This window comes from Musca vetustissima, unplaced genomic scaffold (assembly GCF_032173495.1).
Source record: "Musca vetustissima isolate MV318-11 ecotype Yass unplaced genomic scaffold, APGP_CSIRO_Mvet_v1 utg2693, whole genome shotgun sequence".
In the NCBI taxonomy this organism is placed as follows: Eukaryota; Metazoa; Arthropoda; class Insecta; order Diptera; family Muscidae; genus Musca; species Musca vetustissima.
In genome coordinates, this window is record NW_026879596.1 from 223,361 (window position 1) to 278,452 (window position 55,092).

At 32.4% G+C, this 55,092-nt stretch overlaps 1 protein-coding gene across 1 annotated transcript; it reads left to right on the forward strand.

Annotated features, from left to right (window-relative positions):
• The first annotated feature begins 11,153 nt into the window (after positions 1-11,153).
• LOC133324565 (protein snakeskin-like) lies at positions 11,154-51,024 on the forward strand. Its single transcript, XM_061533405.1, has 3 exons — positions 11,154-11,252; positions 50,569-50,686; positions 50,768-51,024. Exons 1-3 carry the CDS (start codon positions 11,211-11,213, stop codon positions 50,989-50,991), a joined length of 384 nt encoding a protein of 127 aa, XP_061389389.1. The 5' UTR covers positions 11,154-11,210; the 3' UTR covers positions 50,992-51,024.
• The last annotated feature ends 4,068 nt before the right edge of the window (positions 51,025-55,092 follow it).

Consider the following 55,092-nt stretch of genomic DNA (forward strand, 5'->3'; position numbering starts at 1 on the left):
TTCGGCAATTTATGTTAGATATTCTTTTTTTTGAATAGCAACGCAGTAGATTAAGGATATCCGCATATCCTTTGTGTGTAAGAGAAGGGGTCTGCATTCAATGAATGAAGAAATCGCATAACTATGGTCCCCATGCTTTCTTTCGAGTATCTAAAAAAGGGGGAAAAGAATGACTAATCAGTATTGAAACGGAATATTTGACAAACAGAAACTGCTCTACAAAAGTTGGATGACCGTTTTAACGTGCACATTTAGAAAAAAAAGTGCCGGTTTTCTAAGTGTTTGAACCGGATATTCAGAAAATAAACCTGATAATAATCCGGTTCAATAAATTTAACACGTTTGTTAACTAGTTTTCTAATGTTATGCATAGAAGGCATTGAACCCGGTTTTAGCATCTGAATATCCGGTTCAAAAATGTAGGTAACCGGATCTTTATTTCTAGAAATTAATTTTATTTTTTAGAAAATAGTTCATACGAATACACAAGAAAAATAAATTTTGAGTAAAAAAGAATCGGGTTTCTACATTTTGAACCAGATATTCGGGATAATAAACCCGATAATCTATACTAATAAAAGAGTAAAGTGGTTGACTGACTGACTGATTTAACGATTCATCAACGCCCAGACGAAACGGCTGAAGCTAGAATCTTGAAATTTTGGGTGAGGGTCACTCTTGGCCCAAATGTGACAGATAAGGCTGGGTTTTTGGAAATTCGTACTAGAAGGGTACGAAAAGTACTAAAAAGTACTAAATATGATATCATTTGTATTTGGCGAACCAGTAGAGCTAGAACTCTGAAATTTGGATTGAGGGTCACTGATGGAGTGTAGGATAGATGTACCAAAGGGTTTTTGGAAATTCGAACTACAACTATCCGAAATGTATGAAAATGTACTAAATTTGGTACAATTCTGTAGCATGAGAACGGATAGAGCTAAAAACTTGAAATTTGGAATGCGATTTAGGGTTGGGAAGTAGGGTCGATATAAGGAGATGGTTTTGAAACCATGTACTCATGTGTACGAAAAGTACTATATGGTACTATTGATTTGGAGGTACAAATGGAGCTAGAATCCTGAAAATTGAAAGTAACATTACCGTCGCAGTGTAGGATTGGAATATGTACGTAGTTTTGGAAATGTTTACTTATGTGTACAAAAAGTCCTAAATCGTACTATAATTGGTACAATTTGGATTTGGGTGAACCGATAGAGCTGGAACAATGAGATTTGGAGTTAGGATCTTTGTAGGGATGTAGGATTAGGGTCAGGATTCAGTTTAAGAAAATAATACTTATGGGTACTAAATTTGGTACAATTTGAATTTTAGGTGAACCAATAGAGCTAGAATCATGAAATTTGGAGTCAGGATCACTGTTGAGGTGTAAGATTGAAATATGTAGGAAGTTTTAGAAATTTGTACTATTGTGTACTAAATTTGGTACAATTTAAATTGTGGTTGAACCGGTAAAGTTGAAATCATGAAATTTTGATTTAGGATCACTGTGGGGGTTGGGGTATGTAGGAAGTTTTAGAAATTTGTACTAAGTGTACAAAATTCGGTACAATTTAAATTGTGGGTGAAGCGATAGAGTTAGAATCCTGAAATGATTCAGCATCACTGTGGAGGTGTAGGATTGGAGTATGTAGGAAAATTAGGAAATTGGTACTAATGTGTACTAAATTTGGTACAATTTGAACTGTGGGTGAACTGATAGAGTTGGAATCCTGAAATTTGGATTTAGGAACACTGTGGAGGTGTAGGTTTGGGTTAGGTAGGAAGTTTTGGAAATTCGTACTACTGTGTACTACATTTGGTACAATTTGAATTGTGGGTCAACCGATATAGTTGGAATCCTGAAACTTGGATTTAGGATGACTGTGGGGGTGTAGGATTGAGGTATGTGGGAAGTTTTGGACATTGGTACAACTATGTACTAAATTTGCTACAATTATGTATTGTGGGTTAACCAATAGAGTTGGAATCCTTAAACTGGGATTTAGGATCACTGTGGGAGTGTATGTTTGGGTTAAGTAGGAAGTTTTGGAAATTCGTACTACTGTGTACTAAATTTGATACTATTTGGATTATAATTACGATTTTATCTAATTCATGATTTCAATTGGATTGCATTATGTAGGTAATTTTTACTTATGTGTTCTAAGTGGTACTAAATGTGATGCAAATTGGATTTAAGTGAACCGATAGAATCCTGAAATTTGGAATTAAGATTGGGGTATGTGGGAAGTGTTGGAAATTCGTACTTATGTTTGCTAAAGTAGGTAGTTATGGAAATTTATATTAATATGCACTAACTGATACTCAATTTGGATTTGGGTGAACCTATATCAGATTTTTTTTCAAAATAAGTATTACAAGAGTACAAATGGTAAAAAATACACCATATTTAGTATAGATGTAGATTTCTGTTGCGGTCGGAATGGGTGTGTAGGGTTGAGATACAGAGGTATATTTTAGAACATACTGTGGTACTAAATGGTTCTAAAATTTTAATAATGGTCGATATAGGGTGGTTTTAAATACATCCCACATTCGCTAACGAAGTAGCGGGTATATGCTAGTAGTCAATAAATTTAGCAAGTTTTATTTACTAGTATTTAATAATATGCATATAAGGCATTGAAACCGATTTTAGTATCTGAATATCCGGTTCAAAAATATAGAGAATCGCTTTATATTTTTCGAATTAAGTTTTTTGCCATATTTGGCATAACTATATATGTTTTTAGAAAACAAATCATATTAATACGCAAGAGAAATAAATTTTGAGTAAAAAAGAACCGGGTTTCTAAATTTTTGAACCGGATATTAGGGATAATAAAACCAATAATAGTCCGGTTCAATAAATTTAACATATTTTGTTTACTAGCTTTCTAATAATTGCATATGAGGCATTGAAACCGGTTTTAGTATCCAAATATCCGGTTCAAAAATTTAGAAAACCGAATATTCGTGATAATATAACCGAAAATAGTTCGGTTCAATAAATTTAGCAGGTTTGTTTACTAGCTTGCGTATGATATGCACATGAAACCAGTTTTGGAATCTGAATATCCGGATCAAAAATATACAGAACCGGTCCATTTTTTTCTCGAAATTTATTTTTGAATTATTGTTAACATGTTTCCACAAAATAATTCATACTAATACGTACAAAAAATTTTTTAGAAGAAAAAAGGAACGGATTTTTTAAATTTATGAACCGGATATTCGGGTTAATAAAACCTTTAAAAATCCGGGTCAATAAATTTAGCACGTTTATTTACTAGCTTTCTAATTATATGCATATAAAGCATTAAAACCGGTTTTAGTACCTGAATATCCGGTTCAAAAATTTGGAGAACCGGTTCTTTTTTTCTCAAAAAAAAATTTTTTGACGTATTTAGCAAACTAAAAAGAAATATATATATATATATATATATATATATAACTAAAAAGAAAAATAAATTTCGAGGGAAAATAGAACCGAGTTTCTATATTTTTAACCGGATATTCGTGATAATAAAACCGATTAAAACCAGTTTTGGAATCTGAATATCCGGATCAAAATGTAGAGAACCGGTTAATTTTGTTATAATTTTTTACGTATTTGGCATTACTATATATATTTTTAGAAAAGAATTAATACGAATACGAAATTAATTTTTGAGGAAAAAATGAACCAGGTTTCTAAATTTTTGAACCGGATATTCAGATGAAATAACGGATAATAGTCTGGTTCAGTAAATTTAGCAAGTTTTGTTTAAAAGTATTCTAATGATATGCATATAAGGCATTGAAACCGGCTTTATTACCTTATTATCCGGTTTAAATTTTAGAAAACCGGTTATTTTTTCTTGAACATTTATTTTTTGACGTATATTTAGCATGTTTGTACAAAATAATTCATACGAATACGTAAAAAATAAATGTCGAGAAAAAATGAACCCGGTTTCTAAGTTTTTGAATCGCGTATTCGGGATAATAAAACCGATAATAGTCCCGTTCAAGAAATTAAACCCGTTTGTTTACTAGCTTTCTAATGATATGCGTATAAGACATTGAAACCGGTTTCAGTATCTGAATATCCGGTTCAACAAATTTAGAAAACCGGTTCTTACTTTTCGAAATTTATTTTTTTTTGTATTTGGCATAACTATGCATGCTTTTAGAAAACAAATCGTAAAAAAGTAAACGACGAGGATAAAATAACCGGGGTTTCTAATTTTTTTGAGGAATTTTCCTCAAAAAAATGTTGCATGGTATAACATGTTCGATCCGGCTGAACTTAAACATTTTTCACTTCTTTCTTTTTTTCTAAATCAATTCAACCCTCAGCTGTTGCTTTTCAAATACGAAACAAAACAAAAAACCTCTTAGCATCCCCATCATTTGGCAGAGCTCATCGCTCGTTCGTTCGTCTATTCATACCCTGAAATTTATTAAATACGCATTAAAAATGTTTAGCAACATTTGTTGTTGTTGTTTTTGTTGTTGAGATTACAAATAATGACGTGATGAGAAAAAATCTAAATCCATACATAATATATGTATTGTTATTGTACAGTGAATGACCCACCCAATTCTAAGCAGTGCTGGGAATAAAACGCAAAACCAAACCACGATGACATCATATGAATGACTTAATAAATCGCAGAAATTATTTCAAAATCTTACAGAAGTGGTTGAAATGCAAGCAAATGTTTTTTTTTTAAGAAATTACAATCGATACCCATATGACTTTTTTGAATCTAAGTATCGAAATAGGGAAAATGAGTCGGGATTCTTTTAGGGGATATATATTCGACTTTATAGGGAGTTTGGGCACGTTTTTCAAAGAAATTGACTGTAATAGATTTTGGATTCTCATTGGCTGTCAAATCTTCATGCCAAAAATTATCAATATGGGTTCACGTTTCTCAATAGACCCAAATATAATGGTTCCTTCTCTTTTTCGAAGATTTTAGTCGCATTTTCTTACCAAAGAAACTTTAACTTGACTTTCCGATTTCTTGTAGAGTGTAAAACATATGCCCATGTTTTGACATAGCCCCCATATACAAGCACCACCGAATTTTACCTATTTGGAATGCCCTGAACGCATTCTCCCACCAAAGTGGTTGTAATTTTTTGGGTTCTTAGGTGGTCAATAACTCAATAACAATAATAATTTTTTGACATAGCTGCCATAAAAGGATCTCGCCGCATTTTCCATCTATACAAAAAACCTTCATACCCAAATGTCTCTTGTAACAAAGCGAAGTACTTAGCTGACCAACGATATAAACTGCATGAGAATTTCGCTGGTGCCTCACTTCGAGGTTAACAAGACATTTACAAACAATTCCATACCTTTCCCAGCTTCCCAGCAATAGCTTCTGGGGAGAATATCCCAACAAAAAACTAAGGGAACTGATGAGGATCAGTGGCGTGATCCGAAACTATAGTCTTCCCTGCCTTACCCCTCGGCGGACAATGCCATACATTCCCCACTAATAAATAGTTGTTTTTTATAAAAACAACAAACTGGGATTCAGCCTGACTATTTAGCAAAAACAAAATCTCAAGAACTCTTGAAGATATAGAATCAAGTGACGGCAAGAGTGATTCTCAAACTTTAAATGCATTTTTCTCGAAGTAGTGTTTTTACTAATGACGGGCACGATAACTCAAAAACTAATAATCCAATCGGTTCCAAATTTGGACACGTTTCTCTGAGAGTGTATACCTATCGTATGATCTAGGATACCCTTCACCACTTTGGGTATGTTGTACATATGAATCCTCATAATTGCAAATCGAAGGATATATATGGACTTTGATGCACGGTTTACATAAAATCGGACAAAAATATATATGGGAGCTATATCTAAATCTGAACCGATTTTCCCGAAACTTAACACAAATCACTCTAGACTTTATTCAGTACGCTATGCCAAATTTCGTGCAAATCCAAGGATATACAGGGACTTTGGACCACTTTAAAATCGAACAAAAATATATATGGGAGCTACATCTAAATTTGAACCGATTTTACCGAAACTTACCACTCATCATTTCAGACTTAATTCAGTACGCTATGCCAAATTTCATGCAAATCGAATGATATATAGGGGCATTGGTGCACCATTTACATAAAATCGGACGAATATATATACGGGAGCTATATCTGAATCTGGACCGATTTTCACGAAACTTTGCACACATCATTCTAGACTCAATTCAATACGCTATGCCAAATTTAGTTCACATCAAATGATATATAGGGACATTGGTGCGCCATTTACATAAAATCGGACGATAATATATATGGGAGCTATATATAAATCTGGATCGATTTTCACGAAACTTTGCACACATCATTGTAGATTCCATTCAGTACGCTATGCCAAATTTCGTGCACACCGAATGATATATAGAGACATTGGTGCACCATTTTCATAAAATCGGACAATAATATATATGGGATCTATATCTAAATTTGGACCGCTTTTCTTGAAACTTTGCACACATCGTTCTTGACATAATTCAGTACGCTGTGTCAAATTTCGTGCAAATCGAATGATATATAGGGACATTGGTGCACAATTTACCTTAAGTCGGACGAAAATATATATGGGAGCTATATCTAAATCTGAACCAATTATTCCCAATTTCAATAGGGTTCGTCCTTGGGCCAAATAGATGAGCTGTGCCAAATTTCATCCAATTCGGATAATAACTGCGACCTGTACTTTGTTTACAATTTAACATGCACAGACGGATGGACAGACGGACGGACAGACGGACGGACACGCATAAATCGACTCAGAAAGTGATTTTATGCATATTCTCAAAAGGAACCATGGGTCTATTTCGTTTCCTTTTGCCTGTTACAAACATGTGCACAAAGACATAATACCCTGTACCACAGTGTGGTGAAGGGTATAAAAAACCGTAAGGAAAGTAGTAATTTCGGACCGAGCCGACTTTATGATACCCTTCACCACATCAGGTATATTTTACATATGTATCCTAACAGAAATCTGAACCGATTTTAACAAAACGTCGCATATATTAATATGGACCTATCTCAATATGCTTTGCAAAATTTTGTATCAATCGGGCAATTCATGGGAGTTTGGTGCACCACTTACAAAAAACCGCCATAGGGGAGCTATATCCAAATCTGAACCGATTTTCACAAAACTTCGTATACATCAATGTGGACCTAATTCAATACGCTCTTCAAATTTTTGTCTCAATCGAAATAGATATTGAAAGTTTGGAGCACCATTTACCAAAAATCGTACGAAATTTTATATGAGAGCTATATCTAAATATGAATCGATTTCAACAAAATTTCATGCACATCAAGTACGCTGTGTAACAGTTTGTCTCAATCGGACAAAAATTGCGAGTTTGGTGCATCATTTACCTAAAATCGGACGAAACTATATATGGATCTTATTCAGTACGCTGTGCAACATTTTGTCTCAATCGGACAAAAATTGCGAGTTTGGTGCACCATTTACCTAAAATCGGACGAAACTATATATGGGAGCTATATCTAAATCTAAACCGATTTCAATGAAACTTCACAGATATCAATCTGGACTTAATTCAGTACGCTGTGCAACATTTTGTCTTATTCAGACAAAAATTGCGAGTTTGGTGTACAATTTACCTAAAATCGGACGAAACTATGTATGGGAGGTATATCTAAATCTCAAACTATTTCCACAAAACTTCGCATACATCAATCAGGACCTAATTCAGTACGATGTGCAAACTTTTGTTTTAATCGAAAAGATATTGGAAGTTTGGTGCACCGTTTACTTAAAATCGGACGAAACTACATATGGGAGCTATATCTAAATCTGAACCGATTTTCTTCAATTTCATTAGGGTTCGTCCTTGGGCTAAATAAGTGGCCTGTGCCAAATTTAATTCAAATCTGATCATAACTGCGACCTGTACTTTACTCACAAAAAAACATGGACGGCTCAGAAAGTGATTCTGTGCATATTCTCAAAAGGAACCATGCGTCTATCTTGATTCCTTTTACCTGTTACAAACATATGCACAAAGACATAACACCCTGTACCACAGTGTGGTGAAGGGTATAAAAATACAATCATCACTTCATATAGCATTTAAAAAAATATATTTTGTTTTTAAAATTTACGCTTTATATACCTTCGAAAATTATTCATAAACCAGTGAGCGGAGCAGTACGATACCCTACACAATTACCACGGAACTCTAACTCTCAGTCGATGTTTATTCCGAGCATGGGCAATATTTCGTGGTATTTGCACCCTCTTTCCCGATTAGAGGTCAACAGGACCTTTTCCTTACACTGAGATATATTTCGAATATTACAAATAGTCAGTACAGCCCTTATAATTACTTGTCCAGATTCTTTTAACGTGAGTTGTGCTGTGATGTTCGGCTTATAATTATGACCTATAGATCGATTCGCAAAAAAAAACTCAAAAAATTACGTTTTCGGTCCACTTCATCCCAATATTATTATCTGATAATAACTGAAAATTATAGGCCTTGTCCTTGACCATACGTGGATCCTCATAGAAAATTTCAAAGCGATCAGCGCTATATTTCCGCCCTCCAGTTTGGTAATAGGTTACTAAATAATATATGAATACGTAAGAACCTGTAAATATTTAAGCGTAACTCCCACATCCGAGTACATACGGCAATGTAATTGGTATCAATTTAAAGGTCAGCCACTCCTCTTGGATATACTATCAACTTCTTTGGTCTATGTCCTTCAGGGGAAATATATACGCTATAGAATACAAATTTTGTAATTTTTCACACAAAAGTCAGGGTCCATTTGACCCGCTACATATTGACCGATCTTTATCAAAACAGACATGCTTATTCTTTGGCTCGATACCCTTCTCCATGTTAAATTTCGCGATGTTTGGACCATATTTGCGGCCGCTGGAGCTACAAGAAAAACCTACAAAAATTAAGTATTTGGTCCATATCATCCCCTAAATATTAACCGATCTTTACCAAAAACAATAGGGCTCTTCATCGGCCAGAACCCATCCTACATGCAAAATTTCGTGAAGATTGGTCCATAACTGTGGCCTGTATCGTGTTTACAAATTATAATGGACAGACGGACGGACACACATGTCTAGATCGACTCAGCTAGTCGAGATATGACGATCGGTGTACTTAAAGGTGGTCTAGGACCAATATTTCGCGGCGTTACAAACTCTTGGGGCTGCACAAAGCTATAATACCCTGACAACATAGTTGTGTAGGGTATAAAAATTTGTGCAGCCCCAAGATTTTGTAACGCCGCGAAATATTGGTCCTAGACCTACCTTTAAGTATACCGATCGTCATATCTCGACTAGCTGAGTCGATCTAGACATGTGTGTCCGTCCGTCTGTCCATTATAATTTGTAAACACGATACTGGCCACAGTTATGGGCCAATCTTCACGAAATGGGTTGCATGCAGGATGGGTTCTGCCCAATGAAGACCCCTATTGTTTTTGGTAAATATCGGTTAATATTTAGAGGGTGAAATGGACCAAAAACTTTATTTTAGTCTGATTTTCTGGTCGCTCCAGAGACCGAAATTATGGCCCAAACACCGCGAATGGAGAAGGGGATTGGGCCATAGAATAGGCATGCCTTTTTTGATAAAAATCAGTCAATATTTAGCGGGTCAAAATGGACTTTTGTGTGGAAAATTACAAATTTTGTATTATATAGCGTATATATTTACCCCTGAAGGACATAGTCCCGAGAAGTTGATATTATATCCAAGAGCAGTGGTTGACCTTTAAATTAATACCAATTATAGTGTTGTATGTGCTCGGATGTGGGAGTTACACCCAAATATTTACAGGTATTTCCGTATTCGTATATTATTTAGTAACCCATTATCACTCTAGAGAGCGGAAATATAGCGCTGATCGCTTTGAAATGTTCCATGAGGCTCCATTTATGGTCAAGGACAACGCCTATAATTTTCAGTGATGATCAGATAATAATTTTGGAATGAAGTGGACCGAAAACTTAATTTTTTGTGTTATTTTCGAGTCGATCTATAGACCACAAATGAAAGCCGAACATCACAACACAGCCCACGGTGAAAGGAATCTGGACAATAGCTGTACTGAATACTCGTAATATTCGGAAGATATGTCAGTGTAAGGAAGAGGTGCTGTTTAACTCTAATCGGGCAAGAGGGTGCAAATATTACGAAATATTGCCCTGGCTCATAATAAACATCCACAGATAGTTCGATTTCCGTGGTAGTTGTGTAGGGTATCGTATAGTCGGCCCCGTCCGACTTTACTACTTTCCTTACTGGTTTTTTTTTTGTATTTTTTCGAATCGATTTATAGGCCTAACATCACTGTACTGAATATTAGTAATATTTGGAAAATATGTCAGTGTAAGGATGTGGTGCTGTTGACCTCTAATCGGGGAACAGGGTGCAAATATCACGAAATATTGCCCAGGCTCGGAAACATCCGCAGAAAGTTAGAGTTCCGTGGTAGTTGTGTAGGGTATCGTATGGTCGGCCCCGTCCGTCTATACTGCTCCGCTCACTGGTTTAAAAATTAATTTGTATAAAATGTACCTATCAAATGGTCTTCAAAAAATATATATATTTTTAAATTTTCTACGCTTTTATAGCTCTTCATTTTTTGTTACAAAATGTAGGCTTCAAAAAAAAAAAAAAACCTTCACAAAATATATATTTTTTAAATCTCCTAATTTTTTTTTTTTTTTTGCAAAATATATTGTTATATAGTCCTAAAAAATATTGATATCTTAATATAGATCTTCAAAAAAATTTTATTCGACTCTTCTTTGAAAAATTGTCTTTAAATTTCTCTAAGTGTAGAATTTTTAATAAGCAACATGTTGCTAGCTAAGGTTCGGCAAACATATACAAGCAACAACATGAACACGAACATAAAACTTGAAAAAAACTTCATGATTGTCAAAAAGCCGACACACAAATCAGATAGTTGTTGAACGCAGACGAGAAAGCAACGCAAAGCGCTTCGTCGAAATTATAGTGATTATTTATTGTTTCGAAATAACGAAGTAAACCAATTGAATAAAATAAATAAATAAACACTTGAGGAATTATCCGAAAGTCGCAAAAGAAAACTAAATAAATAAACGTGGAAATAAAATCAAAAAAATAAATAATACAAAATGCAGTTCAACAATCGTGCTATTTTGAAAATTATCGAATTGGTGAGTTTTGTGGGAATTAATAATGAACAATTTTGAAAAATAAAAAAAGGATTGAAATATGAAAAAATTACAAAATAAATAATTAAAAATTTACAAAAAAAAAAAAAAAAACAAAAAAAAAAATAAAAATTTTTAAAAAATAAATAAAAAAAATTAAAAAGAAATAAATAAAAATTTATAATGAAATAAATATTTATAATAATTTCAAAAGGTCATCAATAATAAAATGTAAACAATATTTATTTTTTCAATTTTCTTCAATTAGCCGGCCTTATGTTTAAATAATATTATTGTTTAATTCGTTTGGGTTTCTTCTTCTTCTTCTTTTTTTGTTTGTCGATAATTTATATATTTTCGAACAAAGTTTATGTATCTACATAAATTATTTAAATTATGTACATATGTATGAGTGTTTTTCTCTTTTTCTTCTTCTATTGTTTATATGTATGTGCGTGTGTTCCTCTTCTTCTTTATATTTTGGTGAACATAGAACAGATGTATGTTTTCATTTCCGTCGTTTCCTATTGGGTTTTCTTTTTTTCTTCTACTTCTTCGTGTATTCTTTCTAAGAAATCAGTTTTTTTCTGTGTGAGTGTGTGCGTGGCTTTGTAATGGCCAAACTTGTTTCTTCCAAAAAAATAGCCTTAACAAAAATTTTGTGTTCAATTTGGGAAGTTGTGAGGTTTTGTATTTAACAACAACAGCAACAATTCCTAAGGGGATAACACTGACATTGAATTTGAATTTGGTTCTTGAAATTTTTTGTTAGTTGTACTGCCTCTACAATAACAACAACAATAACCGGTTTAGGATGTTGTGTCTTATTTCAAACAATTTGCAATTGTTTTGACTTGTTGATACGGCTGAACATGATGTTTGCTGCAAGTAACAATCATTTGGCCGTTTCAAACTCGAACTGTAATGAAACACAATATTGAAAATTAAAACCAGTAAGGAAATTTCAAAAGTAGGACTGGGCCGACTATATGATATGTTACCCTTCACCACTTTGGGTACATACAAGAGATGCTCTTATGTACAATATCCATTCTATCGAAAGGATATTGTACATAAGACATAGCATCTTTGGAGGACCATTGAAATGGAATCGAACCAAATTAAGTGCGTGAAGTACATCGATATTTGAACTAAATTAAAACAACCCATACACATACCAACCTGTAGTAACTTTAATACGGTATGCAAAATTTTGTATCAATCGGAAAACATTGTCGAAATTATATATAGGAGCTATATTTAAATCGGAACCGATTCCAACGTAACTTCGCACACATCAATCTATACCTAATTCAGTAAGCTGTGCAAAATGTTGTCTTAATCGGACAAATATTGACAGTATGGTACACTATTTACTAAAAATAGGACGAACGAATATATGGGAGCTATATCTAAATCTGAACCGATTTCAACAAAATTACGCGGACATCAACCTTCAGTAATTACAGTACGCTGTGCAAAATTTTGTCTCAATCGACACAATATTGGCAGTATGGTGCACCATTTACATAAAATCGGAGAAACTATATTGGGAGATATATCTAAATCTGAACATATTCCAACAAAACTTCGCATATATAAATTTGGACTTAAGGAAACCCCCCCCCCCCCCCATTCTCGGCGTCAAAAATGTTTTTGATTTAATTCGAATCTGCACTAATCCAAGAATGTCCCTTCAAAATTTCAAATGAAAATCTCAAGAACTCTTGAAGATATAACCGATTTATTGTGTCGGCATCAAGTGACGGCTAAAGGGCTTCTCAAACTTTAAACGCGTTTTTCTCGTTTGCGAATGGCGGGCACGATAACTCAAAAACTAATAACCCAATCGATTCCAAATTTTTACACGTTTCTCTGTGAGTGTATAGCTATCGTGTGAACTAGGATAAAGCCAATCGGCGAAGATCTTCCTTATTTTTTAACTTTGTTTTTGGTCAAAAATCGGCGATTTTCCAAAAATATTTTTTCAAAGGTCCGCCATTTTGTTAATTTTAGTGCGAAGTCTATAATCCTAGTTTATACGAGAGCCTGACATGTACTCTTTCTAAAACCGTTGGAACTTTCGGATTCCGATGTTCCAGTGAGGAGTTATCATGCCCGCCATAAAAAAATAAGGACTTTTCTTTGATCACAAAAAAAAAAAAACAACAAGACAACAACAACAATTTTTTGTAAATTATTTTTCTTCCTTTTTAAATCTTCAAATATATATGTGCAAAGTTATAAACCTTAACATGCATTGGTATTCATCTACCAGCTAATTTAAAATTTTAAAAAAATCGAGAATGGGAGGGTTCCCTTAATTCAATACGCTGTGCAAAATGTTGTGCCAATCGTCCTTAATTTTACTATTTGGTGCTGCATTTACATGAAATCGGACGAAACTATATATGGGAGATATTTCTATATCTGAACCGATTTTCTCTAATTTCAATAGTGTTCGACCTTGGGCCAAATAAGTGACATGTGCCAAATGTTATCCAAATCGGATCATAATTTTACTATTTGGTGCTCCATTGTTTTTAAAACGGACAAAACTATATATGGGAGCTATATATAATTTTAACCGATTTCAACAAAACTTCGAATATATCAATCTAGACCTAATTCAGTACTCTGTGTAAAATTTTGTATCAATCGAACCAATATTGGGAGTGTGGTACACCATTTACATAAAATCGGCCGAAACTATATATGAGATCTATATCTAAACCTGAGCCAATTTTCGTCAATTTCAATAGGGTTCGTCCTTGGGCCAAATAAGTAACATGTGCCAAATTTCATCCAAATCGGATTATAAATGCGGCCTATACTTTGTTCACAAAAATACATGGACGGACCGACAGACGGGCGGATGAACATGCATAAATCGATTCTTTGCATATTCTCAAAGGGAACCATGAGTATATCTCGATTCCTTTTGTCTGTTACAAACATATGCACAGTGTGGTGAAGGGTATAAAAAAGTTTAAAATGTTCTGATGTTTGGCAGGACCCTACTTCCTATATCCCCTCTATTATAAGGTGGTCATTAAAATATCTAATATTGGTCGGGTCAAATATATATGGTAGCTATGTCAAAATATCGACCTCCCTGGAAATTGGTAGGAGATTTATCTAAAAAAAATAAGTATCAAATTACAGTCACCTAGTTTGAAAAAAAATATGCCAGGAACTTCATTTTAGCAGAAAATAATATCGGTTGTAAATTTCAAAATAATAGCTTTATTAAATCTGAATTTATTAAAAGAAACCTTCTACTGAATTTGAGGGTTACGTTTTTTTGGCGAATATGGCTCGATAGGGGGGGATGTGTCATAACATTGATCCATGTTAAATATTTTCAGAGAAAACTTTTTGTACCCTCCTAAGAACCCAAAATCCCAATTTTTAGAAGCTTCGATTGGAAAATAATCCTAGGATCAGGGAAAAATATAAAATCCAGCGGATTCTATATGGAAGCTACATATGTCAAAACACTGACCTATATTGAACATTTTCTATAAATATGCATTTAACCCTTCAAGAACCTGAAATTTCGATTTTCAGGACCTATATGGGCCAATATAAAACAATTTATAAAATTATATATCTCTTTTCTCAAATTCCCGAAAATATGGAGGACCTATAGAGTTTTTTTTGTGAATAAGCTTGTGAAACATCACGAACCAGACATTCACATTCAAATCCCCCTTCGTTTAAAAAATCCGACTAAAATACCAAACAGTGGCGGAAACTTTATATGGAGGTTTTGCCATGGACCAATATAGATAATTTTCCCCGAATATATTTTTCACCCTCTAAGAGACCGAAATACCTAATTAGATTAAATTCGGCCAAGCATTTAAAAATACCGAAAATATGGCGGGACAATTATATGAGGATCTATATCGAGTTTTCCATAAACCTGAATGTTAAATTACTGGCACTTCGATTGTAAATGTGCGGCTTAAACCTTAAAAATATCGAAAAAATGGGCCTGACATTTTTATGGTACCTACATGAATCTTTATGTGGAGGTTTTGCCATGGACCAATATCGATAATTTTCTCCTAATATATTTTTCACCCTCTAAGAGACCGGAATACCGAATTAGATTAGAATTCGGCCAAGAATTTCAAAATACCGAAAATATGGCGGGACAATTATATATATCGAGATTTTTTCATAAACCGGAATTTCAAATTACTGGCACTTGGATTGCTAATGTGCGGCTAAAACCTTAAAAATATCGAAAAAATGGACCTGTCATTTTTATGGTACCTACATGAAAACACGACAAAAGATGGGCCTCTATTGAATATTTCCTCCATAGGTGTCTGCCAGCCTCCAAGAAGGCGAAATCTCAAATTACTTCGAAATGTCGAAAAGATCCTGTAGTCGCATTTTTTCTATAGAAAAAAATTATAAACCCTTGTGGTCGCATTTTTTTCTATGGAAAAAATTTCCAGATCCATTTTTTTCTATTGCAAAAAATAGCATTGTGGTCGCGTTTTTTTTTTTTCTATAGCAAAAAATCGCAGACCATTGTAGTCGCATTTTTTCTATAGAAAAAAAAAATTCGGTCACGAGGGTCTGCGAATGGAAAAAATGGCTCATTGATTTATTTTCTGTGGAAAAATTGGGACCATTAGTGTCTGCAAATTTTTTTCTGTGTAAAAAATTTGGACAACAAGGTTCAGGGGATGGATTTTTTTCTATAAAAAAAACACTTGTGGCCCAAATTTTTTCTATTGAAAAAATTCACAGACCAATTTTTTTCCACAGAAAAAAAGTCACAGACCCTTGAGGTCCAATTTTGTTTCTATTGGCAGACCTAGGTGGCCCACATTATTTTTTCTATGAAAACAAAAAATTAAAAATTCTTATAAACAGCCTTAATCTGATTAGCAAATGTTCGCTGTAGGCTTAAAGCCATTAGAAATTATCTCATAGCGAACTATGTTGGCTGCGGATAGCCATAGCTATTTGCAGATGCTTTGTGTGACGATGAGCTCATTCTTGGTTTGTGGTCTAACTTTTTTTATGGGCTATTACTTTGAAACAAACGAATTTTTTTCGCAGCTATAAAGTTGAACTAAGAATAACTATTCCAGGAAGACCAATGGAAAGATATGGATCCGAATTTCAACTGAAATTATTTTCGAAAAAAAACAATGTTTTTTTGGTGGTTTTGAATTATTTTGGCTTTAATTATGAGGTAATTATAGCAATTAGTGTGGTGGCGGAATTAAATTAATAAATATAAATTATGGTCGGAGGTTATGCAGTGGAAGGGGGCAATCCGTTAATATCTTTTTGTATACCCCAGGCATGCCTGAAAGTAATTTTTTTCATTGTGTTGAGTTGTTGTTGTTTCTTTTTTAAAAAAATAAAACTTATTTTTCTTTTCAATTTAGCCGTAATGGCGTAAATTGTACACACATTTCGTGTCATTGAATTAATGCAGGGTATGGCTGGCTATCATCCCGCTGTTGTTGGTTAAACTGTTTATAAATGCCGAACACGCAAAAGAAGTTCAGAAAAAAAAAATAAAGAAATAATTAAACGAGCAGGGGTCACATCATAATTATGAGATACCGCAAAGAAAAGACAAATGGACGTAAAAAAATTAAAATCCAAAAATTTGAAATACCTTTGAAGAGGATTGGTCATGTTTCCCTAGCTCCCATTAGAGTTTGAAATAATTGCCTTTTTTTTTCTTTTTTTGGTATTCCAAATTTGAGCGTGTGATTTTTTTTTCTTCAACACAATACGGCTATGATGTCATATTTGCCGGTTTGGTTTTCAAAACATTCACACCTATGCAAGCGAACATGGTTTATGAGACTTCCGAATGCTTATTTCGATTTTGTCTGTATTGCCTAACTTTCATTCATTTGGTCGCTTATTTTGGGTTTTTGTTTTTTTTTTTTAACCAAAAAAGGAATCACGACAAACCGGCAAGAAATTAAAAAACAAACTTGTTTTGAAATTAGTTCTCCAAAAAAATATTCAACTGGCTACGATGTGAGTTTTAATTTAAATTATTTTTGTGGGCATTTTAGACTCCCTCCGTCCATTTGCATTCTTCTGTTATTTTTTTTTTTTTGTTATTGTTATTTTTTTATTTTTCATACCTCCCCGAACTGTCGATCCCCACAAAAACATGCAGAATTAAATTAAATTCTCTAAAAAATAATAAAGTCATTCATGATTGACCCCGACTGTTATTAAATTTAATTGATAAAATCCGTTTCGGTATTTGAATGGAAGAATTTTGGCAAATTAGCAAAGTCGTAATCACGCAAGGAGATTTAACAAACACACACGTACACACCTATATACTGAGGCGGATCTCAACAACAACATTAATAATAACAATAAATTGATAATTCTATTTAATTTTCAATAAATAAACGTGAACAATTTTAAAACAAAATAAATAAAAATAAAAAAGTACATATATTTAAAAAAAATTGGAAAATTTATGAAAAATGCGATCCATTTTTTCTATAACGAATTTGAACCCCTAAGGGTCTGTTAATTTTATTTCTATACCAAAAGATTTGACTCAAAGGTATGCCATTTCTTTTGCTATAGAAAAAAATTACACAAAATGCTTATATTGGAAAAATGTGTTTCTGTGATTTTTTTCTATGGGAAAAACTGGTCCCATGGGTAGGAGAGGGTCTGAGAATTTTTTTCTATAGAAAAAAATGAGACCCAAGGGTCTGAGAATTGTCTTGAAAATTTCTTTTGCTATAAAAAATTTACCCAAAATGCTTCTATTGGAAAAATGTGTTTCTGTGATTTTTTCTATAGGAAAAACTAGTCCCATGGGTAGGAGAGGGTCTCAGAATTTTTTTCTATAGAAAAAAATGAGACCCAAGGATCTGAGAATTTTATTTTTTTTTTGGAAAAATGGGACCTAAGGATCTGAGAATTTTTTTCTATAGAAAAAATGAAACCCAAGGTTTTGAGAATTTTTTTATGGAAAAAATGAGAACCAAGGGTCTGAGATTTTTTCCATAGAAAAAATGGGGCCCCAATGTCCACGATTTTTTCCAAAAGAACATATCCAACCAAGTGCCTGTGAATTTTCTTTTTTTTATAGAAAGAATATTTACCAAGGGAAAAACTGGTCCCATGGGTAAGATAATTTTTTTTTGGAAAAATAAGACCCAAGGGTCTGAGATTTTTTTTTGGAAAAAATTGGACCCAAGGGATTGAGAATTTTTTTTCTATTAAAAAAATGAGACCCAAGGGTCTGAGAATTTTTTTCTATAGGAAAAAATGTGACCCAAGGGTCTGAGAATTTTTTTCTATAGAAAAAAATGTGACCCAAGGGTCTGAGAATTTTTTTCTATAGAAAAAAATGTGACACAAGGGTCTGAGAATTTTTTTGGAAAAAATTGGACCCAAGGGTCTGAGAATTTTTTTCTATAGAAAAAAATGTGACCCAAGGGTTTGAGAATTTTTTTCTATAGAAAAAATGTGACCCAAGAAACAAATGTGACCCAAGGGTCTGAGAATTTTTTTTTATAGAAAAAAATGTGACCCAAGGGTCTGCGAATTTTTTTCTATAGAAAAAAATGTGACCCAAGGGTCTGAGAATTTTTTTCTATAGAAAAAAATGTGACCCAAGGGTCTGAGAATTTTTTTCTATAGAAAAAAATGTGACCTAAGGGTCTGAGAATTTTTTTCTATAGAAAAAAATGTGACCCAAGGGTCTGAGAATTTTTTTCTATAGAAAAAAATGTGACCCAAGGGTCTGAGAATTTTTTTCTATAGAAAAAAATGTGACCCAAGGGTCTGAGAATTTTTTTCTATAGAAAAAAATGAGACCCAAGGGTCTGAGAATTTTTTTCTATAGAATAAAAATTGAACCCAAAGGTCTGAGAATTTTTTTCTATAGAAAAAAAATGAGACCCAAGGGTCTGAGAATTTTTTTCTATAGAAAAAAAATTAATTAAAATCGCTATATCTAAATCTGAACCGATTTTCACAAAATTTAGCACACGTCATTCTAGACTTAATTCAATACGCTTTACCAAAATTCGTGCAAATCAGATGATTTTCAGGGACTTTGGTGCACCATTTACCTAAACAATATATAGGAGCTATTTGCACACATCATTCTGACCTCATTCAGTAGGCTATACTAAATTTCTTGCAAATCGAAAGATATATAGGGACTTTGGTACCAAATGGTCTGAGATTTTTTTTTATGGAAAAAAATGAGAACCAAGGTTCTGAGAATTTTTTCTACAGAAAAAATGGGACCACAAGGACCAGTAAGTTTTTTCTATAGGAAAAATGGATCCACAATGTCCACGATTTTTTCCAATAGGACATATCCAAACAAGTGCCTGTGAATTTTCTTTTTTTTATAGAAAACATAGTTACCAAGGGTCCACTATTTTTTTAATAAAAAAAAATCAGATCCTATGGTCTGTGAGTTTTTTTCTATAGAAACAATTGCGAAGTTTCGTGAATTAGTTTTATATAGAAAAAAATTTTAATAGGACTTAAGGGTCTATGAAATTTTTCCTATAAAAAAGGAAAAGGGTCTGTGCATTGTTTCCTTAATAGGAGAAAATTAAAAAAATGGCAGACCCATGGGTCACATGTTTTTCTATAGAAAAATCCATACACCCTTGGGTCGTATTGTTTCTATAGAAAATATTTACACTTTCACTTTTCCCGCATCGAAAAATAATTCAAAAATTTTGTGGCGCATTTTTTCTTTCGAAAAAATTCTTTGGACTTTGTTTTTTTTTTCGTAAAAAAAAATCACCAACACTTGAGTCTTGGTTCGAAGAAAAAAATCACAGCCCCTGGGTTCGAATTTTTCCTATAGAAAAAAAATCACAGCCTCTTGGTTCCAATTTTTCCTATAGAAAAAATTCACAGCCCCTTGAGTTGTATTTTTCTATAGAAAAAAATCACAGACCTTTGTTTCTATAAAAAATTTCTTTTCTATAGAAAAAAGAATCGTGGAACCTTGGCTCCAATTTTGGAACCTCAGTTTCCACTTGTTTTTTTAGAGAAAAAATCACAGACCCTTGGGTTGCATTTTTTTTCTATAGAAAAAATCAAAGACCCTTGAGTTGATTTTTGTCTATACAAAATTCTAGAACCTTGGTTCGGAAAGTTCTTGGAATTTAATTTTTTCTTTAGAATAAAAATTCGTTGGACTTTGATTCGTGTTCGTGGGTTCCATTTTTTTTTCTTTAGAAAAAAATTGACATACCCTTGGGTCGCATTTCTTTCTATATCAAAAATTTTCAGACCCTTAAGTAATATATTTCCTACAGAAAAAAAGTTACTAACCCTTGGGTCGTATTTTTATAGAAAAATATACGCGGAACTTTGGTTTCCATGTTTTTCTATGTTTCGTTGCCAAGTTATTCTATAGAAAAAAAAATCGCGAAAACTGTAAACTTTGTTTCCATTTTTTTCTTTCTAAAAAACATTGTGTAACCTTAGTTTTCATTTTTTTAGAAAAAATTCTGGGAACATTGGTTCTCATTTTCTCTTTAGGAAAAAATAGAAAAATATTCGTGGGACTTAATTTTTTTTGTTTTTTGATCGCGGAGACTTGGTTCCCATTTTTGTTATAGAAAAACTGGAAGAAAATCGTGGAAACTTGGTTCCCATTTTATTCTGTCGAAAAGGATTTTTTCTATTGAAACAACAGTGGAACTCTAATACACAATTCTTTTCTTTTGAAATTTGGTTCCCATTTTTTTCTATAGAACCATTTTTCACCATGGTCCCCATTTTTTTTTGATAGAAAAAAGGAATACCTTGAACCTCGTTTTCCATTTTTATAGAAAAAATCCACAAAAGCTTTATTCCATTTTTTTTTCTAATTTTCGGAAATTTTTGAGTGTTCCTCTTTTTATGAATTATATATTAAGGCTGGGTGTTCTTTATTAAAAATTAACATATCTTATTATGACTTAATAACATTGTTCACACGCACACACACATTTAATTTTAACGAAACTATAATGAAATGTTCTCATTCTCCAAGAACCAGTGTGAAAAAAATTACATATGGCCGGTCGGTCATATTTTTAGACCTCTCACTCCATAAATGCGACTATTTTCATTTTATTATTTTTTTTTCTTTTTTTTTTTATTCTAACTATGACTTCATACTCTTGGACGACTGGTCTTTTATGTTCTATGATTTTCTTACATGAAATAGTTGTTGCTGTTGCTATTTTTTATAGAGGCTATAGGCAATTAACTTTCATTACATCCGATTTTGATGTGGTCTATTACATCATCGCTAGAAGTAACTTTTGCCGTCCGCCGACTAAATGACTGACGGACTTATATGGACAGGATAGAATAGTCATTAATCAACATTTTATAAAAAAAAAATATTTAAATGTGCGCGAGAATTAGTCAATAGTTCCAAAGCATAATGGCTTGAATGAATATTATTGTGATGCCACAAAGCTCAACGCACAATGGGATTAAGGTATTCACACTCTCCGATGCCTCATATTTAATTGACCTATGTGATAGCCCCCCACCCAACCTACGCTACTCATTAGTTAGTTGTTTATTTATTTTTTGTTTTTTTTTTCTATTTTTTATTTCACTTTAATTAGTTTGTGAAAATATTTAAATTTATTCACTTCAATATATTCGCCGGTGGATGGGTGGTTGGTTGTTTGGAGCTGTTTTTGAATTACCCCAGCATTAAATTTTATTTACGGCGCTGCAGTATTATTTTTATATTGGCCATAGAATTTATGATTTATAAACAAATGAATGAAAGAGATTTCAGATTTTAATTGTCATGATGGCAAACATATGGCGAAATCTATGTACATTAGGGTGGTACGCCAGGGAAGCAAAAATAGAAAAAAATTGGAATATTTTATAGAATTAATTTGTGATTTTTTTCTATAGAAACAAATAGGAACCATTTGTCTGGGAACCCTTTAGTCTGAATTTTTGTGGAAAGTGGACCCAAGGGTCTGTGAATTTTTTTCTATAGAAAAAAATAAGACCCAAGGGTCTGTGAATTTTGTTCTATAGAAAAAAATAAGACCCTAGGGTCTGTGAATTTTTTTCTATAGAAAAAAATAAGACCCAAGGGTCTGTAAATTTTGTTCTATAGAAAAAAATAAGACCCAAGGGTCTGTGAATTTTTTTCTATAGAAAAAAATAAGACCCAAGGGTCTGTGAATTTTTTTCTATAGAAAAAAATATGGGTCTCGAATTTTTTTCTATAGAAAAAAATAAGACCCAAGGGTCTGTGAATTTTTTTCTATAGAAAAAAATAAGACCCAAGGGTCTGTGAATTTTTTTCTATAGAAAAAAATAAGACCCAAGGGTCTGTGAATTTTTTTCTATAGAAAAAAATAGACCTGGGGTCTTGTGAATTTTTTTTCTATAGAAAAAAAATATACGTGGGGTCTTGTGAATTTTTTTTCTATAGAAAAAAATATAGACCCAAGGGTCTGTGAATTTTTTTCTATAGAAAAAACTAGGACCCAAGGGTCTGTAAATTTTTTTATAGAAAAAACTAGGTCCCAAGGGTATGTGAACTTTTTTCTATAGAAAAAAATAAGACCCAAGGGTCTGTGAATTTTTTTCTATAGAAAAAAATAAGACCCAAGGGTCTGTGAATTTTTTTCTATAGAAAAAAATAAGACCCAAGGGTCTGTGAATTTTTTTCTATAGAAAAAAATAAGACCCAAGGGTCTGTGAATTTTTTTCTATAGAAAAAAATAAGACCCAAGGGTCTGTGAATTTTTTTCTATAGAAAAAAATAAGACCCAAGGGTCTGTGAATTTTTTTCTATAGAAAAAAATAAGACCCAAGGGTCTGTGAATTTTTTTCTATAGAAAAAAATAAGACCCAAGGGTCTGTGAATTTTTTTTCTATAGAAAAAACTAGGACCCAAGGGTCTGTGAATTTTTTTCTATAGAAAAAACTAGGACCCAAGGGTCTGTAAATTTTTTTATAGAAAAAACTAGGTCCCAAGGGTATGTGAACTTTTTTCTATAGAAAAAAATAAGACCCAAGGGTCTGTGAATTTTTTTCTATAGAAAAAAATAAGACCCAAGGGTCTGTGAATTTTTTTCTATAGAAAAAAATAAGACCCAAGGGTCTGTGAATTTTTTTTCTATAGAAAAAACTAGGACCCAAGGGTCTGTGAATTTTTTTCTATAGAAAAAACTAGGACCCAAGGGTCTGTAAATTTTTTTATAGAAAAAACTAGGTCCCAAGGGTATGTGAACTTTTTTCTATAGAAAAAAATAAGACCCAAGGGTCTGTGAATTTTTTTCTATAGAAAAAAATAAGACCCAAGGGTCTGTGAATTTTTTTCTATAGAAAAAAATAAGACCCAAGGGTCTGTGAATTTTTTTCTATAGAAAAAAATAAGACCCAAGGGTCTGTGAATTTTTTTCTATAGAAAAAAATAAGACCCAAGGGTCTGTGAATTTTTTTCTATAGAAAAAAATAAGACCCAAGGGTCTGTGAATTTTTTTCTATAGAAAAAAATAAGACCCAAGGGTCTGTGAATTTTTTTCTATAGAAAAAAATAAGACCCAAGGGTCTGTGAATTTTTTTTCTATAGAAAAAACTAGGACCCAAGGGTCTGTGAATTTTTTTCTATAGAAAAAACTAGGACCCAAGGGTCTGTAAATTTTTTTATAGAAAAAACTAGGTCCCAAGGGTATGTGAACTTTTTTCTATAGAAAAAAATAAGACCCAAGGGTCTGTGAATTTTTTTCTATAGAAAAAAATAAGACCCAAGGGTCTGTGAATTTTTTTCTATAGAAAAAAATAAGACCCAAGTGTCTGTGAATTTTTTTTCTATAGAAAAAACTAGGACCCAAGGGTCTGTGAATTTTTTTCTATAGAAAAAACTAGGACCCAAGGGTCTGTAAATTTTTTTATAGAAAAAACTAGGTCCCAAGGGTATGTGAACTTTTTTCTATAGAAAAAAATAAGACCCAAGGGTCTGTGAATTTTTTTCTATAGAAAAAAAATAAGACCCAAGGGTCTGTGAATTTTTTTCTATAGAAAAAAATAAGACCCAAGGGTCTGTGAATTTTTTTCTATAGAAAAAAATAAGACCCAAGGGTCTGTGAATTTTTTTCTATAGAAAAAAATAAGACCCAAGGGTCTGTGAATTTTTTTCTATAGAAAAAAATAAGACCCAAGGGTCTGTGAATTTTTTTCTATAGAAAAAAATAAGACCCAAGGGTCTGTGAATTTTTTTCTATAGAAAAAAATATCAGTCCTGCTGGCCTGTGAATTTTTTTATAGAAAAAAACTAGGACCCAAGGGTCTGTGAATTTTTTTCTATAGAAAAAACTAGGACCCAAGGGTCTGTAAATTTTTTTATAGAAAAAACTAGGTCCCAAGGGTATGTGAACTTTTTTCTATAGAAAAAAATAAGACCCAAGGGTCTGTGAATTTTTTTCTATAGAAACAAATAGTCCCTGTGAATTTTTTTCTATAGAAAAAAATAAGACCCAAGGGTCTGTGAATTTTTTTCTATAGAAAAAAATAAGACCCAAGGGTCTGTGAATTTTTTTCTATAGAAAAAAATACAGACCCTCAGGGTCTTGACGAATTTTTTTCCATAGAAAAAATTCACAGACCCTCAGTGGTCGGTGTTTTTTTCTATAGAAAAAAAATAAGACCCAAGGGTCTGTGAATTTTTTTCTATAGAAAAAAATAAGACCCAAGGGTCTGTGAATTTTTTTTCTATAGAAAAAACTAGGACCCAAGGGTCTGTGAATTTTTTTCTATAGAAAGAATGGGACCCAAGTGTCTGTAATTTTTTTTTTGCAATAGAAAAAATAAGACCCAAGGGTCTGTAATTTTTTTATTGCAGAAAAATAAGACCATAGGGTCTGTGATTTTTTTTTCTATTTTTTTCTATAGAAAAAAATAGGACCCAAGGGTCTGTGAATTTTTTTCTACCAAAAATTGGTCCAATTTATTTTTTATTTTTTAATTTTAAAATCCTATCCACCTGGTTTCTAAGGCATTTCGGTTTATCTCAAAACCTAATATGCTGCCTATATAGCTCTCATAAATTTGGCAAAGGGCCACATAAATTTAATTTGAAAAATAACTTGCAATCTCTGATAACAAATAAAAAAATCTTAGAAAAAATTATTTAAAACTGTGATTTCATTCCGCCATTATTTAGATGTGATCTGCAAAAATTCCGCTAATCTAAGACCACAATATTTTCAAGATTAGTTAACAATCAAAATCACAGCACTACTATTTCGATATCAATTTCAATTATTGGCGAAATAATTGTAAATTATAAAACAAAAGTTCACGTGTTAAATTGAAACTAAATTAATTAATACCCTCATAAATCACTGACCGAGAATGTTAAAAATTTTTAAAACAACAGCAACAACAACACGCGTATAAGAATGAAATCTAAACAAACACAGAAGCCAACAACAAAAGCCAGACAGCCAAAAGGGTGGTGTTGGTGGAAAGCCCAAAGTAAATATTTACCGAAGACCCAAAATAGGAATTCTGACGAAAGTGTTCCAACAAATCATGTGAACACAAAAATATTTTTAAAAACAATTTTTTTTTTTTTTGAAATGATAAATTGTCCATATGTTTTATTGTTTTTATTTTTTTAACAATTTTTACAACAACTACAGGAGAGATATTTATGACACTTGTTGAATCTTATCATTTCTTTCGTTTCGTATCGAATGCAAATCGTTGTCATCATCATCGTCATATTGACACAATGACAATTAATAATTTCTCTTTAAACCGATTACCTCTGGGTATTTTGTTGTTGCTGTTGTTGTTTTTTTTTTTCTATAAATATTCATTATTTATAACGAAGAAAAGGGCATTGATTTAATTTATTAGCACACTTTTCACAAATAATCAATACAACAAATAAATGACTGTGCAAAAGAAAAAATAATTAATAATTATGAGCAGGCTGGCAGGCAGTCGGGTCTTCTCCATTGAATTTGTCATTATTTTTTATTTAACAAATTAATAATAACAAAAAGAAACGACAAATATTGACATATAAATGCCATCCCAAAAGCAATAAATTAAAAAAGAAACAATACAAAAAATTGAAATACCCTGGGATTCACCCACACGAACAGGTGAGTGCAGTAATTCAGTGTGACTCCACCCATTTACTTCAAAGAGAAAGCTGTGGAAGAGGAAAATATAATATAGGCTTCAATTTTTATTTATAGATAACGCAATGGTATATAGAAAAAAAATCTCAGACGCTTGGTTGCTCTATTTTTCGATAAAAAAAAATTCTCGGACTCTTGGTTGTTATTTTTTTTTTCTATAGAAAAAATTCTCAGACCCTTGGGTTTTTTTTTCTATAGGAAAATATTTTCAGACCCTTGGGTCATATTTTTTCTAAAAAAAAATCTCAGGCCCTTAAGTCCTGTCTCAGACCCTTGTTAGCTATTTTTTCTACAAAAAAAAAAAAGAAAAACTGTCAGACCCTTGGTTGCTATTTTTGTCTATAGAAAAAAATCCCAGACCCTTGGTTGCTATTTTTTTTATAGAAAAAAGTTCTCAGACCCTGGAGTCCTATTTTCTATTTCTCACAACCTATAGAAAAAAATTCTCAGGGCCATGGCTGCTATTTTTTCTATAGAAAAAATTCTTAGACTCTTGGGCCTTATTTTTTTATTTGTTAACAGAGATTGCATGTTTTTTTTCAAAATAAATTTATGTGACCCTTTGCCAAATTTATGAGAGCTATATAGGCAGCATATTAGGTTTTGAGATAAACCGAACTGCTTTAGAAACCAGGTGGATAGGGTTTTAAAATAAAAAAAAAATAATGGGACCAATTTTTTGTAGAAAAAAATTCACAGACCCTTGGGTTCTATTTTTTGCTATAGAAAAAAAAATCACAGAACCTTTGGGTCCTAGTTTTTTTCTATAGAAAAAAAAAATCACAGACCCTTGTGTCTTATTTTTTTCTATAAAAAAAATTCACAGATCTTTGGTTGCTACTTTTTTTCTAATTCTCAGACCCTTGGTTGCTATTTTTTCTATAGAAACAATTCTCAGACCCTTAGGTCCTACTTTTTTCCTATAGAAACAATTCTCAGACCCTTGGGTCGTACTTTTTTCATATAGAAAAAATTTTCAGACCCTTGGGTCCTACTTTTTTTTATAAAAAAATTCACAGAGCCTTGGTTGCTATTTTTGCCTATAGAAAAAAATTCTCAGGGCCATGGCTGCTATTTTTTCTATAGAAAAAATTCTTAGACTCTTGGGCCTTATTTTTTCTGTAGAAACATTTTTCAAACACTTTCCATAGAAAAAATTATCAGACCCTAGGGTCCTATTTTTTTCTATGGAAACAAATTATCAGACCCTAGGGTCCTATTTTTTTCTATAGGAAAAAATTCTCACATCCTTGGGTTTGCTATTTTTTTCTATAGAAAAAAATTTCGTACCATTGTGTACTATTTTTTCTATTTGCTATTTATTCCATAAAAAGAATTTTCAGACCCTTGGTTGCAATTTTCTAACCCTTGGTTGCTATTTTTTCTAAAGAAAAAAATTGTTTTCTATAAAAAAGTTCACAAAGCCTTGGTTGCTATTTTTGTCTATAGAAAAAAAATCTCAAGGCCATGGTTGCTATTTTTTCTATAGGAAAAAATTCTTGGATTCTTAGGCCTTATTTTTTCTGTAGAAAACACTTGGGTCCTATTTTTTTTCTATAAAAAAATTATCAGACTCTAGGCTCCTATTTTTTTCTATCGAAAAAAATTCTCACGTCCTTGGGTCCTACTTTTTTCTATAGAAAAAATTTCTTCGACCCTTGGTTGTTATTTTTTTCTATAGAAAAAAAAATTCTCAGACACTTGGGTTCTATTTTTTCTATAGACAAAACTTCTAGGACCCTTGATTGATATTAAAAAATCTCAGACCCATGGTTACTAATTTTTTCTATAGAAAAAAATTCTCAGAAAATTGGGTTCTATTTTTTCTATAGAAAAAAATGCTCAGACACTTGGATTCCATTTTTTCTATAGAAAAAAAATTCTCAGACATTTGGGTCCTATCTTTGGCTATAGAAAAAAATTTTTCAGACACTTGGACACATTCTCAGACCATTGGCTGCTATAGAAAAAAATTCTCAGACTCTTGGATTTAATTTTTTCCTATAGAAAAAAATTCACAGACACTTGGGCCTTACTTTTTCCTATAGAAAAAATTTTCAGACCCTTGGTTACTATTTTTTCTATAAAAAAAAATTCACACACCCTTGGTTGCTATTTTTTTTTTTTATAGAAAAAAATTTTCAGACCTTGGTTGATATTTTTTTCTGTAGAAAAAAAAAATTATCAGGCCTTGGTTGATATTTTTTTCTATAGAAAAAAAATCTCAGGCCCTTTCTTGCTATTTTGTACTATAGAAAAAATTCCCAGACAATTGTGTTATATTTTTTACAACAAAAAAAAAACTTCAGGCCCTTGGGTCCTATACCTATAAAAAAAGAGTAATGATCCGCAAATTTCTAAAAATAATCTAAATATTCTAACCTATGATAAATTAAATGCGTTATCTGTTTATTATGCTCTAATGGTATCAGTAGTAGTCACATAATATCGGAACACACCCCTGACAATAGTTGTTGTTGCCACAAGGTCCGCTCGCACACTTGGCAAACAATTGCGAACTCTAGCATAAATAAATAATTTCGTAGTCGTCATCGAATTGTTTTTGAGGTGTTTATACAAATCGAACTGATGTCTGAAGGGCAATTATGTCGATGAGACGAACCAATGGCCTGTCAGACAGACAGTGAACGCGAGACAGACAAACAATGTTATAGTGCCACATTTATTTATTGATTGATTAACTGTGTAATCGAGTCGTCATCATCGGTGACATTCTAATTACATTGTGGATCAATTAGTTGATGAGGTGGGAAAACCCATCATGGAAAATAAATAAAAATATAGATGTTTGTGTGTGTGTGGGAGCGTGTGCGATATGTCATATTAAGACCATAAACAACTTATTACCACAATTTATGGTCATACACCTCGATTTGGCGATACAGTGTCATATTTCCTAGTCCTATTGACACAAAAATTATCCATTTGATGTTTCGTATTTGTCATTCCATCCAAATAATCAGCGATGACATTTAATATTCATTAAATTCCCAGTTAGTTGATGTGAGATAAGAAAGAGAGTGATAAGCCGTAGAATCAAATTAAAATTAGAAGTGAGTCATTGCTGAGCTTGTGGACTAATTCATTTATAAAATTAGTTTTAGAAAGGCTCTTATCTGTTATAAAGTATTTAGTTACAATTATGCACAATTAGGAATTATTAAGGTAATAGAAAGATATGACTCATTATTTATCAATATGAAATAAATTCACAGACCCTTGGGCGCCATTTTTTTCAATAGAAAACACTCACGAGATTTAAAATTTTTCTATAGAAATAAATTCAGAGAAAAAATCACCGACTCTTCGGTCTCATGTTTTTTTTTCTATAGAAAACAAATCACAGATAATAGGGTCTAATTTTTTTCTATAGAAAACAATTCACAGATCCTTGGGTCTCCGTTTTTTCTATAGAAAAAAATTCACAGACCCCTGGGTCCTATTTTTTCTACAAATAATTCTCAGACCCTTGGGTCTTATTTTTTCTATAGAAAAATATTCTCACACCTTCGGGTCCTATTTTTTCTACAGAAAAATATTCTCAGACCTTTGGGTCCAATTCATGTTGTATAGAAAAAATTCACAGAAACTTGGTTACCCTTTTTCCAAAAAAAAAATTTTCAGACCCTTGTGTCCTATCTTTATCAGGTGTTTGGGTCCTATCTTTATCTTTAGAAAAAAATTGACAGACCCTTGGGTCCTTTTTTCTATAGAACAAAAATTTCTCAGACCTTTGGGTTCTTTTTTTCTATAGAGAAAAATTTTCTCCGACGCGTCTGATTTGAAATAGGGTCTGTGATTTTTTTCCTATTGGAAAAAAGAGACCATTTATTATAGGAAAAATTCACAGACACTAAAGTCTCATTTTTTCTGTAGAAAAAAAGTTACAGACCGCTGGGTATTATTTTTCTATAGAAAAATATTCACAGACCCCTAGGGTCATTTTTTCTAAATAACAGACACTATGGTCTCATTTTTTGCTATAGAAAAATTCACAGAACGTAGGGCTTAATTTTTTCTATAGAAAAAAATTCACAGACCCCTGTGTCCTATTTTTTCTACAAATAATTCTCAGGCCCTTGGGTCTTATTTTTTCTATAGAAAAATATTCTCACACCTTCGGGTCCTATTTTTTCTACAGAAAAATATTCTCAGACCTTTGGGTCCAATTCATGTTGTATAGAAAAAATTCACAGAAACTTGGTTACCCTTTTTCCAAAAAAAAAATTTTCAGACCCTTGTGTCCTATCTTTATCAGGTGTTTGGGTCCTATCTTTATCTTTAGAAAAAAATTGACAGACCCTTGGGTCCTTTTTTCTATAGAACAAAAATTTCTCAGACCTTTGGGTTCTTTTTTTCTATAGAGAAAAATTTTCTCCGACGCGTCTGATTTGAAATAGGGTCTGTGATTTTTTTCCTATTGGAAAAAAGAGACCATTTATTATAGGAAAAATTCACAGACACTAAAGTCTCATTTTTTCTGTAGAAAAAAAGTTACAGACCGCTAGGGTATTATTTTTCTATAGAAAAAAATTCACAGACCCCTGTGTCCTATTTTTTCTACAAATAATTATCAGACCCTAGGGTCCTATTTTTTCTTTTGAAAAAAATTCTCACGTCCTTGGGTCCTACTTTTTTCTATAGAAAAAAATTCTCAGACCCTTGGTTGCTATTTTTTTATAGAAAAAAAAAATTCTCAGACACTTGGGTTCTATTTTTTCTATAGACCCTTGATTGCTATTAAAAAAATCTCAGACCCATCGTTACTAATTTTTTCTATAGAAAAAAATTCTCAGAAAATTGGGATCTATTTTTTTCTATACAAAAAAATGCTCAGGCACTTGGATGCCATTTTTTCTATAGAAAAAAAATTCTCAGATATTTGGGTCCTATCTTTGGCTATAGAAAAAAATTTTTCAGACACTTGGACACATTTTCAGACCATTGGCTGCTATAGAAAAAAATTCTCAGACTCTTGGATTTAATTTTTTCCTATAGAAAAAAATTCACAGACACTTGGATTTAATTTTTTCCTATAGAAAAAATTGGAGATCACCGTAATTTTTTTCTATAGTATACTATTTTTTCTATAGAAAAAAATTCACACACCCTTGGTTGCTATTTTTTTCTATAGAAACAAATTCTCAGACCTTGGTTGATATTTTTTTCTGTAGAAAAAAATCTCTGGCCCTTGCTTGCTATTTTGTACTATTATTCCCAGACAATTGGGTTATATTTTTTCCAACAGAAAAAAACTTCAGACCCTTGGGTCCTATACCTACAAAAAAAGAATAATGATCTGCAAATTTCTAAAAATAATCTAAATATTCTAACCTACAATAAATTAAATGCGTTAACTTTTTGTTATGCTCTAATGATATCAGTAGTAGTCACATATTATCGGAACACACCCCTGACAATAGTTGCTGCTGCTACAAGGTCCGCTCGCACACTTGGCAAACAATTGCGAACTCTAGCATAAATAAATAATTTCGTAGTCGTCATCGAATTGTTATTGAGGTGTTTATTCAAATCGAACTGATGTCTGAAGGGCAATTATGCCGAGTAGACGAACCAATGGCCTGTCAGACAGACAGTGAACGCGAGACCGACAGACAAACAATGTTATAGTGCCACATTTATTTATTGATTGATTAACTGTGTAATCGAGTCATCATCATCGATGACATTCTAATTACATTGTGGATCAATTAGTTGATGAGGTGGGAAAACCCCATCATGGAAAATAAATAAAAATATGGATGTTTGTTTGTGTGTGAGCGTGTGCGATATGTCATATTAAGACCATAAACAACAAATTACCACAATTTATGGCCATACACCTCGATTTGGCGATACAGTGTCATATTTCCTAGTCCTATTGACACACAATTTATCCATTTGATGTTTCGTATTTGTCATTCCATCCAAATAATCAGCGATGACATTAAATATTCATTAAATTCCCAGTTAGTTGATGTGAGATAAGAAAGAGAGTGATAAGCCGTAGAATCAAATTAAAATTAGAAGTGTGTCATTGCTGAGCTTGTGGACTAATTCATTTATAAAATTAGTTTTAGAAAGGCTCTTATCTGTTATAAAGTATTTAGTTATAATTATGCACAATTAAGAATTATAAAGGTAATAGAAAGATATGACTCATTATTTTTCAATATGAAATAAATTCACAGAAGATTGGGAGCCATTTTTTCAATAGAAAACACTCACGAGATTTCAAATTTTTCTATAGAAATAAATTCAGAGAAAAAAAATCACCGACTCTTCGGTCTCATTTTTTTTTTTTCTATAGAAAACAAATCACAGACAATAGGGTCTAATTTTTTTCTATAGAAAACAATTCACAGATCCTTGGGTCTCCGTTTTTTCTATAAAAAAAAATTCACAGACCCCTATTTTTTCTACAAATAATTCTCAGACCCATGGGTCTTATTTTTTCTATAGAAAAATATTCTCACACCTTCGGGTCCTATTTTTTCTATAGAAAAATATTCTCAGACCTTTGGGTCCAATTCATGTTCTATAGAAAAAATTCACAGAAACTTGGGTCCCTTTTTTCCCAAAAAACTTTTTTCAGACCCTTGTGTCCTATCTTTATCAGGCGTTTGGGTCCTATTTTTTTCTTTCGAAAAAAAATTTCAGACACTTGTGTCCTTTTTTTCTATAGAAAAAAAGTTCTCAGACCTTTGGGTTCTTTTTTTCTATAGAGAAAAAATTTCTTAGACGCGTCTGATTTGAAATAGGGTCTGTGATTTTTTTCCTATTGGAAAAAAAGAGACCATTTACTATAGAAAAAATTCACAGACACTAAAGTCTCATTTTTTCTGTAGAAAAAAATGTACAGACCGCTAGGGTATTATTTTTCTATAGAAAAATATTCACAGACCCCTAGGGTCATTTTTTTTTGCTATAGAAAAAATTCGCTGACTTTTGGGTCCTATTTTTTTCTATAGAAAAAAATTCACAGAACCTTGGGTCTCATATTTTTTTAAAGAAAAAAATTCACAGACCCTTGGGTCTCATTTCTTTTATAGAAAAAAATTCACAGAACATTGGGTCTCATTTTTTTCTATAGAAAAAATTAACATATTAGTTTTTTTGCTATAGAAAAAATTCTCAGAGCCTTTGGTCTTAGTTTTTTCTATAGAAAAAAATTAAACCTCTGTGTCCTATTTTTTTCCTAAAAAATCTAGGATCCTTGGGTACTATAGAAAAATATTCTTGGCGCTTGGGTCCTATTTTTTTTAGTAGAAAAAAATTCTCAGACCATTGGGTCTTATTTTTTCTATAGAAAAAAATCTGAGAAATTTTTTCTGTTGAAAAAAATGAGGCCCAAGGGTCGGTGATTTTTTATCTATAGAAAAAAAAAATAGGATCCAGATGAGAAATTTTTTTCTATAGAAAAAAATCACATAGCCTTGGGTCCCATTTTTTCTATAGAAAAAATCACAGACCCTTGGGTCTCATTTTTTTCTATTGACAAAAATTTCTACTTTGGGTCCTATATTTTCTATAGAAAAAAATCACCGACCATTGGGCCTCATTTTTTCAATAGAAAACATTTCTCAGATCCTTGGGTCCTATTTTTTCTGTAGAAAAAAAATTACAGACCCTGGGGTCCAATTTTTTCTATAACAACAAAAAAATTAACGGACCATTGGGTCATTTTTTTTCTATAGAAAACAAATCACAGGCCCTTGTGTCTGAGTTCAAGCGCACTGATGGACTACGCCGTATGTTATATATATATATATATATGTATATATATATTCCTATAACTAATACAAGTGGTACTTGAAAAGACACATTGATTATTTTTTTTATTAAATTATTACGTTAAACTTTATCTATTCTCTAACAATAAAATACAAAAGTTATGGCAATAATCTCCTCAGGTGTGAAGTGATTTAAATTGAAATGGAAAATTATGAATATGAATTGCTATTAGCTAATCGGGTGTTAGCAATATTCAATCTACTTGACATCATTTTGAAAATTTAACACACACACAAGTATTTGCTAGACAAAATGTCGTTTAAGATTCATTAAATAATTCAAAGTCAAATCGGTTGTTAGTTGTTTGTAAAGTTCAATAACCAAAAAATCTCACAATTCGAATTACAATTTTTCCGATTAAGTTGTCATAATGTTATCGGTTGAAAATTAATTACAGACTTTACAACTGATAATCGAAGTGTTGGACGCCATCAGGGTGTCAAATATTTGGGAAATGTGAAAACAGATAATAGAAAATATTGTAAGAGATATATATTCGGAAATATAATAGGTTTGGAATGTAAATTTAAATAAATAACATTTTTTTTAATTATATATTAAAATAATTATTAAGGTTCTATAATTCTTTTATGGAAAAATAGGAAAAATATTTGGCGGGAAAAGGTCCTTAAAAATATTTTTAATACAACTATATTAAAAAATTATATTTAAATACTGTACTATTTGAAGACTTTTCTTTAAACCCCATGCTTATAATGACCCAAAAATTATTCTTTAAAAACCCTCATGCTGGTAAGGGCCCTCAAAAACTCATGCTTTTGTCGGTGCCTGAAAAATATTCTTTGAAAAATGTTGGCCACTTTTGGCTCTTAAAATCTAGGCTCCTTATAAATATGCTTTAAAAAATGCTGTCTTTGAATTATTTTTTGTTTCTTTGGTCCTTTTGAAAAATCCACATTTATTTATTTACTGTTGGCTTTTTTATTTAATCCCCAAACAAGTAGATATAATGCAAAATGTATGAATCAACCAGTTTTCAAATTTCCAAAGTCAAATCATATGGGAAACATAATTAAATTGTTTTTCCGCTTGCTTCCTTAATAATGCACTTGTTTCTCCGAAAAAGTTCTTAAGTTCCCAACTCCCTAAGAATGTCAGATGTATTCAGTTTAATATTTTATTAAAAAACCCCAACAATTCAGATCGTAGATAATTAATCACAGACTCTTGAAAAAAGTGTGTAGTAATCATTCAGTTAGCCTACAAATAAATACAAATTAGCTAATCAAAAAACATTATTAGCTCCATTAAATAATTATGCCGATTAAAGTCCATATATCCCTGCCTCATAAAAATTAGATTTATTTTTAGCAACATCCACATGCCATTCGAATTTTATAAATAACTAATGATTTTTTTTTATTTTTAACTAAGTGTCAATTATTTTAAAAAATACCAAAAAAAAGTACCCCCTTATCTGAAGTGTTTCTGCAAATATTTGTTGTTGTTGTTTTTTTTTCTTAGTGTATTTTGTAGTTTTCCATAATCAATTTGAAAGAACGAGAATAATGGGTTTTTGTTTTGCTTTTGTTTTTTTAAAATCAATTAATAACTAAATTTTGACATCTTTTGACATTAAAATATCTAAATTATTTGATTATCTATTTGTTTGCCAAAAAAAGGTAATTTTGTCCACGACAGAAAAAAAAACGATTTCGTAGAAAGTCATTTTATACTTTCATTGTCATGGGCTATCATAATAGATTCTGAAATGAAAACACAACATTTTATAAAATATTTCCAAATTTGATTCTCTAAAAAAATATAATCTCAAGCTCCATAAAAACTATTCCTTACAAATATGTAATTTTTTAGAGGAATATTATTGGTCCATCAAAAATATTCAATTAAAAATCCTCACTTCCTTACTTCCTTCTTAAAATTAGTCCTATAAAAATTTATTCTCAAAATATAGTTTATAAGCCACATTTTTAATAGACCCTCAAAATTAATTCATTAAAAAATCTTTGCCTCTTATAGACCCTCAAAAACTATTCTTTAAAAAAATCTTTGCCTCTTTTAGACCCCGAAAAAATATTCTTTAAAAAAAAAATCTTTAAAAAATCTTTGCCTCTTTTAGACCCTAAAAAAATATTCTTTAAAAAATGTTTGTCCCTTATAGATCCTTAACAAATTTTCTTTAAAAAATCGTTGCCCCTTTTAGACCCTAAAAAAATATTCTTTAAAAATTCTGTCTTCTTATAGACGCCCAAAAAAATAATCTTTAACAAATATAGGATTCATATAGATCCTCAAAAATATAATATAAAAAATCCACGCTTCTTATAGACCCTCAACAAATATAAGTTAAAAAATCCACGCTTCTTATAGACCTTCAAAAAATATTTTTTAAAAAATCCAAGCTTCTTATAGACCCTCAAAAATAAAAAAATCCACGGCTATAATGGAAAATAGTCGGACGTGGTCGATCATACGATACCCTATACAACTACCACTGAACTATAAGATTCTGCGGATATTTATTCCAAGTCTGGGCAATAATTAGTGATAGTTGCATCCTCTTGCCCGATTTGAGGTCAACAGCAGCCCTTCCTTATACTGACATATTTTCCGAATATTACTAATATTCAGTACATTCAGCCCTTCTAATTTCTTGTCCATATTCCCTTTACCATGGGTTGTGTGGTGATGTTTGGTTTATAATTGTTGCCTATAGAAAAAAACCGAAACAAATTAGTTTTCGGTCCACTTCATCCCAAAATTATTATCTGATCATCACCGAAAATTATAGGCGTTGTCCTTGACCATAACTGAAACCTCATGGAACATTTCAATGCGATCAGCGCAATATTTCCGCCCTCCAGTGTGGTAATGGGTTACTAATTAATATCTGAATACGTAAGCACCTGTAAGTATTTAAGTGTAATCCCACATCCGAATAGACACATCAATATATTTGGTATCAATATAAAGGTCAACCACTCATCTTGGATATACTACCAACTTCTCGGGTCTATATCCTTCAGGGGTAAATATATGCGCTAAAGAATACACTTTTTATCATTTTTGTCACATTTTTCCATTTGACCCGCTAAATATTGACCGATCTTTATCAAAACAGGAATGCTTATTCTTTGGCCCGATCCCCTTCTCCATGTAAAATTTCACGATGTTTGGCCCACAATTGCGGCCTCTGGAGCGACAAGAAAAACCGACAAAAATATAGTATTTGGTCCATTTCAGCCTCAAAATAATAAACGATCTTTACCAGAAACAATAGACGTCTTCATTAGTCAGAACCCATCCTACCAGCAAAATTTCGTGAAGATTGGTCCATAACTCTGGCCTGTATTGTGTTTACAAATTATAATGGACGGACGGATGGACAAACATGTCTAGATCGACTCAGCTAGTTGAGATATGACGATCGGTTTACTTTAAGGTGGGTCTAGGACTAATATTTCGCGGCGTTACAAACTCTTGGAGCTGCACAAAGCTATAATACCCTGACAACATAGTTGTGTAGGGTATAAAAATACAATTTTCTAATAAAACTTCGCTTATTATAGAATCTCGAATATTCTTTAAAAAAATCCATATTCTTATAGACCCTCAAAAATAATTTTTAAACAAGTGAAAAGGCGTTATGGTCGGCCTGTCAGGTACTTGAAATATGAAATACCAAAAATTGTACCTATACCGACATTTCTACAAACCGATTATGGTTCTAAATATTGGTTCGAGGCCCCACCTTTCTTTGGCCATGCATGCTCAAACACGGAACAAAAAGGGGGCGAATATTAAAAATTTTGGTAGAGAAATTTGTTACCATATACAACTACAAAATACCGAATTTGGTTTACAAAACACACTCAAGAACCCCAAAATACCGAATATTGGGAGTACCCTATCCGAAAAATGGACCTATATTTAAAAATTTTTGTGGAGAGATTTGGTACCTATTAAGAACTTAAAATATTTGATTACAGCCAATCCGGTGGAGAATTACGATCAAAACCCCCAAAATACTGAAAAATTAGGAGGTACCTTTATATGGGGGCTACCAGGAAAAGTGGACTCATATTTATAATTTTTTGTGGAGACATTTAGTACCCAATAAGAACGCAATGTAGCAAATTTCAGCGAATTCGGTTGAAAAACGCGCTCAAGAACCCCAAAATACCGAAAATTGGGGGGTACTGTTATATGGGAGCTATGCTTAAACGTGGACCGATATATCCCATCTTCGAACTTGATCTGCCTGCAGACAAAAGACAAACCTATGCAAAATTTCAGCACCCTATCTCAATTCCTTCAGAAGATAGCGTGATTACAACAGACGGACGGACATGGCTAGATCGTCTTATAATTTTACGCTGATCAAGAATATATATCCTTTTAGGGTCGGAAATGAATTTTTCGATGAGTTACAAACGGAATGACAAAATTAATATACCCTCCATACAATGGTGGAGGGTATACAAATCCACGCTTCTTATAGACCCTCAAAAATATTCCTTACAAATACACGCTTCTTACAGACCTTAAAGAATCCACGACCCTCAAAAGTTATTCTTCAAAAAATTCACGCTTCTTTTAGGTCCTCAAAACGTTTCTTACAGACCTAAAAGAATCCACAACCCTCAAAAATATTCTTTAAAAAATCCTTGCTTCTTATAGACCCTCAAAAAATATTCCTTACAAAATCCACATTTCTAATAGCATCTGAATCCATCCTTATGATTGCCTCTTAAATAATATTTCTTATTTTTGTTGGTGGTTTAAAAAAATATTCTTTAAAAAATCGAGGACTCTATTGGTGGTTGAAAAAATATTCTTTAAAAAATCCACTGTTCTTATAGACCCTTACAATTTTTTCTTTAAAAAATCCAGGCTTCTTATATAACCTCAAAAAAATATTCTTTAAATAATCCCCAATTGTAATAGATTCTCAAAAAATATTACTTACAAAAGTCAAGCTTCTTATATACCCTCAAAAAACATTCTTTAATAAATTAACGCTTGTTATAGACCCTAAAAATATATTAAAAACCAGTGAGCGGAGCAGTATAGTCGGACGGGGCCGACCATGCGATACCCTACACAACTACCACGAACTCTAACTTTCTGAGGATGTTTATTCCGAGTCTTAGTAATATTTCGTGATATTTGCCCCCTCTTGTCCGATTTGAGGTTAACAACACCTCTTCCTTACTTTTTTTCGAATATTCAGTACAGTCCTTCTAATTACTTGTCCAGATTACCTTCACGGTGGGTTGTGTTGTGATTTTCGGATTATACTCTACTCGAAAACACACAAAAAATTATGTTTTCGGTCCATTTCATCCCAAAATTTTAATCTGATCATCACCGAAAATTATAGGCGTTGTTCTTGACCATAACTGGAACTTCATGAAAAATTTCAAAGCCATCAGCGCGATATTTCTCCCTCTAATGTGGTAATGGGTTACTGAATAATATCTGAATACGTAAGCACCTGTAAATATTTGACTGTAACTCCCACATCTGAGTAGATACATCACTATATTTGGTATCAATTTAAAGGCCAACCACTCCTCTTGGATATGCTATCAACTCCTGGGGTCTACATCCTCCAGGAGTAAATATATATGCCATAGAATACAAATTTTGCCATTTTTCACACAAAAGTCAGGGTCCATTTGACCCGCTAAATATTGACCGATCTTTATCAAAACATGCATGCTTATACTCTGGCCCGATCCCCTTCTCCATGCAAAAATTCGCGGTGTTTGGGCCATAATTGCGGCCTCTGGAGCGACCAGAAAAACCGACAAAAATTAAGTATTTGGTCCATTTCATCCCCTAAATATTAACGGATCTTTTCCAAAAACAATAGGGGTCTTCATTGGCCAGAACCCATCCTACATGCAAAATTTCGTGAAGATTGGTCCATAACTGTGGCCTGTATGTTTACAAATTATAATGGACAGACGGACGGACGGACACACATGTCTAGATCGACTCAGCTAGTCGAGATATGACGATCGGTATACTTAAAGGTGGGTCTAGGACCAATATTTCGCGGCGTTACAAACATTTGGGGCTGCACAAAGCTATAATACCCTGACAACATAGTTGTGTAGGGTATAAAAATCCACGCCTCTGTTAGTCGTTGAAAAAATATTCTTTTAAAAAATGCAAAATGTATGAATCAACAAGTTTTTTTAAATTTTCAAAACCAAATTCGATGCCAAAAAAATTTTATTTTTATTTGCTTCTAATGGTTTTCTTAATAATGCACTTGGTTTCTTGCCCGATATTTCCTTGAATGTGGTATCGAATGATTCATATTAGTAAAAAAAAATAAATAAAACGGTTGTTATCGAATACCATTTGCAAAAAATTCTAAACTCAACGCACGTCTGCGGTTTTTCATTTAGAATTCCATGAACGACCAGGCTAGCACAGTCACTGAAAACCTAAAACAAATAATACAAAAATAAAAAAAATAATTCAATCACACGACAACGTTTTGACTTCAAAATTGAAAAAAAATAAATAAAAATTAATTCAAATGTAAATAAGTATGCCAAACACATTGCAGTGCGCTTGATTATTTTTCTCCACCCGCCATTTATTTTTCAAAATGATATCATCCATCATTATAATAATATTTAGAGGATTTTGCATTTAGATGGCGATTAAAAAAATCGAAAGGGAACTTATTTAGATTATAAAGGAATTTAGCAAAAAAAGAAGTTAATGTTCGAGAAATGGTTTGGGATTAGGTCGAATTTGTGATAAGAAGTTAGACACACACAATAATAGGACCTTGACAATTTTTTAGAACAAAGCTCTCAGAAAATTTAGAGATAATGTTCTCCCCATATATTCAAAAATTTCTCCACATATTCGAATTTATTTATTTGGCCTCAAATTTTACAAATATTTGTTCTGTTTCTACTAAGATGAAAGATCTAATATTATATATATATATATATTATTTTCTTTATGTACTCATATCAAATATGTCTGCCTTATTATCCTCATTTAATGACACACTTCGTTTACATTCCATTTGACATTTTTGTTCTGTTTACATTATTGTTTATTTGTGAACTTATTTCGAGAAGAATTCTTTGAATCACTCTTATCAGCCTGAAATTGCACTCATATGGATGCATGTTAAGTGGTTCAGTCATCTTTCGGTCAATAATTTTTATAAAATATATTTGTAAAATAATCAGCTGACACCAATGAATGAGTAATGCAGCTATTTTTATTTTTAAATATTACAAAAATTAAAGCAAAAAAATCATTATCATTTTTCTGTGGAAATAATTTCTAATATCGAAAGGCAAAAGATGTTAATACAAAAAATTATTTTAGAATTTCTAAATTGAATTCTACATACCGATAGAACTTTACAAAATATGTTTAAATAATTCAGGTTTTGTTACAAAAAAAGCTCTTGAAAAAATCAAGTTTCTCAAACAGCATTTATAGAAAATTCCACACCTCTCACAGTTCCTCAAAATATGTTCTTAAAAAGTAAACGCTTATTAAGGTCTCTCAAAAATTAGTATCTAAAAAGTCCACGCTGCTTGTAGTCCTTCCAAAATTATTGTTTCAAAACCCACGTTTCTTATAGTTCCTCAAAAATTATTCTTTAGAAATCAAAGTTTCTTAAGGACTCTAAAAAATTATTCTTTAAAAACCTCTAGCTCCTTACAGACCATCAAAAACTATTCTTGGAGAAATCAACGATTCTGTTGGTCGTTGAAAAATTATTCTTTAAAAAATCCACGCTTCATATAGACATGTTTTAAATCTTCCTTGTTTCCAATAGACCCTCAAAAATATTCCACTCAAAAATTATTATTATCTAAAAATTAAAGCTATTTATAGTAACTCATAATATATTCTTTAAAAAATCCATGCATCTCATAGTCCTTCCAAAAGTGAACGCTTTTTATAGTCCTTCCGAAATTATACTCCACGCTTCTTGTTATCCTTCCAATATTATTCTTTAACAAGTCCTCGCTTTTTGTAGTCCTCCCAAAATTATTCTCTAAAAAAGTCCACGCTTCTTGTAGTTCTTCCAAATTTATTGTTTAAACCCCCAAGCACTTTATGGTCCCTCAGAAATTATTCTTTAAAAATCCACTATTCTGAAAAATGTATTCTTTAAAAATCTGCACTTCATAAAGACCCTCAAAAATTATTCTTTAAAAAATCTATGCTTCTAATAGACCCTAACAATATTATTTTTGAAAAATCCCCGCTTCTTATAGACCCACAAAAATATTCTTTAAAAAATCTCCGCTTCTTATAGACCCTCAAAAACATTTTTAACCCTCAAATATCCACGCTACTGTTGGTCCTTGAAAAAATATTCTTTAAAAAATCCATGCTTCTTATAGACCTTCAACAAATATTTTTTAAATCATCCTTGCTTCCTTTTGGCACTCAACAAATATTCTTTAAAAAACTCCACGCTTCTTATAGTCCCTCAAAACATTTTCTTTGAGAAACCCACAATTCCCCAAATATTTTCTGTTTTTTGAAACCTGCACTTCTTAAGGACCCTCAAAAATTATTTTTTCCGAAATCCACGCTTCTTATGGTCCCTCAAAAAGTATTCTTTTAAAAATACACCCTTCTTATAGCACCTTTAAAATTATGCTATACAAAAAATTTTACGCTTTCCTCAGCCCCTCTAAAATGATTCATAAAAAATGTATGCTTCTATAGTCCTTAAAAAAGTATTCTTTTAAAATATGCTCTTCTTATAGTCCCTCAAAAAATATTCCTTAAGCACCTAATTCATACATCCCTCTAAAAATTATTCTTTACATATCTGCGCTTCTTAAGGACCCTTAAAAATTATTCTGTCCCTCAAAAATGGTTCTAATAAAATTCACTCTCCTTATAATCCTTCCAAAATTATTCTTTAAAAAATCGCTTAATTTTATCGCCTTATTTTTAAAATATATTTTTGGAGCTCTAATGAAAAATATAGTTTTAATTAACGATCATTATTCTCTGTTATTAATTATTAAAATGCAAAATGTATTAACCAATATTTTTTTTTTTGTAAATCAATCTCTAAATTTGCCTGTATATTTCGTCCCTCAAAAAATATGCTTTTAAACATCCTCGCTTATGAGGATTCCGAAAAAAAGTCACAGGACGTGCTTGCACAGCTAGAACAGCAACTTGCATTATTCGGATCATATTCTGGGATACTCCCTTTTAGCCCAATGCATCTCGCATGACAGCTCGTCTGATGGTATCGAACACTTTCTTGAAGTCGATGAAGACGAGTTGCAGAGGGTGATCTACATTAAGCATCGAGGCTTGCACAGCTAGAATATCAAATGACATCGTATAAGATCGATGTTTATGGTGTAAACGAAATCATATGTAGAAAAGGGATGAACTTCCCACCAAAAAGAGCAACTATATACTAAACAGTAGAAAAGAAAATAGAGGAGAAAGCGGAGTTGGGATCATAATGTCGAAAAACGCTGCTAAGTCGTTGTAGATCTGATCGTGTGATAATAGCATGATTTAAGGGTAATGAAGATACGTTACCACAGCACAGCGCTATGCTACTATGGAAGATGCTTATGATACTGTGAAAGAGGAATTCTACAAATTGTCTTAAACTTATATATTAATTATTAAAATGCAAAATGTATGAATCAACAAGTTCTGTAAATGTTGTAAATCAATCTCCAAAGTATCTTGGCCTTCAACAAATACATTTGAAAAAAAATTATTGATATAAACAATTCTTTAAAAAATCCGAGATAGTTTGAAGACCTGAAAAATATTTTTAAATCAACAGTTTTTAAGTACCTCAAAACTACATATTAACGTATACAATTTTTGTATTTTTATACCATACACAACTAGCTTTGTGCAGCCCCAAAAGTTTGTAACGCCGCGAAATATTGGTCTTAGACCCACTTTTAAGTATACCGATCGTCATATCTCGACTAGCTGAGTCTAGACATGTGTGTCCGTCCGTCCGTCTGTCCATTATAATTTGTAAACACGATACAGGCCACATTTATGGACCAATCTTTCCGAAATTTTGCATGTAGGATCGGTTCTGGCCAATGAAGACCGCTATTGTTTTGGAAAAGATCGGTTAATATTTAGGGGATAAAATGGGCCAAAAACTTTATTTTTTGTCGCTTTTTCTGGTCAATCCAGAGGCCGCAATTATGGCCTAAACACCGAATTTTTGCATGGAGGAGGGGATGGGGTCAAATAATAATCATGCCTGTTTTGATAAAGATCGGTCAATATTTAGCGGGCCAAATGGACCCTGACTTTTGTGTGAAAAATTACAAAATTTGTGTTCTATAACGCTATATAACAAAGACCCGAGAAGTTGACGGTATATGCAAGAGGAGTGGTTGACTTTTAAATTGATACCAATTATATTGTCGTAGGTACTCGGATGCGGGAGTTACACTTAAATATTTACATGTGCTTACGTATTCATATATTATTTAGTAACCTATTACCACACTGGAGGGCGGAAATATAGCGCTGATCGCTTTGAAATGTTCCATGAGGTTCCAGTTATGGTCAAGGACAACGCCTAAAATGTTAGGTGATGATCAGATAATAATTTTTCGGATGAAGTGGACCGAAAACTTAATTATTTAAACTTTTCGAGTCGGAAGCCGAACATCACAACCCACGGTGAAGTAATTAGAGGAGCTGTACTGATTATTTGTAACATTTGCTGACCTCTAGCCAGTCAAAAGTGTGCAAATATCGCGAAATATTGCCCAATCTCAGAATATAGAACCACAGAATGTTAGATTTTCATGGAAGTGGTGAAGGGTATCGTATGGTCAGCCCCGTCCGACTATACTGCTCCGCTCACTGGTTTATTAATAAATTTTAAAATGCAAAATGTATGAATCAACAAGTTTTGTAAATGTTCTTTGTCTACATCGACCCTCCAAAAGTAAACTTTAAAAAATCCTCGCTAATATAGGCTACCTTAAGAATTTTCTAAAAAAAGGTCACACTTCTCTTGATTTTTCAAAAATATTCTTTAGAGACTTTAAACGTTGTTTAGGACCATCAACTACATTTTTTTGAACCCACACTTTGTTTAGTACCTCATGAAATATTTTGTGTATATATTTTAACTATTTTTTATCAGTAATTAATCATTAAAATGCAAAATGTATGAATCAACAAGTTTCCTTTTTTATTTTTATAAATAAATCTCCAAACTTTATTGCATATGCCCAACAATCGAAACATTATCCATGGAATTATATTAAAATCATAAATGAGCTGCTGTTTTCTTAGAGGTGGAATTTAATTGTCACGCCTCAAATCACTTATATAAATTACTAATAACTTTGTTTTCGGCAAAACATTTGCAATTGTCATATATAGCAGTTCTCTTGTTACTAATTCCCCAGGGACTTAAAAGTGTTAAAAACAGATAAAATACCTTTTTAACAATTTCGCCATGTGAAGTGTCTGTGACTTATGGGGAATTAGACAACCTTTTCAGAAAAAATCACAAAGTGACAATCAGTTAAAATTTATTGTTGGTTGTTATAGTAGAGAAGGCTTGGAAATCGTTGGTCAGGAATCAACGGGGGAATAGTTTTTTTTTCTTTCAAATGACACTTGAAGCTTATCGCTGAATATTTTCAAGAGTAAATAAGGTGGGCAATGGCTGGATGGGGTATGGGTACACTTGGTGAAATATACGTAACGCTGAAGTTCAGTGACAAGAAGTGGGTGTTATTGTTTTTATAATGTAAACATAACGTCTGAGTAGGTAGACGAAAAAAGGAAGACGTCAGGGAGAATTTTTAATAGAAAATAAGATTGAAAAACAAAATCAAGCTGTTTTAAGCAGTTTGGAAGTTTGTCAATACTATTCGAAATTTTGTACGTTTGTAGGTTAAAAAATTCCTTTTTCCTGGAAGAAGGTTTTGCTGTGCCAAAAAAGACTGGTTTTCAGTGCTTCAATTACAGATCTTCATTTCGCATCTAAAAAAATCGTTTAAATGTTTCTTCACTATTTTTTCCTTTTTTGGAATACTTTGCTAAAACCCAGCCAATTTTTGATTATTTACATTATTTTTCATGTGAATCCAATCTCTTACGGCATATTATGATTTCTATCTAGCCTCCATCGTAATATATTTCCAATTTGATTTCTCTCTGAATGTTTTTTCTTGAAAATGTCCTCTTTCTCTCTCTGTCCAACTTTTATTGTGTTCGTAATGAATCTCGCCTATAGTCCATTGTCCATGTAAGTCCCTTATATATTTTCTGGGGATAATTTATCCTCAATCCCACTCAAAATAATTTCAATTTTTTTATTCCCAGTCATTCACCACAATTTGTATTATCTTGATTGAGTGTGTTGGGGATCTAAATTATAGCAGTCAGGCAATGTTGGTGTGTGGAACTTTAAGCGGTTATTTAATTATCGGAACGTGTTTGTTAATTGGTAATTAGTCTATTTTCCCTACACACATCTTGTGACTTTAGAATTTATTTCAAAATTTCCCGTTTTTTAGGTTATTTTTTGGATGCCGTATTCGATAAACGTGTTGCCATACTATTAAATTTTGCCGCTGTCATATTGTTTGTATCATCTGGAACGGTTATTCTAGATCAATGGTCTCCGAATTACAGACGGGATAATCGAAATTATTTAAATATTGCGGGTTCTATGGCCATAGTGAATGGTGCCGTATTTTTATTTGATATATTTTGTATTTTGAAATATCATTAAGAAAATATGGAAATAAATATGAAGAAATAAAAAAAGGAGAATATCAACTCTGAAAATTTTTTAAATAAAATTTGGCATCACTTTTTTATGTGAAAATTGTACAATGGGCGAATGCAACGACATCTGGTTTTCGTCTAATAAAAACTGTGATTAGTGGAAAAACGCTCTTCTTCTCTAAAGGGAGCTAAGAGAGATATACTACGAGAATACGAGCAGGAATATGATTGAACAAATTAATATCAGATAATTAGGGTAAATATCGCAACGAGAGCCTGAATTTCCCTGCATGCTTTGCAATCTCGTTCCTGAAGCGGATCGGTCATCTTCGGCTTGTTTTGCCTAAGAAACTAGCTCATGTAATTAGGTCCACAATTCCTTTTAGTTCAATTGTCAGTAAATTCGTATTGGATCAAAGAGAAATAGTGCAATGAATTAGATGAACGAAAGAACTCGACTCGCTATAGTTCCTTATAACTAGTTGGTTCCGGATCGACTCAACTCTGCTCTTTAAGGGTTGAAGATGGGGAGGATTCTCAACAACAACTCTTGGATTACTCGATCCCCAAATTGGATTGTTTGTTTCGGCAATGTCATTTGTGGATCCTTTATGGAGAAGCTATCAGCCTTGTAGAATGATGATTTCTGTATTGGTTGCTCTTATTATTCGGATCATTTTCTGAGGTACTCCTTCCCATATCTCAGTTTGTCTGATGGTATCGAATGCCTTCTCGTATATAGCTCATAATATTCGGACATTTTCTGGGACACTCCCTTTTTTCTCAATTCGTTCGATATGACAGTTCGTCTGATTGTATCAAAAGCATTCTTGAAGCCTATGAACAGTAGTTGCAGGGAGTGATCCTCGTGAAGCATTAAGGCTTGTACAGTTAGACTAGCAAATGTCATCGTATATGATCGAAGTATTAGGTTTAAGCGAAATGAAACGAGTAAAAGCGATAAACTTCCCACAGAAAATGGCAACTATATACTATACAGTAGAAAAGAAAATGCGATGAAAGCGGAATTGGGATCATAATGTCGAAGAACGCTAAGAAGTCGTTGAAGATCATTATCTGGCCGTGTAATAATGGCTCGATTTAGGAGTAATGAATATACGTCACCATAGCACAGTGCTAATGTCCTACGGAATGTGCTAAAGATACTGTGAAAGATGAATTCTATGCACAATAAACATTTACCCTTAATGAACTTCGGTGAGGAGACATCGTGTTTCTCATGGTTGACTTTAACGCGAAAATAGGGAACGCGAACACCAAAGCCCGTTCAACAATGGCAAAGCATGGATGTGGAGTTAAAACAATCAGGGTGAGCGACTCATAGAAGTGTGTCTCACATTCCTGCTGATCGTTGGAGTCTTCATTTTCTCCCACAAGAAGATTCATAAATTCACAAGGATATACCGAACGTTAATACTCGCATACAAATGGATTACATATTGTACAAGGTCGAATCCTTAGGTATATACGAATTGAGACAGTTAAAAGCGTTGAACGTTCCACAGAAAATAGTAACTTTATAATATACAGTGGAAGAGAAAATCGGTGTTGAAATCATAATGCCGATGCACACTAAGAAATCTTTGGTGACATCGATACCAATATCTGACCGCGTGATAATGGCACGTTGCTTTGCTCCTAACCCAATTCAAACGTTCATGAATTTCGATTTTTCCCGCACATATATACACATGGACATAACTGAGCGACAATATTCGCAATCAAATAGATAACATATGCGTTAGTAGAAGATTGAAAAGCTCCATGTCAGGCATCGGAAACAAAAGAGGAATTTACATTGATCATGAGCTAACCAGAGCCGCTGACGATACTGTGGAAGATGAATTCAACTCAACCCTTAATGAATTTCGAACCTTAATGAAATTTGGAGCGAAGACATCGTCACATAGGTGACTTTAATGCTAAAATAGGAAACGTGAATACCAAAGCCCGTTCAACAATGGCAGAACATGGATGTGGAGTTAAAAACAAGCAGGTTGAGCGACTCATAGAACTGTGTGCCGCATTCCAGCTAGTCTTCATCATGGACATCACCGAGCGGTAATACTCACAATCAAATAGATCACATATTCGTTAGTAGATGATGAAAAACCTCCCTATCAGACGTTAGAAACAAAAGAAGAATTGACGTTGAAATCACGTAGCCGAAATCACGATCAAATTGAAATGCCCAAGAAGAAACTGTTGACCGAGGCAAACGTTCGCTTATGATGTCAGAAATAAAGCAGAACAAGTCCTTAACGCCGAAAAATACTCTGTTGCCAAAAATAAGCAAGTTAGCGAATGGATTGCCATAAGGCGGGAATGAAGTTTGCAAGAGAGCATAAAAATTAGACGACAGCCGACTAGAAACGTGTTATCTGGTCAGACGAATCAAAATTTAACCGTTTCCAATCCAACACTACTGTTTACCGTCGTTCTGGTGATACCATTCTACGCCACCAAGTTAAGTAATAAAATGAAGAAGGAATACTACCTTGGCATTTTGCAGACTCATCTTCCCGAGTTTGTTGACATGAGTGTATATCCTGAAGATGAAGTCATAATTCAATAGGATCGTGATCCGAAGCATAGTGCAAAAATAGTAAAAACATGACAGACTCATCTTCCCGAGTTTGTTGACATGAGTGTATATCCTGAAGATGAAATCATAATTCAATAGGATCGTGATCCGAAGCATAGTGCAAAAATAGTAAAATCATGACTGTGTGCAAAATTTTCAAGGAATACTACCTTGCCATTTTGCAGACTCATCTTCCCGAGTTTGTTGACATGAGGGCCTATCCTGAAGATGCAGTTGTATTTCAATAGGATGGTGATCCGAAGCATAGTTAAAAAAAAAATAAAAGCATGACTGTGCAAAATTTTCATGTGATAAATTGGCCAGCGCAAAGTCCGACCTCAACCCGATTGCGTATTAATGGTCAATCGTGGAGAGGCAGCTGAGGTTGCACCAATCAGCTCCATCAAAATTAGAAGACCTGTGGAACAAATGAAATTATGCAGGAATTAGTCCAAAGAAATAAAGGGTTAAGGACCACGTTCTAAAAAAATGCTTCAAATGACATCGGTATTGAAAAGTGAAAAATTGAGCACATGCGAGTTATTTTTGTTCTGTTCATATATCTCTCTGAATTCTTTGCTTTTTGCTTTGAGATTTTTGTTGTTTTTATGTAGAATAGAACAAGGTTTGAAGGAAAAATACAATCATTTTAAGATTCTTTATTATTTCTTATCGTATTCCTTCAGAAATTAAAAGAAATATAATTATGTACTCATATCTGCACGTCACCGTATGCAAGGTTTTGTTGAAATTAGTACTGAGATATATAGAGGTCCCTTGATATATACATATTCGTCCGATTCCTTTCTTCATAATAAAAACATGACTTAGAATTTTAGTCTTTTCATTACGAAAAATCGATTAGTCGAAAATCGACTTACATATCTCTACTATTGATTATTTACTAATTTGTATATCTCTCTGTCTCCCTCTCTCTCTCTTTTAGGTAATTGCCGTCGTTTGCATTGTTCTCTGGGAGACAAGTGGTAATTTCTCCAGCAATGCATTGATTGTGTGCGGTACCATGGGTGGTTATGCTGTAATCTGTGCTGTCATTTTGATTGGTAATATAAAATTCAGATCAAATTTCCGAATCAAATAATGTTACACTCTTCTCTCTCTCTCTTCCTCTCTCCAAAAAATAGGTCATGTCATTAACTCAGTGGTTGAGAAACGTCTGAACGGTTTGTTCTCCATCATTGGCTGTGTCCTGTTTGTCATCTCTGGCGCCCTGATCATTGATCAATGGCACGATAGATCCGATCTCTTGTTCAAGGAAAGCAAACGTAATGCCTTGGCTGCCGGTTCATTGATGATCATCAATGGTGCTGTCTTCTTGATGGATACCATTTCCATTTTCAGAACGTAAATTTGTTTTTTTTTTCTGAATATATATTTGCTTCTATTTTGATGTGTCTTTCAAATGTCTCAGTGGGTGATGATAAAGAAAAAAAGAAGAATTCTCATAATATCGGTGTTATATATTTAATGAAACAAAACAATATATTTGTATACAAAAAAAAAAAAAAAAATAAATAATAATAGTTTTTAAGTTGTAAACCAAAAAGAAAATAATATATTTGCCTTAATCTCACATGCATTCCGAAATATCCTCATTCTATGGCAAGCCAAAAGAACAATTTTTTTTTTGAATTCAGAAAAAATAAATTAAAAATAAAAATAATTTGGAAAATCGTTTACCATAGACAAAATTACTCCCACCATAAAAAACCCACACAGTAAAACAGGGTTATTATGTATTTCCAAGAACCAAAATTTATTGTCACAAAATTTCCCTGGGAATTCCCTGATCCACTTGTTTTTCATTATAACCCTGTTCGACTGCAGTCTTTAGATATGCATTTATATTTATACCATTTTTTATGCAAAACATTTATATGCTTTCATTTTATATATGTATACTATATATGTAAATGTATTATTTTATATATGTATACTATATATGTAAATGTATTTATATGTATGTATTTGTGACATAAATTATCAATAAAGTTTTATTTTTTATAAAAAAAATAACTCATTTGTAAAATTGTTTGCTGGGTTACTGGTTATTTGCTATACATATGTGTGTGTGTGTGTGGTTGTTAGCCTAGATTAAATAATCTCCATTGTATATAGCTTACATATATGTCCAAAATTGTCTTCAAAACTCCATCGATTTCAAGTCATGTCGTGAAGGATCTCCAAGTAACATCAAGAAAACTTGTGTCCTGAGAAGCCCTTGGTATGGATGTTCGGATTTGAAAATTATAATTGTGTCTCTGTTTATGTGTTTGTATAATTTTTTTGTGTCGGTATATATTAGACTATATTTTTTTTAAATCCAAAATTCATATTTTATATTCGCCTTCTCTCCTTTAGTCGTGTCGAAATCCCGGTCATTCGAGAGGTTAGCAAAAATAAACTGGAAATTAATCGTTATTTAAAAATCCACGTCAATACATACAGTTGAAGTCTTATTGTATATATATAAAATTATTATATATTTAATTTTAATAGGATGTATTGATGCTGGTCCATAGAAAAAATATTCTTTTAAAAATCCACGCCTTATTGATGCTGGTCCTTGATAAAATATTCTTTTAAAAATCCACGCCTTATTGATGCTGGTCCTTTAAAAAAATATTCTTTTAAAAATCCACGCCTTATTGATGCTGGTCCTTGAGAAAATATTCTTTTAAAAATCCACGCCTTATTGATGCTGGTCCTTGAGAAAAATATTCTTTTAAAAATCCACGCCTTATTGATGCTGGTCCTTGAGAAAAATATTCTTTTAAAAATCCACGCCTTATTGATGCTGGTCCTTGAGAAAATATTCTTTTAAAAATCCACGCCTTATTGATGCTGGTCCTTGAGAAAAATATTCTTTTAAAAATCCACGCCTTATTGATGCTGGTCCTTGAGAAAAATATTCTTTTAAAAGTCCACGCCTTATTGATGCTGGTCCTTTATAAAAATAAACTTTTAAAAATCCACGCCTTATTGATGCTGGTCCTTGAGAAAATATTCTTTTAAAAATCCACGCCTTGTTGATGCTGGTCCTTGGGAAAATATTCTATTAAAAATCCACGCCTTATTGATGCTCGTCCATAGAAAAAATATTGTTTTAAAAATCCACGCCTTATTGATGCTGGTCCTTTAAAAAAATATTCTTTTAAAAATCCACGCCTTATTGATGCTGGTCCTTTAAAAAAATATTCTTTTAAAAATCCACGCCTTATTGATGCTGGTCCTTTAAAAAAATATTCTTTTAAAAATCCACGCCTTATTGATGCTGGTCCTTGAAAAAATATTCTTTTAAAAATCCACGCCTTATTGATGCTGGTCCTTGAAAAAATATTCTTTTAAAAATCCACGCCTTATTGATGCTGGTCCTTGAGAAAATATTCTTTTAAAAATCCACGCCTTATTGATGCTGGTCCTTGAGAAAAATATTCTTTTAAAAATCCACGCCTTATTGATGCTGGTCCTTGAAAAAATATTCTTTTAAAAATCCACGCCACGTCCTTTGGAAAAAATATTCTTTTTCCATTGATGCTGGTCCTTTAAAAAAATATTCTTTTAAAAATCCACGCCTTATTGATGCTGGTCCATAGAAAAAATATTCTTTTAAAAATCCACGCCTTATTGATGCTGGTCCTTTAAAAAAATATTCTTTTAAAAATCCACGCCTTATTGATGCTGGTCCTTTAAAAAAATATTCTTTTAAAAATCCACGCCTTATTGATGCTGGTCCTTTAAAAAAATATTCTTTTAAAAATCCACGCCTTATTGATGCTGGTCCTTTAAAAAAATATTCTTTTAAAAATCCACGCCTTATTGATGCTGGTCCTTTAAAAAAATATTCTTTTAAAAATCCACGCCTTATTGATGCTGGTCCTTTAAAAAAATATTCTTTTAAAAATCCACGCCTTATTGATGCTGGTCCTTTAAAAAAATATTCTTTTAAAAATCCACGCCTTATTGATGCTGGTCCTTTTGATGCTGGTCCTTTAAAAAAATATTCTTTTAAAAATCCACGCCTTATTGATGCTGGTCCTTTAAAAAAATATTCTTTTAAAAATCCACGCCTTATTGATGCTGGTCCTTTAAAAAAATATTCTTTTAAAAATCCACGCCTTATTGATGCTGGTCCTTTAAAAAAATATTCTTTTAAAAATCCACGCCTTATTGATGCTGGTCCTTTAAAAAAATATTCTTTTAAAAATCCACGCCTTATTGATGCTGGTCCTTTAAAAAAATATTCTTTTAAAAATCCACGCCTTATTGATGCTGGTCCTTTAAAAAAATATTCTTTTAAAAATCCACGCCTTATTGATGCTGGTCCATAGAAAAATATTCTTTTAAAAATCCCCGCCCTATTCAAGCTGGTCTTTTAAAAAAATATTCTTTTAAAAATCCACGCCTTATTGATTGGTCCTTTAAAAAAATATTCTTTAAAAAAATAAAAAAATATTCTTTTAAAAATCCACGCTTTATTGATGCTGGTCCTTTAAAAAAATATTCTTTTAAAAATCCACGCTTTATTGATTTAAAAAAATATTCTTTTAAAAATCCACGCCTTATTGATGCTGGTCCTTTAAAAAAATATTCTTTTAAAAATCCACGCCTTATTGATGCTGGTCCTTTAAAAAAATATTCTTTTAAAAATCCACGCCTTATTGATGCTGGTCCTTTAAAAAAATATTCTTTAAAAAATCCACGCCTTATTCAAGCTGGTCCTTTAAAAAAATATTCTTTAAAAAATCCACGCCTTATTCAAGCTGGTCCTTTAAAAAAATATTCTTTAAAAAATCCACGCCTTATTGATGCTGGTCCTTTAAAAAAATATTCTTTTAAAAATCCACGCCTTATTGATGCTGGTCCTTTAAAAAAATATTCTTTTAAAAATCCACGCCTTATTGATGCTGGTCCTTTAAACACTACTGAAGGTCCTTTAAAAAAATATTCTTTTAAAAATCCACGCCTTATTGATGCTGGTCCTTGAGAAAATATTCTTTTAAAAATCCACGCCTTATTGATGCTGGTCCTTTAAAAAAATAATCTTTTAAAAATCCACGCCTTATTGATGCTGGTCCTTGAGAAAATATTCTTTTAAAAATCCACGCCTTATTGATGCTGGTCCTTGAGAAAATATTCTTTTAAAAATCCACGCCTTATTGATGCTGGTCCTTGAGAAAATATTCTTTTAAAAATCCACGCCTTATTGATGCTGGTCCTTGAAAAAATATTCTTTTAAAAATCCACGCCTTATTGGTCCATAGAAAAATATTCTTTTAAAAATCCACGCCTTATTGATGCTGGTCCTTGAGAAAAATATTCTTTTAAAAATCCACGCCTTATTGATGCTGGTCCTCCTTGAGAAAATATTCTTTTAAAAATACGCCTTATTGATGCTGGTCCTTGAGAAAATTCTTTTAAAAATCCACGCCTTATTGATGCTGGTCCT

What these genes read in the sequence shown, in the direction of transcription:
- LOC133324565 (XM_061533405.1), top strand. Translation starts at nt 11,211, where the DNA reads ATGCAGTTCAACAATCGTGCTATTTTGAAAATTATCGAATTG. An exon ending in TTTTGAAAATTATCGAATTG is followed by an intron (nt 11,253 to 50,568) that starts GTGAGTTTTGTG and finishes TCTCTCTTTTAG; the next exon opens with GTAATTGCCGTCGTTTGCAT. An exon ending in CTGTGCTGTCATTTTGATTG is followed by an intron (nt 50,687 to 50,767) that starts GTAATATAAAAT and finishes TCCAAAAAATAG; the next exon opens with GTCATGTCATTAACTCAGTG.